The sequence below is a fragment of the Pseudochaenichthys georgianus genome, chromosome 19, assembly GCF_902827115.2.
Source record: "Pseudochaenichthys georgianus chromosome 19, fPseGeo1.2, whole genome shotgun sequence".
In the NCBI taxonomy this organism is placed as follows: Eukaryota; Metazoa; Chordata; class Actinopteri; order Perciformes; family Channichthyidae; genus Pseudochaenichthys; species Pseudochaenichthys georgianus.
Window position 1 is genome coordinate 21133450 of NC_047521.1, and position 70503 is coordinate 21203952.

Genomic DNA, 70503 nt, shown 5'->3' on the forward strand with positions numbered 1-70503 from the left:
ATGCATAAAGCAGACACCTACAAATTATGGTCTGGTGACGAGCTCATTGTTTCAGGAAGGGTTGAGAGGTTTTCCCGTCACCGCACTGAGGGCAGCCCCCTCCGGAAGAAAAGAGAGAGCCATCTTCACCAAGTCCACTTTCCCAGTCTTCAAGAAACGGCTGGCAGGTCAAGTCAAAACAACTCGAACACTGGCTGGTGTCTATAACCTTTTTCAAATCTAAATGTTACAACATGTATTATGACTTTTTCATTCTTTTTTCACTATGTCATCTTGCATGATATTTTTCACTAAGATATGACTTTTTTATGTTTTCGAAATAATATGTATTATTTATGTTTTTCGACATACTATACTATGACTTTTTTCATGTTTTTCGACCTAATATGCTATGACTTATTTCAACTACTTCCATTAAAGGTACATGTAAAAACATGCCCTATAACAATGTTATGTCACATATGGCCCTGTCACATGCATATGTTTCATTTCATTGCCACAATCTACCAATACATATGACACTGTTGATCCCTTCCTAAATGTTAACCTATTGGTGGCATGGTTAACTTTTCCACCCTAATCTTTTAGTTACAGAGAAAAATATACCTCCTAAAAAGATCCTTGCTCCACTCTTACCTATTTCTGATTAGTCTTGATATATTTCTTAGTGTTGTGTCCAAGTTGAAAGTTCAATTAAGAATCTGCATTTAAATAGTTACTCTGAAAGATGACAGAGAGGTATATCCCAGCCAGCTCTCTGAGACCTTCTCTCAGTGTGGGGAGAAACTTCCAAAAACTCATCCAGCAGCATTTTACAGGTATGTTTTTTAATTACAGCTTTTACAATCATTATTATCATATTATATTCAATTATCATCACTACTCTCCAATAATATGATTGTAAATCATAACACAATTTGTTTTTTTTTCTTCAAAATGTACACATACAAGTAGCATATCTTAAATGTCCATAATTTAAAACATATTTCCCTTTTCAACTTAAAATTAAGTTACAGTCAGTCTTAAAACTAGGTATGAAATGAACGTACCGTTTAATACACACACACACGCACGCACACTCACACACACACACACACACACACACACACACACACACACACACACACACACACACACACACACACACACACACACACACACACACACACACACACACACACACACACACACACACACACACACACACACACATACACACACACTATACATACATACAATAGCATTTATAATAAAAAATGATACAAATAAAATACACACATTTTACAAAGTCCTGACCCAAGCTTCCAGATCATTAGATGATTGATATCATGACGTTCACTCTAGAATGGTTGATTTTGGCATGCATATTAACACAAATGCTTACCTCTTTTTTCCCCACTTTGAACAGGATTTTGTCATAAAGCACTTGGCTAAACGTCTCATTGTCTGTCATATTCACATTTGTGCATCTCATGTCTGTTATGGCTTAAGAGCAAACATTTAATTTCCCCTGTGTACGCTCACACGCTCCCTTTGAACCTCCCTCTCCCCAGACTCTACTGTGTTGTGATGTTACTAGTCAGAGTATGTTCTATTTTTAGTCTAAATCATATTGAGATCACCTGAAGGGGTTTCTTTCTCCCAATACGAACTTTCCAATTTTTAAAATACAAAAAAATCATTGTGTCAATATTGCCATCTCACACTCAAAAACAGGATATGTATTCACGATAGGCGATGGTCACTTTCTACAGGCCACTTTCTACAGAATCAAACAGCGTCATGCCACAACTATGGATCAAGATGGGGTGAGAGGAAGAGAGGGATAGAGAGAGACAGAGGGAGGGAGGGAGAGAGAGAAACAGATGGATAAACAGACATTCACTCTCTTCAGAATTCATTCACTCAGTGTCTTTCATTCTTCGAGACATCTCGTGTAAATCTTGTTGGTCATCTTCTTAGAGTCCATTTTTGATTTTGATCCTTTTATTCTTCAAAAATGTGATTTTTTTTCTTCCTCGGGATAGGGTAGAGGCGGGGCTCTACAACATGGAGTAAAAACAAAAGCATCGTGAAAGCTCCTGCTGAGATGAGATGTTTGATCTGGTGTTCACACAATCTATTTTTAGCTACAGATACACAGTGATTTGTTCTCACCTGGTGTGCTTATCTTTTAGCAGGAATATGTTCTGACGGACCCCGACTCTCCTCTCGGACCTACTGACAGAGAAAAGAAGGTCATCAGTCATTAACCTGATTATACTTCTCCATGCGACATCTCATCATATCCTCTTAAACTCAGTCTTTGTAACTATTTTGACCTTGGATTTAGAGATATTTAACCAATTAAATAGCTGCTAAATCTCCATCTTTCACCGTCCATCTTAGGCACTATGTTTAACACTGTGTAGTAAATAAATGAATAACTTTATTAACACTAAAATAACACTTTTATGGTCTCCGCTTGTGTTGCGAAAAACGGTTTCTGTAGCCAAACAAATAAATCACTGAAAAGTACAGACGATAAAAACAAAAGGAAAAAGGGACTGACGTCACATCGATGACACTTTTTTGGATCTCTTGAGAACAAAAACACACCTGCAATGACTTATGTTTGCTATAGAGGCCACTAAAGAGAAAGATCACTGATGTTTTCTCACACATGTTTGAACTCTATGAACCACTGTGTGACGCCAGATCCCAGCAGGTCTGCTTTAAATCAGCCGCTGTGAGCTGCTTCTCCTCACCTTCACTCTGGACTTTTCTCAGGGTGACGGAGGGGGTCGAGATGGCGGAGGCACGGAAGTTGGCAGGTAATGTCTCTGAGGAGTCGGACGTCACGCCGCGGAGGTCCTTCTCCCGGAACATTTTCCTCCATGACGGTGACCGTGTAAATGTTTTTGAGCCGTCCTGTAGAGATGAAATAATACCAGTGATTTTAAAATGACAGCATTCACACTTAGGGATATCTATATCAGGGTCTTGTTAAGAAGGGTTTGGTTGTGACAATAGATCACAGTTACAGAGCATTTAGTCCTATAAGCTGTTACATGACATAAATACTTTCTTTATAAGGATGTAAGATATTTGAGTCATCTATACAACTATTCTTTACAACTGAAAGGAAATGATAATGTCGTGATACACATTTAACAAAGGGCAACAATTGACACGTTTGGATCAAAGGCCCTTTTGTTAAGTAAAACAGTCTTAGCCTGAGCTGTTACGATCAACACACTCCCGCCTCCTGGCAGTGGTGATTATCGTGATTGATTTTCTACTGCCATCCTGCTTTGTCGTACCTCATCTGGCCTCCTTTCTGTTCCCATGGTGATGAGACCGTTGTACTCCTTCTCCAGGAGCTGCCTCGCCTGCAAACGATAGACCAACAGCGTTTTAAGATTGTAGTTAAGATCATTTAAGAGTTAGAGATCAGGATTATCTTGACGGTAAACATAAGGTGTGGCAAAGAGAACTTATGACAACAGTTGTGAGATAAGGACTCTGTGTAGGCACCTAAAGGGATTTTCTGGGGATTACCTGTGTGTTCTGATTGGGTATCTGGAGCAGGAGGGCCAAGTCAGTGTAGTCGAAGGTGTCATCTAGTGCCAGGAGGGCCCCGTGCACCCCGCTTTCTAACAGGTTGTCAGCAAACTCCTTCAGACCGATAGCCTGCACCCAACACATCACTCGCTCATTGGACCACACCATGACATCTGTGGAGAAGGTCCCAGAGAGGCAGTTATCAACAAAAAGCATGCGCAAATGTACACTTTGATATAATGTCTGAAGGGAACATTTGGTATTAAGAACAGAAGCCTCACCTTGGTTGTGGTGTTGGCTCTCGTCCCTCCTCCTCTCCAGCTCCTTCCTGTCATAGTTTAAGCGCTTCAAGCACATGATGCCATAGTGAAGACTCACCCTGTAAGTGAGGAGGACACGTTGATCTTTTTCCATCAAAGCTGGGGTATATACATCAGTGGATTATGAGACAGAGCTCAAACATAGACCTCATCCTCTACTTCTACATAGGAGCAAGTCACACCTACTTATTTGTCTCATTTTAATTTTCTGTGTCTCATTGTGGTTGTTTTGTTTCTCTACGATGTTGATTTGATTCTCACTGTAGTTGTTCTGTTTCTCTTTTGTGTTTCTTTGTGGTTTATTTGTGTTGTTTTATAGTCCTTTTGTGTCTCTTTAGATTTGTGTTTTTTTAAATCTTTGTGTCCTTTTGTGTCTCTATGTTGCTGTTTAGTTTTCCTTTGTGGTCATTGTGTGTCTCTCTTCAGCTGTTCTGCATGTCTTTGTAGTCATATGGGTTCCATTGAAGTCTTTTGAGGGACTTTCTTATCGTTTTATGTTTCTAAGTGGTCATTTAGAGTCTCTTCCTGGTTCAAAGTGCAACCTTGTTGTTAAAAGTATCTTTGGCCTGTGCCCCATAAGCCTGATCAGTTGTTCATCCATGGATATACACGCCAAAGAGAGACAATGTGTATAAACGTCTGACGTTCAGACCTGTGGAAACTGTCCACCATCTTCAGCTGGCCCCTCAGTTCCTTCTTGGTGAGGTGATCAAGCATACGGGCATCCACCAGAGACTCCATGAAGTAGGAGCGGTACTGGGGCAGACCCAGGCTGGGCAGCCATTCGTTTCCAACCCACTCATGGTTCATGTCTCCATAGGCCAGGATCTGGAGGACGAATGGGAGGTGGGTGTGAGAAGGGTCAAGACAACACAAAGTCCCCCCGACTACATCTGTCTCTCCTTCCTGTGTATTTTATAAACACGGCAGTGCTGTATATACGCACAATCATGAACAGAACACACAAACACATCCCGCAGTTGTGCCAGTTGATGCATCACACGTAACAGGAAACATGGGTAAGCTAAAATGGCAAAGATAAATAACTCTGGTGGTATCTCAGGTATTTTCAGGGTCTATGATATCTATACTGTAAACTGAGCAAGACTGGAATTAGTTTTGATAGATTTGCACCACTTAATAACTCGGTACCCCGAAAAAAAGAGTTTAAGCTCTTACGAATGGCTCTGCTTGTTAACAAATGATTTCCAAATGCTCAACAGATTATTTTACCCCATCAATAAGAAAGACTTTGCTTGGTTATGGATTGTCTTCCTTCAGCCTGACACATTTCTATATGGTTTAAGCTAGGTTTTTAAGGGTTATAACACCTGGCCTTAAATGGACTGTTTAACCACTTACTGCAAACATAAGTTTGAAGGTATCTGGACAATAAATTACCTATAAAGAATATTTGTACTGCCTAACATTGACCACTTATTTGATGTGAACTTGAGGGATTTTGCTAAAGCACTACAGTAGCTAAAAAGAGCACACTTTTCAACAGCATTGGCCCCTAAGTTGCCTTAAAAGCAATGTTTGGTTTTCTGTTTCCATTGTGATATTCAGAATCAGTGACCAGGTGACTCACCTGATCCCAGCTGAACTCCTTTTGCTCCTTGTGTTCCAGGAAAAGCAGAAATGGAACAGAGAGTTGGAAAGAGAGGGAAATATCACCAGGGGGAAGTGTGTGTGTGTGTGTGTGTGTGTGTGTGTGTGTGTGTGTGTGTGTGTGTGTGTGTGTGTGTGTGTGTGTGTGTGTGTGTGTGTGTGTGTGTGTGAGAGAGTTAGAATCAGGAGAGAATGGAGAAGAAGTAGGGAAGGCAGAGGGAGGAAAGTTTTGTTAGTGAGAGAGAATTAGTTGGAAAAAACACTACATCAAATACAGATTTGAGGGAATAGTAAGGGAAAGGAGTAGCCAAACAAGCCTAATCAGAGACAAAGAAAAAGAACAAAAGTTTATGAATGTGAGACCTTTTATTGAGGTCATAACTTAAACGATTATATATATTTAACAATATTTGATTGTAAAAGTGTTGGTATCAGAACTGTTTGAGGTATTACATGCTACATCCATAAACATAAAGTAAAGCAATATTCTAAATAATGGATTTCTTTTAGTGATTTGGCAGAAATGTAATATTCTTACTGGCTTGACGGCAGCAGCGAGAGACTCCATCTCAGCATGCGTCATCCAAATATTACTGGTCGACTGTAATGACAGTAAGCAAGTCATTTAGACATCATTTACTCGCTGATTTTCAAGAGTGATAAAATGCTGTTTTACTGAGCCTTACAGAGCGAGTGCTGGCAGGTGCAGACGGACTGGTGAGGGAGACCATTTCCTGAATGGCCAGGCGGAGTTTGAGCCGGTGGAGAGGGTTGCTTATGCCGATCTCCCGCTGGATCTCTGTGTCCGAGAGGTTGGCCATGATGGCGCCGCTTTTCACGTTTGCACGACACGCTGCCACATACCATGCTGGCATGCCTACCCACAGCTGGATGAACAGAGAGATGGTATCAAGCAATGTATCAAAAAGTGTCACTTTTGTTTTTAAGCATACAGATTGTGTAACCGTAACTTGACGCTATTGTAAAACTTGATCGGTTCCATTGGATTTATCCCTGGAGAAGCTGGATATCTATGTGACTCTCTTTGGTGGATGTGTTAGGACTTACCTCAAGCCACGTTACAACGGTCGGGCCGTCCCATGAGGCAAAAGGCAGACCTTGGCGACAGGCTTCCTCTAACAGGTCATGTCTGGCGAGGAGAGAGGAAAACCTTTGTCAAAGATACATTTCTACATATCTGACTTCACCACTGTCTTCTTTACGTCAGAAAAATGTCATAGTGAAACCATTGTATAGTATGTAACTAAGAAGTCATAAAACGTCAATGTTTAGTATGTGAAAATAAATCAGAAAGATCAAAAGTATACTATTTCCAAAAAATACATTGAAATGTCATATTATATGCCATAACATTGACTATTGTATACAAAGTGATAATATATTGTATACTATCATAAGAGGCATTTTATGTAAATCAAAATGTTGTAGGATAGTATGTTATACAAATGTCATCAAATGGAAGCTGGCGGACAGAGGACCAAGAGTCAACGGACAACGAACAACACAGAAACCAAATTATAATTTCCCCCTTCCTTCTACAGTTCCAGATATTTTATATCAAAAACAGAATTGATATGATGATATGTTTTAAGTGTGTGTAACGATGACTGATCTCACTTCTTTTTGCTGCGGCGGTCTTTCTCCACTGTTCCAGTCCCAAGTTTAGCCAGGCCTAACGGGTCAGAACCCAGGTCATCAGAGGGTGTGGAGGCTGGAAAGTTAAACGGTAAATAAATAACATTTATTCTATGAATCAATGATCAATGTTGACATAATATATTTGTTAGTTGGACATAAAACAAGTATAGTGAAGGGATTGAGTAGTTTCTATCGGTTCACGGACCCAGTGAGGAAGATTCCCGACCAGGTGTACCGATCCTCCCTTTTTCCTTTTTGCCAAAGAGACGACCAATTGAGGACTTAATGCTTTTCTTTTTGCTGGCCTTGTGGAGGGAATCCTGGCTGGCGGTGGTAGAACCGTCAGCAGAGAGACTGAGGACAGAGACAGGAAAAACAGGAAGTCAAATCAACACATGGAGCAGATCTTGGGGATAGTTCGTTGGCCAAATAAACAATCTATAAAAAAACCTTCGTGAGAGTACCTGCGAAATTCACGGAGGTCGTCGAGTCCTGCTCCCGGGTGAGTGTGTGTCATTCTGTCCAATCGCAGGGCTCGAGGAACCGCGGGAGTGTTGGAGTCAATCAGGGCAAGAGCTCTGCATTCTTCACCATCTTTGCTATTCTGCAGGGTGGAGAGAGTTGGGTGAATGTATACAGGTTAAAATGTCCTCATTTAAAACACATGTGTAGCTTATATCACAACACCCACACCGTACCTGTCTGTCATTCTCTCTGGCAGGGGAATGTGGCAGGCGGGGCGTCGAATGTCCAGAACTGGGAGGTGAGGGAGACGCCAACGTGGAGGAGGTGATGGAGGGAGTCATGTATCCCCTCCCGACGCTGTCCCGTCCTCCCAGTGAGGAGGGGGGAAGAGATGGGGCATCGAGGGCCACGCTGCTGACCCGGCTCTCTATCTCTTCGGCCCTCAGCTCTGTGCTCTCCTTTTCCTCCTGAATGAGCCTGAGAGTAGATGGGAGGAGAAAATACGTTTACATGTCAGGCTTTTATCTTTAAAAGAAGCTCACGTCATTTTGATTGTAGGCAACCTATTGGTGGCACAAATGGCCTTAGCATTTCAAATGAAACTGTAGTGGATGTAAAACTCACTTAATCTCCTTGTTGATGGCCTCCAGTTGCTCCTGCAGCATGATGGCCAGAGTCTGTACATCTGTCTGTCCGCTGGGAGACAGCAGCTCCGACCCGAACAGAGTCTCCCGGTCGTCCTCATCGTCGGAACAGCCTCCGTCTCCACCATCATACCCGGGACCAAGCATGGAGCCGCTGTCCCACTCTCCATACTGGAAAGAGCGAGAAATCCATAAAATGGTCATCCTAATACAAACTGATACTATAATCATCATCATTATTATTATCTCAGTGTGAGATGAGCACCTTGTTGCTGTCGTCTCGAGCCCCCCAGCGACCTCGGTTCGTCCGCCTGACCACCATCCCAGTAGTGGAGTTGGTGTAGCCGGACGGGAGCGAGCCTCCGCCCTGAGGGTACCGCAGCTCTGAGGCGCTCCCTGGAAGAGATCTTCGAAAGAGGGTGGAGGGAAGAGAGCTCACGCTGCCCGCCCTATGGTGAGATCCAGAATTCATTAGTGATGTTAGTACTAAATGCACCCATTTCCTGGGACTAACATTATGAAAGACAACACACCAAATGACCCTAGAAATAAAAACAATGCAAAACAGTATCAATATGTATAAAGCATACATTATTTGCACACTTGTTAGCCAGGACAACACCCTCTAGGTATGGTCTGAATAATTACCTTTTAAAATAGAATTTAGTGGAAGCACATTAAAAGTAAACACAGGAGAAAACAAACAGAAAGTGGCAGCGTAAATGTAGTATCCCTTGAGAGAATAAATTCCCTTAAAGGTTCATTGTGGCTAACCTGGAATAAGAGCCAGGCCTGCCTCTCAGCTGATCTAACTCCAGTTGGATTCGCTCCAGCTCAGCAAGGAGTTGTTCCTAAAGCACAGAGGAAACAACATTGTCATTTGCTTTGTTTCTGAGGAAAAGGTAAACTGGGACTTTTTTTAAATGTAAGAAAAAAAGTCAACATCCTTAGCAAACATGTAGAAAGTGTGATTATGCACAAGACGGACAAATTACCTCGTCCTTTCCCACACAGAAAATGAAAATATATTGGTTACATAGCTGAAAAAGTGAATACCTTATTAGCTATGAGATCATCTTGGATTTTCTTCATGTTAGACAGTTCCTCTGATAGAGCATTCTAGCAGAGCGGAGGAAAGAACATACATGTTTTACCAACTTTTTCCTTATCTTCCATTTTATCACAAAATATTTTTGCACCACTAATTAGTCTTCTCGTTACCTTCTCCTCTAGCGCTGCCATCCTCTCTTTGAGGTGGAGCTGCAGCCTTTCATTGGACTCGGACAGAAGCTTGTCCACTGTATCTGAGAGGCGTTTGTTGTGTTCATCATTCATCTTCTCCCTCTGCCTCGCCTGAAATGACACGATCCCAAGAGAGGTGTTCAACATGTATAAAAGTAGACAAACAAACTTTAATCTTGTTTAAAAATGGTATACAGTATGTAGCCAAGTAGAGAGCAAAATAATATGTTACCCTCTGTAGCTCTTGGTTCTTCTCCTCGAGTTGAGCCTCCATTTGTCGTAGTCGCTCCTCGAAGTTTCCATGCCGTTCCTCTGCCTACAGTAGAAGAAACATTTCCATACGCTCTTACAAACAAAACCAATTTCTTTTTATTTGGGGGCAAAACAAGTGTTTTCCATTTCTTCACTGCTTGGTGTTTTCAGTTCTGCTTATGTGCATGTGTTTGTATATGTACGTGAGTAGGAGTGTATATACATATACAGTGTAATAGATGAGAATAAGAATAATGCAAGATTTCTTTTCAGCACTGTAGCCAGGCTGACAGAGAGCCATATCTCGATTGAGCCTTCTATTCCCATAGCACTCAGTAGTAGTGCTGCGTACCTGGACTCACATTCAGGTTCAGGTCCGGACTCAAGTCCAGAGGTTCAGGTTCAGGTCCGGACTTATAAGTCCGGACCTGAACCCATGGCTTGTGTCAAGTTGTGTGAGTAACTAAAGTGAACTTATTGTGAGCTAATTATCAATTGAAAATTAACTCATAATCAACTCAAATTCAAACTCGTCAGGTTTATTGTGCTCCCTTCCAACTTGTGTATACATTTCTCTACAAAGTACAAATGTAAAAATAACACTTTTTGCCACTTAGTCTACAAATGACTTATGACAGCAACTACAGTGAACTACTACAAAGTTCAAACATTTATTTCATTGACCAAACTAAAGTAACCAAACAGTCCCTGAGCTGACTGAGCCTAAATCCCTAAAACGTTGCTGAAAGGTAGAGTGTAGAGTAGACTATACGCATTACACTGTTACACACCTACTATACAGTATAGGCTACACTGTGAGTGTACTGTACTGTCTGTACACCATGTATTTTCTATAACTCTACATGTGTACATTATACAGTACATACTACATACATAGTGATGTACATACATACTGTTAGAAATTAAAATCAATGTTGATATGGCCTAATTTTGAATTAAATACACAATTTAATTTAAATCAGTTTTATTCTGAAAAAACCGGAAGTTCACACTATTTACTTAATACTTTTATTCTGAAAATTATTCACTTCCGGTTAGCATTAGCATGTGGCGAAATGCTCCTTTTTCAAACCGTGAGTCGAAGGTGAAATGACATGTGATGTTGTACACTGAGCACACTGGGATTAGCACTCATTTATTGACGCTGAATAACGTTCATCAGGGAATGTTTAAATAACCACAGACACCAGAATATACGTAAGTGCTAGTTTTTTTGCGAGTCCAAGTACCGGTTCCTGACGTTCCGGTTTTAACCGGACTTGAACCGAAACTTTTTACAAGTCCAGTACCGGTACGCAGCACTACTATGTGCTTTTTTAACGATAAAAATAAAATTGTTACTCTTAGAAACAAAATTAATGACCTCTTGCCTTTGACCAGTAGGCCTATACTGTTATCAACAGCTCCCGGAAGCGTGAGTTCTGGTATTACACTGGATAGTAAACTAGAATGCTTTTCAGCCATAAACCTTGAACAATTAAATTCAATGATTCTCTCTTCTAAACCATCAACGTGTATCTTAGACCCAATTCCAACTAAGCTGTTGAAGGAAGTTTTTCCATTAAGGCGAGACACGGCAGGCAAAAACATCGTTTTTCAAGTACTGGTCAATTTTGAGATTTTGTGCTATTTTGATTCTATAACATGTTTTCTTTCAGGCTTTTGGAAGGAAAACGTACAAAATACACATTTAAGTGTTTATTTTACTATAGTTTGTCTATTTGCGTCTGTAAATTTCTCCTAAATTCACCAAAAGTTAGCATTCTAACGTAATATAAAGTACCGCGACCGCTGTGTGCACCATGTCAACAGAGGTATCGCTGGAAAGCTGTGTCTCTCCTGCACAATCTCATCGGATCCAAATATGGTCATTTCCTTTGTATCAGTAACCAATCGTGAAAGCACAAAGGGGTCTTAAACCAAGAAACGAAAACTCATTGGCTGGTGTCAATTTCTGACAACGTGATTCGTTCAGATGCGTCACGTGGTGTGCTAAAACACTTCCTGGTTAGCTTTCCACTAGAAATTGAAATCTCAAAATGGCAAAAGAACAGCGAAAAAAACGTTCACAGAGAACACGACAACAATTGTCACTTGCACGAAGCAAGGTTATACAAAAAACAAATGACCCCGAACATGAAATACCTTCACGGAGTGCGTCGAGGCGCAAGCTATCATCCAAAGAACAGGAGGGTTTAGCTAGCGCCTCACTGCAATCTTTAAAGGTCGTTTTCTCAAAATGAGTTTTTTCTCCTACTCTGAGTTCGAAATTTCAACTTCAGTAGCATGTAGATACACCACACCTTCCAGTTATATTCCTATCAATATTATGAAGGCTTTTACAGAAGGGTTTGTTCATATATCATTCATAGCCTGAATTATACAACATTGTATACCTAAAAACATGGCGAAAATTGATATTTTAGGGCTGTTGATAGTATTTTCTGATTTATGGAGTGATAAAAAGAGATATCCAATATCCCTGCTGTAAAAGCCTTAGATGCTAATATGACTACAAAATGAAACAATAATTTTGAATCTGGCTTTATCCAAAGTTCAGATTTCGATTCCTGAAATGTGTTAAAATATGTGCATATTTAATGAGATAATGGATCATTTGTATATTTAAACATGCTATTTCAGAAAACTTGTAATACAAAAGACAATTGCCTTATTGTAAGTAATTAACTGGAGAAATTTCTAGCTGATACCTTTAAGTTAAAAAAAATACCCTATTCACCTGGGGTGTCTCGCCTTAATTAGCACTTCTTTATTAAATATTATCTGGTCTTCAACCTTCCTAAATTTTCCCACACCACGCCGTTCCCTTCACTGGCTTCCGGTAACGGCTAGAATTCACTTCAAGACACTGGTACTTGCGTACCATGCTGCGAATGGATCTGGCCCTTCCTACATCCAGGACATGGTTAAACTGTACACCCCAGCGCGTACACTAAGCTCTGCATCAGCCAAACGACTCGCTGCACCCTCGCTGCGAGGGGGACCCGAGTTCCCATCCAAAATCCTATCCTGGCTCCAAAATGGTGGAATGAGATCCCCATTGACATCAGGACAGCAGAAAGCCTGCACATCTTCCGGCGCAGACTGAAAACTCATCTCTTTCGACTCCACCTCGAGCGATAGAATTACTAACAAAGAACTGCTAACAGAGCACTTATATACTAATAAAGGACTGGCTTATCTATAGCCAGTTGAGTAGCACTTGAAATGTTTGGCTCTATGAAACCTGATGTACTTATATGGTTGTGTTCAAGGTTGTGTCTTCCTGGTCGAATGTACTTATTGTAAGTCGCTTTGGATAAAAGCGTCAGCTAAATGCAATGTAATGTAATGTAAATTATGAATATGTCTTTATTATCAGGCTATATTCCACAATCATTCAAAGTAGCAGTGATAAAACCGCTTCTTAAAAAGCACAACCTTGATCCAGAGGTTTTAGCCAATTACAGACCTATTTCTAATCTTCCGTTCCTCTCAAAAATTCTTGAGAAAGCAGTCGCAAAACAGTTGTGTGATTACTTAAAAAACAATGATTTATTTTAAGATTTTCAGTCTGGCTTTAGAACACATCATAGCCATGGGCGGCGCCAGGATTTTTTTGCTGCAGTAGCTTAGCAGTTGCTATATGACAGCACGGCGTTCCTAGTTAATTTTCAAAATAAACAAACAATACCAGTGGGCCAAGCACCAGCCTGTTCATATTGTAGCGTTCACCGCTATTCAAGATCACTCAAGCTTTCAATGTCGACAACGTTCTCTTTATTTACAGAACCAATCAATAGTGTAACACTCATGACTTTCACGTGACACACACACACACACACACACACACACACACACACACACACACACACACACACACACACACACACACACACACACACACACACACACACACACACACACACACACACACACACACACACACACACACACACACACACACACACACACACACACACACACACACACACACACACACACACACCTGGAAGGGGCGGTCTCTCCCTAACTCCCACCAACAACATTGCCTAAATAACGCACTTTTCCTCCTCTCTGGCCTCCTCCTCCTCCTCCTCCTCCTCCTCCTCCTCCTCCTCCTCCTCCTCCTCCTCCTCCTCCTCCTCATTCTCAGTTCTCTTCTCCTCATTCACAATTCCCCGTGTTAGATCTCACTGTCAGCACGCCTCGAACAATGCGCCATGTCGGAAAATACAACACATTCTTGATTAATTTAAAATGACCATTTGTAACTGAGAGGAGTGACTGCTCATTTCTGCCGAGATGCTCAAAGGGTGAGACGCTGTGTCTGAGAATCACTGACTAGCAGAATTTGTATATTCTGGAGTGGAGCTCTGCAGAGAGCAGGGTAGAGTAAATGAGGGCAATGGATCAAGAGGAGCAGCGCTAGTTCCACTGCAGCTCGTGGTAGCAGCTAGCTGGTCCTGCTGCTGCGGGTGCAGCGGGTCAGTTGGCGGGGGCACCTGTTCTTCGTGGTCCCAATCCTCCCGGTTTTCATAGTGCACATCGGGATCCTTGTGGATAGCAGGGTTGTCCAGCTGGACCGGCTCCGTTGGAGAACGCGGTCGTTTACGCTGACTTGTGACTGTGAGAAATGTTTCCATTTTCGATCTACTGAGAATTAGCCAAGTAACAGTTCACGCAGTAAATTACAACGACCCGCCCCTGATAGATCCCGCGAAAATGTATCATATTTATACTAGGGCTGTCAGTCGATTAAAATATTTAATCGCGATTAATCGCATGATTGTCCATAGTTAATCGCGATTAATCGCAAATTAATCGCACATTTTTTATCTGTTCTAAATGTACCTTAGAGAAATATTTTTCAAGTTTGTAATACTCTTATCAACATATGAGTGGACAAATATGCTTTATGCTAATGTTTATTATCATTTGAACAATGACAAATATTCTCATGAATATTAAACACCACAACCTGGAACCTCTCTCATTCAATACAAATGGTGTGTGTGTGTGTGTGTGTGTGTGTGTGTGTGTGTGTGTGTGTGTGTGTGTGTGTGTGTGTGTGTGTGTGTGTGTGTGTGTGTGTGTGTGTGTGTGTGTGTGTTGGATCGTTGGAGCTATGTGCAACTCAAGGCATATGCTCGAACGGGAGCTGCCTGGACGCTGCAATCATGTTGCTGCAATCATGAGTGTGCTGACTTCTCCTACAATGTCCCGCTGTCTGCTTCCTGCATAAAGTCAAGTGCTCGGCGCAGTTGTGTGGATATAGCGCTCCTCTGTTTTCATTTAAACAGCTCCTTATATCCATTAGCGCAGCTAGCTAGCACCAGATGCTAACAACAACAATGCACGTAAGGTCTCTCTCTCGCTCGCTCGGGCCACATTACACATACCCTCCCGGTCCTCCCGATGGCCAGTCGGTGCCTGCCGGTGAGCGTGGAAGTGTGGTCTGCCACAAGCGGGCGGCAGGAGCGGGGCTGTCAGCAGATGGTATTTTAAACTCGATGCGCTCTGAAACTACGGGGCGGCCGAGGAAAAAAAATTATAAAATAGTTATTAACGCGTTAACTTGACAGCCCTAATTTATACACATTCTCGCGGGCTGCGAGAATGTGTATAAATATTATACATTTTCATATCAAAACAATGGGGTTGCTAAGCCGTTGCTAGGCCAATTGTTGGAGTTGCTATAGCAACTCCTAGATACCCCCTGGCGCCGCCCCTGATCATAGCACAGAGACAGCTCTGGTTAAAGTCACAAATGACATTCTAATAGCCTCAGACAAGGGACTTGTCTTTATTCTTGTTTTGCTCGATCTCAGTGCTGCATTTGATACTATCGACCATGATATCCTATTGCAAAGACTAGAGCACTTAGTTGGCATACAGGGAACTGCTTTAGGCTGGTTTAGGTCCTATCTATCTGAACGCTCTCAGTTTGTACGTGTCAATGATGAATCTTCCACGCAAACCAAAGTTAGCCATGGAGTGCCACAGGGCTCAGTGCTCGGACCTATTTTGTTCACCTTATATATGCTTCCGTTAGGCAATATTATAAGGAATCATTCTGTAAATGTTCATTGTTATGCGGATGATACTCAACTTTATTTATCAATCAAGCCTGATGAAATTAATCATCTAAATAAAATTCAAGACTGCCCCAAGGACTTAAAAACGTGGATGACCTTAAACTTTTTGATGTTAAACACGACCAAAACTGAAGTTATTGTACTTGGCCCGAAGAATCTACGAAACAAATTATCTAAAGATATACTAACTATGGATGGCATTAATTTGGCCTCCAGTGAGACTGTAAGGAATCTTGGTGTTATATTTGATCAGGATTTATCCTTTAACGCCCACATAAAATCAATTTCAAGGACCGCCTACTTCCATCTACGTAACATTGCAAAAATCAGGCATATCTTGCCTCAAAACGATGCAGAGAAACTAGTCCATGCATTTGTTACTTCAAGGCTGGATTATTGTAACTCTTTATTATCAGGGTGTACCAAGAAGTCAGTCAAGTCGCTTCAGCTGATTCAAAATGCTGGCTGCCTTACACTGGCTCCCTTACACTGGCTCCCTATAGCTGGCTGTGGTCCTGGATCATAGGTCCTGGATGGATATCCTCGTGGATTCATCTTCCTATTATACACACACATGCATTTCCAAACATCTGGACTACCTATGTTGCAAATGTATTATCTTTTCAATTTCCACACGGCATCTATTGCACGTCTGTCTGTCCTGGGAGAGGGATCCCTCCTCTGTTGCTCTCCCTGAGGTTTCTCCCATTTTTCCCTTTAAAACTGTGGGTTTTCTTCGGAAGTTTTTCCTTGTACGATGTGAGGGTCTAAGGACAGAGGGTGTCGTATTGTCATACTGATATTTTGTACAAACTGTGAAGTCCACTGAGACAAATGTAACATTTGTGATATTGGGCTATATAAATAAACATTGATTGATTGATTGATTGTATGAAAATGGGTACCGGTGGGTATATAGGTTTGTATTAATGTATATTTATAAAATCCTCCCTCTATTTCTTTGTCCATGGTGAAGCATGAATTGCATTAACTGAAGCCAGAGCTAGCCATTGGATGACATAATGAGTAACATATCCTGCATATCACTGCCCTGTTATCAGCTTTAATATAACTTTAAATATATTAGTCACTAAATAAAAAATTATGTAAATCCAAATAAAGGCTTGCAGGCTTTTGTTCCAAAGAGACACATTGTTATCTGTTTAACTGATACAGGCTATGACCTATATATAAAACATAATCATCCATTAGAACTGTAGTGGTTTGTATTTTGGACAGAAACGGACAATGTGTTTTTCTCCCTTCACTCAACGTACCTTGTTGAGAGCAGCAACCCTTTGGGCAAGCTGGGCCTCGATCTCAGGCAGCGTCTCAGCCCTCTGCAGGGTCTGCTGGAGCTTCTGCTTGGCTTCATCCAGACGTTCCTGCAGCTGTCTGTTCTTCTCTTCACTCTGGACACACAGAACAAAACACACATGTTCAGTACTGAATGTATGAGTCAAACATAACATATGCTGAATATTTCATTTATTTGAGCCATTCCTACCTGTCTGTGCAGTGATTCCTTGCTGGCCAGCTCATTTTCCAGCTTGTCTTTGATATCATGGAGAGAAGTCGCCTCCCTCTGGGCGCTGAGGTACCTGCATTCAACACCAAGCCACCATTGAATCATTACAGCTGCATTTCTCAGCCAAGATAACATGATAGATGTGATTATATGCAAGGCTGTAATTTCCACTGGGAATTGATTTACTAAAATACCCAAAAACCGTGTCCTCTTACTGTCAAACTGCCAGAATCCAGATGGGAGAAAATATGAAGTGATCAAAAATGTTTAAATGCTGAATCTGAGATGCCTTCATATAATACTCTGTGCTCACAGCATCTAAGCTTTACAAACAGTATTGATAGAAAAACAGTCATTGTTTGCCCTCAAGCAACAAACACAATATGCTAATCTACCCTTATGGGTGGCGGTTGATGTAAGCTTGTGAATAAACCATACACTGTATATATAAAGGAAATAAACCTGCATATAATACTCAAGTCTAACTCATTTTTATTTACAGATAATTCTCCTAAAAAGACACTACCATTAATTCAATATTATGCAGTTAAAAACCGGCTCTTTTTTTGGTAAAGGTGGCGATTATTTATTAGGTATTGATTTCAAAAGTTCATTGTTGACATTGGAAAGAGGTAAGTTTGAATTTCTTATTTCTTTGAAGACATTTACCTTCAGGCAATTAAATGAAAAGATTCATCAATTTAACTTTTAAAATATGATATTCTTTAACACTAACTTAGTTTTCTATACGTGTACATTTAATCCAAAGAATATGATATCCAGTTATATTGATGCTTTCAAACAAACTGTGCAAAAATATCTGTTTCTTTGGTTTTCACTCACAGCTTAATAAGGATATAATGCAAATGCAGTTATGTTAAACAGCCTTAGACTGTATAAAGAAGTGTAAGAACACCTTTGCGACACATTTCCATCCAAAATGTGGAACATATGGTCCTTCTGCTATGTTAATTACAGCTTATGTATGCAATTCTGGATCCAAAAAAAGTCCTCACTAAAGCTAAGAATAGATTCCTCAAACACAGCAAAGGTTACCTGCGTTCTAGTGTAGTAATCCTTTCCTCCATGTCCTCCCTTTGGCAAAGAGCCTGGAGGAATACAAAATGTATCATGAAACAAGACGATGTACAGGGCGTTTTATAATATACAAAAGGTAAGAGTTATTCAACAGAAGAAGAACATGTATGTGTGGAATGCTTTCATTTATTTTATCTTCTCTTGTATATCTGCAGTAACAACAATATTCACATATCCATGTCTTAACAGTTACATTTATCTTAATTTACTCCAACTACCCTCCAAAATATGGCATATTAATATTTATGCCCATTGTGCAAATATAAAATTGGAGCCCCAGGAATCGAGGGATCTCAGGGTCTTGGCCGGAAAGATACAGACCTCTTTCACTTCCCTTTGGAGCTTCTGATTGGCCTCCTCCGACTTCGTCACCTCCCTCCTGGCAGCCGCAAGCTGTTCCTCTATTTCCCCAACCTAACATGAGATCACAAATGGACACAAGCTGACACAGTTTGAACCTATGTGAGTCAGAGTTAACTGCCACCGCACCAATTGCAATAGACACTGCACGTGATTCATTACAAATGTCTGTCTGGCCATTGTAGAGTTGAAAAATAGTTTTAAAAAGCATCACTGACATACGTGGGACATGCTGAGAGTCTGACGCATCTAACACGCAGAACTAGAGACAGAATGTGCTTCTTTCAGTTTTCTTTTACATCCTTATCTCCTCTGACCAGACTGTCAAACAGATTCTAGGTTAGGTATCTTTACCTATATATTGTTGATACGTCAAACAGTGCTACATACAATATGTCTATGATAAAATATAAATGCCCTTTTATTTTTCATCATATAGTTTATATTTTGACTTTTAAGAAAAAGCAGCTATAGTTCAACAAGAGTGGAAAGGGAGACTTGTAGATGTGCTGAAGATAGATCACCTCTACAGTGTTTGAGTGACCTCTATTCAATTGAGGACATTAAACAACATGATAATATCCAGTCGTCATTGAATGTAACAAAACATTTAAAAAATGCAGTATTATAGTTCAAAGTATTTCTAGTCCTCCGTGCTAACAATTCACTCGCCTTAAAGGATTGTATGACATTTTGGAAAATGTTTTTATTTGCTTCCTGTCAAAACTTTTATATGGAGGAAAAAGGGAAACAAATTGCCTGTACACAGATAGATATACATTTATATTGAAATTTCGGCTAAGATTTCACATCTAACCCTGGTCCCTCACTTTGGAAAAATAATTCCAAAAAGTGATGTCCCCACTTTGTAAAAATAAAATATTGGTCCTCATGATGGCAGTTAAACAGGAACACACACTCACCTGGCGACACATGAGGGCCAGCCTCTCCCTCAGCTGGGAGAGTTCAGATCTCTGCCGCTCTATCTCTCCTTCTCGCTGCCTCTCCAGCTCGCTCTCCTCCAGGCCAGTGGAGGGTCCATTGGGTAGTCGCTGGAATGATGACAAATATAGAAAAAAATGAAAAGTGGAGTGATGAAGGAGAACAACTAGTTAGAAACACTAAGGTTGTAGGTGAAATAAATGACATGTGGATGACACACGTGGTACCCATAGAGTACATCTACTTTCTACTGACTTTCTACATTCTAACACATACACATGAACAACTGGAACCAACATGCATAAAGCCCTCCCTTACATCTTTCCCGCCGTCCGCCCCTTGTTGACGTCTTTTAATTTGGTCTCTTAAAGAGATTACCTGGAAAAGGGGAGACACAATGGGCAGACAGACAAGATAAATGAATGTTCTTTCTTAACACCAAGTGAGAACATCCTTGAGACACGGAGAAATCATTCATACTGGAGTTTACCTCTTGAGCAGATGTTGCAAGCTGGTCCTCTAGCAAGGACACCCTCTCGAGGGCCACACGGAGCCTCTCTCGGACCTGTGGGGTAAAACAATAACTGATACAGCGGCGTATACAAATTATGAATCAAGCAACATTTTGATTTGCTCTTATTCGTCTCCCAAATTAACTACATCTTCTTGACCTTCCTGATAAGCTTGAAAGAGCATGTTATCAAGCGATAAAGCCAATTAAACAGTTCATAATTGGCTAAAACAGTCACATCATTACATTCTTTGACCACATTTTCTTTAAAATGTGCCTTTAAGCAGTTTAAGGCCCTGCAGGAAAGTACTTTATCCCACCTTCTCATCCAGAGCCTTGTGGTGCTCAAACAGAGACTTGAGGGCCTTGAGAACTTCCACCTCACTGGAAACCCCCGCCGGGGACTGGATTTGTCTTTTCACCACCGTCATCCTCAGACTGCGCTCATGGCGAGACACCAGACACTCCAGGTGCTCCAGCAACAACTACAGGAAAGAGTGGGTCAAAGTGGAAGGAGACGGAGAGGTGGTAGGATAATGCAAAGAGGTGAACAGAGGGAGGTAAGAAAGAGAGTTTAAAGGATGGGGACACGTGAGGAAGAAAGAAAATAAGACACAGAATAAGAGACAGACAAAGATTTTTGAGAAGATGCAGAGAAGTGAAGGGTTTGTAAAGACACAATGACGAAATATGGTGGAAAGATGAGGGCAGGTAGCATAGTGAGTGAAAGTAAAAGCAGAAAAGGACACAAAAGGAGTCATGAAGACAACATGTGGAGGAGAAAGAGGAAGAGAAGCAGGGAAAAAACCCAGAATCAAATTAAACAGTGTGACACCCACACAATGGGTGAAGAACATAACACAGAGGCTGTTTCAGTGCTAATAAGCAAAATGGCCGCCAAACATCTTACACGCGTGTTGTTTCTCTCCGCCTTGAGCTCGGCAATCTCCTCCTCCCTCTCCAGAAGCTGCTCCCGGCAAACGTTCAGATCTTTAGTCAACACAGCAAACTCCTGTGGAAAACACAAGCTGCGATCAGGGGCAAAGAAACAAACAGTTCGGTTTGATAGTTGAATGTGAGTGGTCTCCGCTTGAGCTGAAAGTTTAAAGGAAAAGATAATAATTCAGGCCAGACAAATGAAGTGACTCATATGGACACATAGCACTACACATATCACCAAAGCGCTCCAGAAAAATGCTGTGTGGAACACCTGAGACCATGAACATGGGGAGACGCACATGATGTAAACCCACATAACAATCATGTAAATCACTGACACACTTTCCAGCACTCTCTCTCTCTTCATCGCTTGCTCATCCTCCTCAGTGAACTCGCATTCATGGATGGATTACATCACACTGTTACACAATGGCTCTGCACTGGAATAGAAGAGAGACCCCCCTCAAAACACAGCATCAATATGTCCCCCACAACAACACTGCTGGGAATACATGTGCAACTCCTGCATAATGCCTTTGACTGAGTGCAAACAGGAGGGCGTGTCTCACATGATTTTCTTAAGCAACACTGGTGCAATCCATGGTCGGTGATTTTTTTTATGTCTCCATAAAACACCTCTGAAGCCCTCAGCTAAGAGGCAATAGCTGTTTATGTGAATGACAATGATGTGCATATGCAGTTTTACAGTCAGGATTAGCTGCTTTATGATTCAGAAAAGGTTGAAGTCGACACGTGAAATTGGTCTGTGTTTGCATGCAGGATGTAGGATGGAAAGAGATCTATACAGATGGTGACACAGTGGGTCATTGGCTCTTGGCCTTGTGGGATTGTTTCTTTTTTGGACAGGGGTCAGCTTTTCAGTGTTTTTCCCTTATCCTCTTGTTGTTAATTTTCTATTTGTCTCCATAGGCCTCAATTAATTTAAATTAGTTTGCAGCCTGCTTTATAATGTACAAGGACATTAGTTGCATAAATTGGAAATACACATTTGAAGTGATGGGCTGCATATTGATAAAGATGTTCAGGTTTGTACACAATATCGCAAACACCTATACAGATGTATAAAGTTATTGGTTATTGTAACAATTTTTCCAATGAGAAGCTGGTATTTACTGGTAGTGAGTATCGTCGTCTGAAAGAAATTCATAATTTCAATCCTTAAACTAAATAGGATTGCACTTGATTCCATCGCTTTTCATGGTCGTTTTTGTAACTAGCAAAGCATGCAAACATGTTATGACAATGGGAGCAGCTGTGGTGACTCACTATGTTGCATATTGAGTGCTAGATTGAAATGTTTAATTCCATGTTCTTTCTCCTTTCATTCCTAGACACCAAAATAGATTTTAAAACGTTAAAAAAATACCTTTCTGACTTGGAATGCTAACCATACCAATATGTCTTGATATAGGACTTATAAACACAATCAGAGTTTAAGAATGTTCCCAACCAAAGAAGAGAAAGCTGCTCATGTGATAATAAAATATAAAAATGACCTTTATTACGACTAAGCAATTTCATCCCATAAACTACAGAGAATTCCTAGAAAATCAAGTGTTCATTTAGTTTAGCTGAAACCATTAACATATTATCTTCCAGCATCATTAATCACCCACTAACAACATGGTCAACAAACACAATACAACCTGATTACACATCAAGGGGAAAATTGCGGATGCAACTTCGACTAAATAGCCAGAAGATGAAAGGAACATAAACCCTCTGCATTAGTCAAAACAACATTAGGAAGGAAAACTCTGAAGACGCAGAGGAGGAAGTATTTAACATAAACTGTCTCTCTGCATGAACTGTCACGGCGAAGGCTTACTGTCTCATGAGCTCGCTTCACAATGACACACACTAAGAAACGTGCACATAACTAGACACTGATATCACTGAGGAAGACGATGTTAGCTACCAAGGAGGAGTGTTCAACTCAACACACACACTAGGCTGATTCCTCCACACACATGCAAACAGCTGTACCTGTGGCAGGGCGATGGTCAGCTGCCTCTGAAGGGACTCCTTTTCGTGGCCGAGGTCTCGCAGGCGGAGCTGAGCCGTTCCCAGGCAGTCCTGCGTCTCCCTCAGGTTATCCAGCAGCCTCTCCCTCTCTGTCAGCATGTTGACCATTAAGGACTCCAGGTTCCCCGTGCTTCCTCCTTCGTCTCCTCCGCCCCTGGTCTCTTTCCCACTGAAGCCTCCTGCTCCACCTGCACCTCCGGGGCCCCCGACTCCTGTCCCGGGAGGTGAGGTAGTAGCCCCGCCAGTTCCACTTCGCCCATCCTCAGAAATGGTGGGCATTACCTCGCACATCATCATGAGACCGTGGTTTGTGTGTCAGGTTATTGAATACAACTAAATGGGGATTGTGCGTGCAAAATGTTTGTAGTCGTGCCTTGGTTTTTTGTATTATTTAAAAGTTTAATGTACAAAATATGAATCTTTACAACGTCAGTTTTCCAAAAATGTAATTCCTTTGATAAGCATATCTTCCTCTGTCTATTGCTTTTGTTGTGTTTTGTTCCAACTCTATGTATGCCTTTGCTTACTTGTGCGCCTTCACAAAGTCCCAACGGGCACCGTATATGATCCGAATACTTATTTGTTCCTGTGTTATGCAAGAGGAAGGAGTATCTACGGGGAAGCTGTTCTGTGCGCGGTTGGGATTGGCGGAGGGTGAGGAAGGGAAGGGGTTATGGGGAAGGAAGGGATCAAATAGGACGATGCTCCTAAATAGTGTCCACGAGGCAGAGCTCCTCACAGCACCAGGAGTGAGAGCTGGAAAGAGAGAGAAGGCATTGCATTAGATCCTTCTTAATAAACCTCACTGTGCACTTAACAAATGAGAATGGACATCGCTAGGGAGGGATTGAAGTCTATGGAAATGTGACAGTAAGCCAATTGATGGTATACAATGACAACATAAGGAATATGTTGACTTAGTACATAACAATGTGAAAACAACTCTAATATATTGTGATTTCTTGATCCCTGCCACTTTGACCTGGTTATCGTGACTATAATGAATGATGTATTTGAATAGCATACACACTGAGTCATGTAATTTTACAAATGTCTTGAGGAGACAATAATACAACTATAACTGTTTAACTTAAATGCAGCATGACATTAAGCATCTCACAAAGACTGTAAACAGTTGAAACGGCTAGCCTGGCTCACTATATCTTTTTTTAAAACAAAAAACAAACATTGCTAACTACGTGTAAAACTACTGGTGGGACGCCCAAAGCGTAAGCTCTCTGAGCAGAGTAGAGAGAGAGTATAGGACAGTCTCTGATTGGTAACATTCATGTTTGATAGAGCGCTAATGTTAGCAGGCATTTGAATAAGTTGTAAAGCTCTGTTAATAGTTGAGCCATTTTACAACCCACATGTATATCTTTATACATTTGGAAAGGAATGGTTGAATTAACACCAGCAAATATCTATTTCATCATAAATATTTCACACTAAATAAAAACATATTATTCTTATTCTAAGTAGGTGATTGCAAACTATCTTTTTTAACAGGTTCTGTCTCATGCTGCAAACGTGGGCCAACATGGATTCAGGCAATCAGCATTATTATAGCGCCTCATGTGCCTCTCTACTCCTCACCATATTCTTCACTGTCTAGTCTACAATACTCAGGGGCTTGCACTGGCCTTTATACTTATAAGTGGTTTGGGCTGATTTAGTGCCTCTTGCAGGCTTCTGTACGTCAGTGAGACTGGGCAATGCAATAAAGAATGTCTTTGTCCAACCAAAATCATCCATTTTCTGAATCAAAAATACAGTATTTAGCACACAGGCCTCAGCAACAGTGAAAACAAGTCTTGCCATTGGTCTTACTATTGCATGGACATCCACAAGCATAGATGGGGACTGCATGCTGGTAATTGGAGGCCTGGTACAGCTCTAAATTAGCTCCTCATGCTGGTGAGCTAGCTAGGGTACTTGGCAACCTCACCGTATGTCCCACTGAAAAACTACTTCCTCTCTTCTGTACTCTACTGATGGATAATCACTGATGTGGGACTGAATTGACATTTCCTTAAAATATATGTTATTGTAAGAGTTCAAACAAAATCCAATTCATAAATGTTTCAAGTTTATCTCCTACACTCACAGCTGCATCTAGTAGTAAAGCAGGTCATGATAACACAGTACTGTGTACACAAACAAAGGGATAATCCTAAAAATGGCCAAATACTTTATAAGAAGCTTAGATGCGGCATGAGTATTAGCAATAACCTTCCAATACTTTTACAAAGACCAAAGATATATTATCTTTATATATTGTATTTTTATAAGAAACAATATATTTGTGGATGGAAACATTTGGCACCTAATGGATCCCTTTTTTGTTGATAAAACTAGGATTGAGAACACGTGCAAACTAAAGACAGTCTCTTACTGCTACTTTGTGATACAAACCATAACAAATATCTTTCTTAAATTCAGTTGACTTGGCTCAAGACCTTAAAACACCTGTAATACTCTTGTTAAAGAACAGGGTGGCCTGTAAGAAAAACTCCTCTTGAGATAATTACTCATCGTCATTACTGGCAGCTCTTCATAAGCTCAGCAGGGGCAACAGCAAACAGGGTAATGTAATTACTGCAGACACGATTGTACAGTAATAGTTCACTGTATTCCGTGTCACAAGATTGCTGCAAAAACAAAAGCATTCATTGCCGGAGTCCTGATTCAGTACAGGCAAAATATAACTGTGCAGCCTGCAGTTTTGAGCTGTGAGGTCACTGGCCTAAAGTGTGTGTGTTTAGGAGTGTGTGTGTTAAAGAGATGACTCGAAATAAGAAAACACTACACACTGGTTTCTCAAAATGTACACTGTAGATATAGCCATAACATTACAGCTTTATGAGCATCATCGGGACCTTTTCCGTTGAATAGTTGCCACTCTTGCTGCCATAGACTCTTGCTGCCATAGAAATGAGGGAAATTCTCAAGGGAACATGGCCGTTTGAAAACAATGACAACATGTTTCTATAAACGAGCTAGCTTCATTGGTGTATTAGGTGAGCTCATGTAAAGGTGTCACCACAATGACATCGATTGAGTGAGCATGTGGGGGTTTTCATACTATGATTACCTACATAATCATCATCATCATGGCCACACTGAATCCTTCTTGTAGCCGCCTATACCCAAGAGTGGACTGGCTGGCTTTACAGTATCTGGTTGCTATATGACCAATTAGGACAAGGCTTCCAATCAGGCCGTGTATCATGTTACAAAATATTCCCTGCCTCCGAAAAATAAGCAAAGGGAAAAAGCCATATTGTGTGTGTTGGTGTGAGAGGGAGGAAGAGGGAGCAGTAAAAACAGCTCTCCTCCACCAGACACTGGGGCGGGGAGAGGGTTTTGCAGGCTTCCACATCCGCTGACAATAAGAGCTGAAGAAAGAAGAGGGTCTCTCTATGCTCGGCTTTTACATCCTGGTTAAATCGCCTTGCCAGCGAAAGAATGTAATCACGACGGATGCACACTTTGCATTTCAATAAAAGCAGAGCATATAGCGACTGGTAATGACCACCCCTCCCTTCCTCCTCCTCCCCCAACCCTAATGCCATGAAACAGTACCCCCCCTGGCCGAGAAACCGATCATTGGAATCGATAAGTGATCGTCGGCAGCTGGGCAGAGGAAATGAGATCTGCGCTTTTTATTTAACTGCGCTGGCATTCACACTGCATACAGGGCTAATGGGGAAATGACGAGGCTGACAGCTCTGTGGCTACCTCCATTTCTAGATGTATGGAGGAAAGACCACTCGATGATAGGCGCGCGAGCATGCACGAGCACGCACGCGCGTCTCTACATTCTTATAGTAAAAAAGCAGTGTAGGCTACAGGAGGGGATCTCGAAATTGGCTCCTCGTGTGTTAAAATTGCACTTAGGCAAACGGGAGGAAGATGGATCTGTACTTCAGAGATCGACTGTGAAAAGCATCACGTCGGGAGAATGGCCCATAAATGCACATCGCACATTTTCAGTAATGGGCCTGCCTTTCTCCAGACATTATGGAATTATAGGCAGCTCCATATAGCCCAGTGACAGCAGGGAGACGAGTTGGGAGGTTTGACTACAAAGCTCCCAACGGCAAAGGGCTTAGTTACAGCCATGATTAATTACAAGCAACACATAGTAGGCCAATATACAGTGGCATCGTATCATCTGCCCCCCTCTCTCTCTCTCTCTCTCTCTCTCTTCCTCTCTCTCACCTCACCTAACTGTATGCAAACGGGAGCGAGCAAGCGCGCCCTAAATAAATCGTGCTGTGCACTGCCAACACACCTGTCAATGCCTGACATAGGCACCGCACATTGCATAGTCTTTCTCACATAAGCCTAGTTGCCTCTATTCAAATAGTACCCCCCCAACCTCCCTTTCCACACACACACACACACACACACACACACACACACACACACACACACACACACACACACACACACACACACACACACACACACACACACACACACACACACACACACACACACACACACACACACACACACACACACACACACACACACACACACACACACACACACACACACACACACACACACACACACACACACACACCCCCCCCCTCAATCCTTCACAACACAATACTTGTTAACACACACATGCACGCACACAAATGCATTTCTCATTATATTATTGCATGCATATTTCTCCTCCGCGTCCACCGATGGGTCTTATTTTCCTTCTCAATGGAAACTGGGTTGCGATGGGGCGGTGTGAAGTTGCATCCTTACCACAGTCATCGCGGGGAGTCTGTAGTGTCCATGTTTGATGTTAAATATTCCTTAGGTCCATCACCGCGGATCGTGCCTCGGTGCCCCTCACCCGAAACCGGAATAAAGCTTACTCGGTGTGTTATTTTTTCCCTTTTCTTTCTGTCTCTCCTTTTTCCACATGTAAACGGCGAGGAGGGGGGACGCGGAGAGAGACGATACGCCACCTTACCACAGACTCCCCCTCTGTCGGATTGGAAGGTAATGGGTCTTAAAGAAACATTCTCTCAGCATTCTCCGCATCCCTGTGATTTACGCGCGCGCCACAGCTCTCACGCGCAATCGAAGGCCAATCAAACACCTGATTAATTATACAGTGTATATATATTAGAGATAAACTAAGTGAAAGACATTTTATTGCAAATAGTCCATATTGCCTTTTAAACTGCAGCTTAAGCCAAAATGCACCTATTCAATAGAAATACAGCATGATAAACAACAAGCATGCAAATCATACTATATCTGCAGTGTGCACCTGCAAAAGAAGCAATATGTGTGTATAGATTCCCTATAGGCCCAATTTTAGACCATACAAAAACTCATGTGGGTATTAGCAGCATAATGGCATGCACTATTCTGATCCATTATGATCAAAAAGATGTCAATAATGAGTCAAATGTTTGAATAAATAATTGGATGTAGGTTGTATGTAAATGTTCTGTTGCAGGGATCACGTGTTACCGATTCAGCTGCATACATGTAGTTTGAGATATGAATACCTTTTGTCCAAAAAGCTTTTATTTACTATGTAATCAAGGAAGTCTTTATACTGTGACATGCCAGGAATATTCAATATTGTCAGTAGTATGTTTCAAAGTAATGTCTTTGTATCCAAATGCCAACTTGTAGCTTTTTTAATCGCCCGCATCTACAGTATGGGCATTGTCCTGAATTAATATGCATGTTGATACTGATATCACATTTGTAAACAGAAAAGCGTGTCTTTCTCTCTCTCTGTTTGTATGTGTGCATGTGTGTGCAGCCCTGTAAACATAAGGTGGTGCTGTCTTTAAGAGAGAGAGCCTGGGAAGGGGTGATGTAATGTGTTCTCAGACAATGATGTCATCGACTGAGACACGGCAAGGATTTAAAGTGACAAAGGCATTTTCACTGGCTCTGTGTAATTCTGCATCAGGGCAGCACCTCAGCACCAGAGGGGGACTTTGATTGAGCAAAAACAAAAAAAAGGAGATGTGCAAAAAGAGAACATAAGCGTGTTTCTAGCACATAGGAGTTTATTAATCAGGATATTTGAGATACAAAACACAATTTGTTATGGTGACAATAACACGGTTATGTTGCCATCCACCAGCAGCAATCATGTGTACTCCAGTGTTATGTTAAAAGCATGTTTGGAGAGGAATGAAAGAGTTAACCTATACTCGGCATTTTTTTACACTTGATGTTCTCCATTAAGTGAAACAACAACACTGTATTTGAAAACATAGTTTTTGTTCTCATTAAATATTCGTAAGACTTTCTATTATATCTTCATCCATTTCAAACCATGTATTATGTTTAAGGGCAATGTTCTAACTTACCACCAACTATTCCTAAATGTTCCCATCTTACAGTTTCTATGAAAAGTCAGGTCCAAATTCTTTCAATCACACCAGGTCCTTCTCCTCATTCAATTCTTTACCATTAATCACTTGTCCTTTCCAAGTTCGTTCATTTAAGCTCCTTAAGCCTTTGCCGTTCTTGCTTCTACAAACTTGTCCTTAATACCGTAACTCGTGCCTTCCCAAAAGAGGCGCTCCGAATCAAACGTTGGCCCTCATACACAGAGCCTGATGGAGTGATGGAGCGGTTGTTGCCTCCTTCTGGGACTGTGTCTTTGTCCTCCTCAATTATACTTTGACATGTCTTCCGCTCTTCAGCTCTCTCTCGGTCCACTTTGCTGTCTTCTGACTCTTTCGTCCCACTTTTTTCTTCTCTTTTCTTTGCAGATTCATCCAGGGCCTGATCAGAATTGGTGTCCTGAACAGGATCTCCATGGACCATTTCTTTAACTTCCAACGGGCTGTTCTGCCTTGAGGTGTCGTCATCTTTTTCTAAATTCGCTGAGGTATTTGACACTGCGTTGTCCTCGGTTGAATCTTGGAGTTCATCATTTATTGAGAGACTATTTTCATCTACGTCTGATGGCATATGTAGTCTTGATTCTTGGAGGCTCTGTTGTTTGAAAGATCTCCCGATACTATGGATCACCTCGTCTAAGAGAGATTCAGTGATCAGCAGTTCTTCTTCTGGCCTCGATGATGTTTGGCTGATGCCATCAGTCTTTGTTATATCTGTGTCTGAAATACAGATATCACATGCAATCTTATAGAAGAGTGAGTGGTTCTCTTTCATTTTCTCTAAGCTTTCACTGACTGACAATGACATTGCATTGGAGTCAGTCAGGTCATCAGTGCCTGCCGTTTGGTTCTCGACGTCTGATATCTCTTCATTGCACGCGTCCATAGGCATAGGTAAGCCTTTCCACTGGTTGGTGGAGAGAAACCACTTGGCTCTCAGATCGGAGGATGAAAAATCCCCATCACGATCATCAGCGTCAGGGTCTTCAAACTTTTTCTCCTCTCCATCCTTGCATCTCGTGAACCCCTTGCCTCCATCTTTCTGGTGGACAGTCATAGATGAGATGTGATAGGGTGAAGCTGGGCGTCTGATTTTAGATTTGGCAACCCCTGTTCTTCCACTGTGATCTTTGTCCTGTGTTTTGTTTCCAAGTTTGAGTTGACCTTTCGATTTTTTCACATGTGCTTCTCTTTCGTCTTCAGCGTGACATGTTCCACTAGAGCGCTGAAGTTCTGCAGAACCTCGGATATGATCACAGCTTCCATAGCCATCATAGGATCTCTGGCCTGAAAACAGACCAACATTTGCCGTTAACTTAATGCATTGGTAGTATGCTTTTAGATATTGCTATTAATCTAAATAGGAATTGCTATTTATATAAATAGCAATATATATATATATGTATTATGTTTCAGTTATTGGTAATATGATGGGAAATTCGTACCTGATTTCATCCTTTGTTTTCTAGCCGTGTCAGGGGGAACTTCCTGCCCCTCCCCCCTGATCGGCAGTTGATCGTGTGAAGTGGCACTCTGTCTGACTGCGCTAATAGATAGATAGATAGATATAGATATAGATAGATAGATCGATATATAGATAGATAGATATATAGATATATAGATATATAGATAGATAGATAGATAGATAGATAGATAGATAGATCGATATATAGATAGATAGATATATAGATGGATAGATAGATAGAGAAAGATCAACACATTTATGGACGATATAAACCCAGTATTATAAGTGTATATAGACATGCGTTTAACTAAAATAAATCCCACCTTTTTATGACTCTCTCCCTTATTCGTTCAACACGACGAAGTTTGGCCTCTCGCTGTTCAGGGGTCAGACAGAGGTCAGGGCTCATGTCAGGGGTCAGGAGGGCAGAGCGCCATTCATCTGTCTGTTCAAGCATTGACACATTAGACACTCTTTAACAGCTCAAAACATTTAAATGACACCAGAAAGAAGTGAGTTATGGCAGAACCTATTTGCCAAAGGCGTTCCTATATCCCATTTAGAGCATCAACTGTTTTTTGACTAAGGTAAAAACCACCCCAAGCAATCGAGAAACATTGTGCTGTGTGCAACATCTCTCCTCCTAGCAATCGGAGACTACAGCTATTAAACATGTTTCTAAATCCCAAATAATTATATTTGCATTTCTGTACTTTAAGTTTACTGGGAGTAGTAAGCCAATAGGAGGCGTAAAAAGGAGTTTGACCCTCTTGTTGACCCCAAATACTGTAAGTAACTTAACTATTTTGGGTAACACAGCGTACATTTTGTTTATTCCATGGGGAAGGGTTTTCACCACAATACTTTTCTACATACATTTTTGTGTGTGTTGCTAAACAATGAGAAAGCAAGGGCATTGACAACAAAATCAATGTTTGTGTAAACTATAATTGACAAGAACATATACAATTATGATGATTTAATCTTAATGAATATGCTGTTATCATGTGGATATTTTTGTTGTTATTCCTTACCCTGACGTCGAAGCTCTCACTTCCATTTCCTAAACCTTCTTGGTCTCTGAGTTGATTCCTGGAGGTCTTTTCTGACCGTGACTCCCTCTTTGGGGACCTCAACCCTCCCTGCTGCTGCTGCCTGTTTGCCTTTCGAACAGCCTGATCATGGTGAATCTCTGCAGAGGAACGCCTCTGATCAGGACCCTCCAGCACCAGACGCCTGGATGGCTTATTCAAAAATGTTTCCTGCATCTCAGGGGGGATCTGCTCGGGCAGTGGGTTGTCGAGCTCAGGTGGGGGATCCTCAACAGAAACCCGCCTGGCCACAAGGGAGGACGGCAGTACAGCTGTAACAACTCGGGTCACCCTTATAGGAAAGGGAGCCTGAGGAAACACAGAGATAGATCAGTACATGTATATTAGTACACAATGCAGGTTATCAGTCAGTTGTACTGATTAATCATTTGCCAGACCTCCTCTCTTGTCTCCAAACTTTGTCCAGAACCATGTATTGGGGGTTTCTTCTTATTCACCCTCTCCTGATTCCTCTTTATCCGTTCGAGCTGCTCTTCTTCACTCATCTTCATCTTCTAGGAAAAACATTTTTTTCAGAATTTGAGTCATTCATGAACCCTGCACCCCAGCAATATGCGGGTACAGAAGGTAAAGCAAGAACCAGAATGTATTTGCATATGTGTTTCTGCAGAGCTACATGGGCATACAGCTGCATCTGTATATTCACATATATGTATGTTTGAGCATGTGAGAAGGGGGGTTGGGTGGCAAATGTGACAAGACTGAGTTACTGCATTGAGATGCGTGCCTCTGCCTCCCCCTCTCGGCTACAACAGGCACTGCAACATGCCCTAATTGCAAGAAAGATGAGAGAATCAAATAATTTGAAATTGGCTGTGATTGCAAGGAGGAATAATCTGCTTCTATATTTGGAGCATTTTGGACCACATTTCAGAAGGCATTATTTAGTTATAACCAGCAAACAGGAAATCAAACCTTGGTTGATTGGTTTGTTGCATCTGGCGGGATCCACTTTGAACCAGATTCTGAAAAGGAAAATGGGGAAAGAGGAGGAGAAGGATAAGAGAGGGGGAGTGAGGATGGGTGGGAGGAGAGAGTGACAGGAAGGAAGAGAAGTTAGGAAGACAAGACAAAGGAAATAAACAGCTTTGCATGAACATATCAAAGCTTTATGAAATATTAGAAAATATTAATCTACTGGCCACTGTAGATTAATATCACTACTTTTATGTATCACATTGATATTGAATGTGTACCAACCAAACGAGTCTCTCTGTGATTTCACACTTAGGAGGTCAGGCTGGCTGTGTCCTCCTCTCTGTGCGGGGTCACAAGTATGGCTGTAGATCGCCTGAAACATAAGCAGACATATGTTATAATATTCTATCTTGCACATGCTTGCCATTGATAATGTCTTTTTTTCACACCTCATATGGTGACTCTGTCCAGCCATGGCCCCGATCCCTGCTCTGGAAGCTCTCCTGCAGCTCCTGGGGTAACGGGGGGCGGAGTGGGGGCTCCTCCTCCTCATCCTGAGAGATCATTGTCACAAGGGGTTTGATAGAAGATGTTACTGCAACCATTCCAGATTAAGAAATACTATTACACACGTCTAGATTAGAAGTTTCACAATATACAGGTTTAAAAAAAATAACTATCATTTATTTAAAATGAAATATTGATCGCATTAATCATCATGCACAAAGTGAAAATCTGACAGTCCTAGTCTAGATATGATGGAAGACAACACATATGGCACAGAAGATTCTGGCCTGTGAATCCTGCAGATTGTTTTATACTGATCGCTTTAGTAGCCATAAATCGTGACTAACTTGAAAAAAGGAGAGCAAGACATATAAACCCATGGCATCACAAATAAATCAGCAGTACAAATATCTATATGTAGTATAATTGCAGGCCTGTTCATTGTCTACTAATAGAAGTATTTGACCTTTGCATTGAGTGTACTTCATCTCCCCAGCATTAGCAGAGAGCTGATGTCAGGGCTTGGTGAAAATGAAACAATGGACAGAAGTCGTACCATTTGCAGTCCACTCTGCATCCTCTCTGTGGGAGAGCCAGGAGATCCAGGATGTGGAGATGATGGCTGGAACACTGTGTGTGGGGGGGGGTGATAGAAAAGGTAAAAGTACTGACACTGTTCATCTATTGTCAAGTCTCAGGTGCATAATCCAGAGGAACCAGATTCCTTTATGCAATGGCGACACCAACTGGAAGCAAGGAGTAATTCAACTTTTGAGACTTCAAAATCAAACTGCATGCCAGAAAACACTGACATTGTTGTTACCTCTTACACTTCACAGGAACAATGATACAGTATTCTAGTCACAGACTCTCAGCATGACAGTGACGGGAAAGCAGATGCTTACAGTGGTGCCTCTGCAGTCCCAGCAGGAAGCGGAAGTGATCCCTGTTGATCTTTAGTCCAGCCAGGATGTCCTCCATCATCCACAGCTCTCTCTGGGCCTGAGACTGGTCCTAAAAACCAGAACATTGATATGAATCTTTTAAAGGGGGACATATTATGCGCATTTTAGGTTTATGATTGTATTTTTTGGCATCCTTTAGTTTTCAAAAAGCACTATATTTTTCTCATACTGCCTGTTTGAATACACCTGTATTCACCCTCTGTGTGGACACTGTCTCTTTAACCCCCCATCGCTACAAATATTGTTGTAATTGATTTGTGAGAACAATTCTAATGGTATTTCTTAAAACGTTGGTGGAAAAATGTAGATGGGTTGCTGTTTATTTTAATGAGTCTGCATGTGACATATGAAGGTTCACCAATTCTTAATTCTGACCAAGGTCAATGACTAAAAAGTACAAACACATCACGACACATGCTTTTTGTACATTTTAAATACCTGTGGCACTCCAAAGTTACAGATGTGCTGCAGGTGTGAACGTATAACCCACAGTTCACTCTCCATTCTTTCATATTGACTCCACACCCTTTCCATTTCCTGAATGAACATTTGTGAGAAAACCCCCAATATATTTGTATACATATATGTAATACAAATAAAAACACTGGAGAATCTACAGTTGATTTCATTATTCGTCTGATTTTGGTGGATACATACCAATGATACATCACACATCTTGGCCCTGATTGTGACCAGCTCTTCCTGCAGCAAACCCTTCTGGGTCAGCGCCTCTTCCTGTGCCCTCGGTCCCTGACTTTTCCACTCCTCCAGCTCCAGTCTGGACACCTCTAATGCACACTGGACGCTATCCTGCAACATTGAAAGAAAACGTTATAATTTGTATTCTTAAAGTCACAACATGCTTTAAACAGCCTTTCATTTGTAGTCCTTTAGAGTTATTCTTCACCTTATCCATTTGCAGCTGGGCCAGCTCTACAGACAGAGACTGGAGCAGCTTGTCACACCCACACAACCTTGTCAACACAACCTGAAGAGGCAAAATAGAACATCCAATAACATAAATAATGGCAACATACTCTGGGGCCGGTAAGAGCCATATGAAACGTTGTGAATACTCACGTCTGCATCACTTTCAAGAGGCCTGATTGGGGGGGGTTCAGGCTTTGGAGGCTGAAATGTATCAAAGTTATCATTTTGTTAAACAATTCTAATCAAAAACAGTGATGTGTTGATATTTCTTCATCCTGTTCACTAGCTTTAACAATATGTGATTGTTAACAGATCCTTTATGAGTTTTCTGTAATGTGTTTGTGTTGACTACAGTTGGTTAAAGCTTGAATGTAAAAACGGAGCAGCACAAGCAACAGTGGCCAAGGTCATGAATTAGAAAGAAAAATACATTTGCAACTTAGCAACCAGCTGCTTTATGTAACACTAATTTCACGAGTCATGCACATGGCAGAACTCAAAGAAACCACAACTAATCACATTTAAAGAATGAGCACAATATATGATTAATCGGTCACATATTAAACTGATATAACAAGCATTAGTGACAATACAATATATTACATTGACATAAACTGTCAGTCCGCAGCACAAATTCTACAAAAACAATACTTTTGTTTGAGAAGACAAACAAAAACACAACACAGGTTTAAATGTGTACCACACAAAGACACCAGAGGAACACGGAGGCCAGCAGACTGTACCATAGCTTGCGGTAGCACACAAACAGACAAATTGCTGCGGTGATGGTGATGATGGTGGTGGTGATGGTGGTGTGGGTGCTGGGGAGCATGTGGGGCCCTGGCTGAGGGGGGCAAAGGGGGCAGTAAGTCTGCATGTGCCCCTGTAGAGCAGCTCTGAAGGAAGAGACAGTATGCAGATGATAAGAGAACACATTGCATTATACAAACAGTTACAGTAGACTGCTGCACATTAGTCTGGATGTGTACATTAAATGTGTTGTTCATACTATAGTCACCTTTCCTAAAGGTCGTCTCCCACTCGAGATATGGAGGACAGACCCATAGGTGGGTATAGGCTGTAAAATATTAAACGAAAAGGTGAGAGGAGATAGAGATGAGAAGAGACCTCACATCTGTTACTAAAAAAAATAAACATAAATCGGAGGAATCACAAGACACAGCCATCATAGTCATTATTAAGCCCATACTATTTAGATCAGGGGTGTCCACATTTTTTTCACAGAGGGCCACACACAGAAAAAAATATAAGAAGGGCTGGGCGACTACTAGAGGTATTTTGCCTCATAAGTTCTCTTATAAGTTGGAAAAGTCAATCCAATAGGTTAATTATTCTTGATACTTGAAAATGCTTTAAGAAAAGAACAGCTCCCCAGGGGGTTTCATTTATTATTCAGCTCATTCCGTAAAACAGAAGCTTCAGATTGCTTATAATAAGAGGAAATATGAAGAGTATATTTCAAGCTTGTTATGTCAATTTGTTTTTTTTCTTCTCAACTTAGATTTATTAGAACATGTTTTCAACTTTAATTGACTGCATTTATTTGAAAATTGGGCTTATTAACACATGAATACCATGATATATTTGAACATATATATTTAAGAAGTAAAATACAAGACAAGCAGACGTTTATTATACTTAATTTGCTGAGTGAGGGCCGATTCAAAATGGTCCGCAGGCAGCATTTGGTCCCCGGACCGTAGTTTGGACACCCCTGATTTAGATTGTATAATTAAGATACATTCATATCTTCCTGACCTTGCTTATGCTCTGCCATCTTTCCGTGACTGGAGTGGTCGGAGTGGATTTGAACTCCAGCAGAGGGGAGGCAGGTGCGTAGTACAGAGTATTTGGCCCCGTGGCAGAGTCGTCGTTAGGCCGAATGTCAACCCTTCCCACCGGTGTATGAGGTCGCGACCCCAGCTGACCTCTTGAGCTCAAAGAACCTGTTCTGATCATTTCTGTCTGCATGGGTGGTGTGATTTGACCGGGAAGATAGTCTTCCTCTTGGTGTGGATCACAAGCTCTTCTTCTGCTAAATTCAGGAGGGCTGGGTGTTCTATTTGAAGAGAAAACAGACCAGACATGACAAAGCTGGGATGATACTCAGAGGATTTCACCTCAAAGTAAACCACTGGGATTTAAATGTGTGCCTTTTGACAACCTGCTGTTTCTCTGACGCACACTCCGCCTCCCCCTCGGCTCCGAGCGCGACGCCGCCATCCTCCCACCAGCGAGGTGGCTCGGTTCGCTCAGAGTCCTGCTGACGTTCCTGTGTCTCTGGGAGGGGTCCTCTCCATCAGAGGGGGTTCTTGGGAAATCCACTGATTCAGTGCTGCCACCTATGTGTGTGAAGTCCTGATAACTTGAGCAGCGCCTGAAAGGATCAGATAGATAAAAATAGGCTCAATCATGACAAAATGCTTGATATTTAGTGTGTATATCTCATGCAAAGTGAATGGGCTTTCACCTGTTAAGGGAGCTGTTGGACTCCATTGCAGCAGACTGACTGAGGGCTCGGACCCAACCCAGCATGTCCTCCTGAGTGTCCGCGCTGAAGAAGTAAGAGCGCATTCCCTGGTGCACCACCTGGGTTTACAGAAATCATTCACAATGTTTCACTGTTGAATATTATCCTTTAAATTCTTAATTTGGCCTGGTTGAATGTGTGTAAAATATAGTGTGCTCAGTGAAGCCAGTGTAGTTCCTGTATAAAAGTTGATTCATGTGATCAACAACAGTTTTAAAGTGTGAGACTTCAAATCAAATGTTAACAATGTATTTATTGTTTGTACGAGTATGATGATACCTTGAATGTGAACTTTCTGTTCTTGCATTCCCGTGGTGTGCAGAACAGGATTTTGTAGCTCGGGAGTGGGATGCTACCCATCACAGACTCTTCTCTACTGTCTGGCATGGAACAATAAATACAAGTGAACAAAAGAGATCATTGGTGTCAGAGCACATGACATGGTTTAATTTCAGACAAAGAGCTGGGCCATGGGATGTGTACCTTTATAGTAATACAGACAGTAGTTGGAGAGGACAAACCACCTTCTCTTCCATAGCTTCAAACCAGAGCTGTCCTGCAGGAGAGACATACATTAGGTTCATGTTAAAACAGTTACACGTTTACATGAACTTATGAATTGTTAAGCACACCATAGAAACTTGCTTTTTTGTTGAGCCATCCTCTGATGACCACAGAGCAGTTGGGATCTCTCCTGGCAGACTGACATCTTTTCCCAAAGGTTTGCACCCTTCCATCACATTCCTGTTAGCAAAGGATGATAATAATACATATTCATGCACTCACAGGCTCTTAATAAGCTGTCCATGTGCACATAAGGATAGAACATGTTAACTAACCTGCATGACGGGAAAGTAGGAAATGGTTGCCACGCTGGATGTTTGGCTGACTCTATCCTGATCATCCATTCTGCATTGACAACAATAACATATAGAAAGCAGTTAAAGCCAACAAAATAGACACACACAAATTAAAATCGAAGATGCGTTCACTAGAGGACTATCACAGTCACAAACCCCTGTCATACATTTCAGAACTGGATGCAAAATGTACTCCAAAATGTAGGTTTTAGCACCCAAACTAAGGCCTAAAGTGGACTTCAACCAGGTTATTTCATACACAGGTGTGTTCAAAAGAGGATACAGTATGTACTAAGTGTACACAAACATAAATAAACACACAATATCTTAATAGAAGTGGATTTTTTAACTGAAACACCAACAACGTAATGACATCACATACAATAGGACGCACACTTGAATATTTAAAGTTTACCAAAATCTCTGAAGAAACAATTTCCAGTTTCCATAATAACATGAACATTTTAAAACTATAAATACACATGTCACGTGCGAGCGTGAACAACAACTCTTAGCAATACTCTGCGGACACATTTGATGAACTGCCTTACCAATACACTCAGTATCCCTCTGTAGAAGCATTCAGTCCATGAACACCGCCATGTAATCTCCATGGACACATTTGCCACATTCCCATATAGTTTAGATTTTTTCCCCCGTCAACTGTTCATCTTCTCTGGGACTCGGTGTTGTGCTCTCACACTTCCAGCTTAAAACTCTCCCACATTTCTATTCTGAGCTACAACAAGCCAGTGCGCTCCCCACCACCAAACTGACAGGTGACAGCTGCATCGCCATGGTAGCAGGGAGGGGCCCCGGGACCGTGTGAAAACCAATCTATAGCAGCAGGGCCGGCTTGGTATGAGAGACGACATTTGGAATGCGTCCCAAACTGCAGGGTTGACTGCTGAGGACAGAAACCCAAAATAAAAGAGCCTGGAGAGGGGGGGTGGGGGGGGGGGGGGGGGGGGTGTGCACTGTGTCTTTTGGGAGAGTCACGCTGTCTCTTTAAGCCAAGGCCGCAACGTTTTATCAGCAGATTTGGTTTTGTACTTCAGGTCACATGATAGCACGTTCCTTACACCTGCAACTCTTCAACCCATGATTCATTTCCTTACTCCTTTCTTCTGTTATTGCTACATGTGCACTCAGTTTAATCTCACATTTTTTAAAGTTAATTTAAAGTTTATGCTGCTCAGATGTTTTGCCAAAATGCAGTAAGTGCAGTTCATTTTTGTATTTTTGTATGCCAGGCCCTTATGATGAAATATATGCATATGAAATTACATCTTATTTAGTTCTTTATTTTATTTCTTGAATTATTATTTATAGTAATATATAAAGTGAATTGTATATTGAGTGTATTCATTAAGCCAAGATCTAGTTCTACAGATACTTTTCACTGTATTACTATTTATTTATATATGAATGTATTTAGAAAAAGGTACGTTTCTTCTACAATTTGAATTTTTCTGAATTGCAAAACTATGTGTGTATGTCTATAATAGTTCATTAAATGTAATTGTACATGTTTTTGAACAATACTTTATGTATTTGCTGATAACGCAATAATGAAATCATTTCATTTACTGACTCACTTGTCAACTCCAAAATTATTGATAATTAGATTTTAAACCACATTCTCAGCTTTTTTAAACACCTGTTTCCTCAGCAAAGGTTTGTTTTTTAGCTTTTCTAAACTGTGCAGATTTCGTTGACCCCGGTGAAAGAGCAGCCCAGATGAATTTGAAGATATAAATCCATGAGAAGCATCTCACACGGAGCCTCCACACGCACTCGTGGGTGAACCAGAGGTTTCACATGGTTTGGCTACCGCAATATACACTGGTATCAAACACAATCCTCTACAACTGACACGGAGTAAACAAAGAAAACAATCAAGTGTTTGTAGGAGATGAGAGTGGAGACTAACAACCTCAACGCCACTGGGGGTTACGTGGGTGTTGTGAAGTATTTGGAAAATCTCCTTCTTAATCAGCGGGGGTGACTCGCTCGGGGAGGGGAAGACTTAAAATGCTAAAGAGGGATGGAGGGGAGGACAAACGGTGGGTCTGTGTACAACACAGAGTGCGCTTTGTAGGGCCCGAGGACTCCGTAGCATCATGAGAAGTTGGACACAGAGCATGTTGAATAAAATATCCCACCCTCTCCATCAACAAAAAACATTTGCATGTCTCCAACATTCTCAAGTCTTTCAATGTCAGGGAAATAATCACTAAACCTTTGACCCTGATAAGTAAAGTAATGACGTAAGGCGTTGTCATACAATTGACTGATTTAGAAGATTCCCTCATGAAGATACTGGATTATTGTACGCAATCTTTTTCATGTGGCTTTACACAATGGAAATGGGCACATACAGATAAAAGGGGTGAATACAGCATGGGCAAAGCTTAGAAAAAGTCAGATAAGACATTACGTCGCAGCTTTACAATACTCTGCTTAACCTTGAGCTACAGCAGTCTTTTATGTCAAAGTGGAAATTACTATAAATTGATGGTAATACAGGATTAGTAGTTTTTCACTGTTCAAATACTTCTCAGAATAGCATAAAACACACATGATAATAAAGATGCCATATTGCTGTACCTGAATAGCTGTGCCCGCCTGCTGGCTGCTTCAAGCTCCATCACTTGGCACGTTTTCCTCACAGCATCTCCTCAGGCTCGGCTGCCCTCTTCCTGTCTACCAAAAGCTCCTGTTGACCAACACACAGCCAACACACTCTGCTGCTAATCTCCGCTTCTCTCCTCACAAAGTGTGAACCTTCCTGTCTGTTTCTCACTCTCCGGTCTGACTTGTGGCTGCTGAACTGTTTGTCCGGTGAGCTACCTACGCTGGCTGTTAACACTCTTCTGTCCTCTAACAGTGCACTCTCTGTGAGACCCCTTCTCCCCCCCTTCTCCCTCTTCAGTGTCCCTCCCTCTCACCCTGCCTTTGACAGCCTCTCTGTCTTTTGCTGAGTGTGGGTTTGTGACTCAGGAATTTACAAAAAAAACAGCTGTTCTCCCATTATTTCTTCTCTAACCCTTTGCATAAGTTGAATTTCATTTATCAGCTGTTTGGATCCAGCTTCTTGATGATGAAAGATTTGGATGCCAGTGTTAAATCAGCAGTCTTGATTAAGGCCTAACCATTCGCATGCAAACATTAAACTTACATTATACAGCAATGTAAAAACAGAGCAAGAATTAAAATATCTTAGTTCAACTGATCGACTGAAAAATGTCACTTAGCTGCACCAGGTTATTATTGTTACAGGAACCCTTTTGAATATTATTTTGTTATTTACGATCTCATTCCATCATTGGATTTTCTGTTTCACAGGGTAGGAATTCACTGTTTCTACACCCACCGCCACCGCCTTCTTCCCCACGATGAGCCGGGAGAAAGAGACGTTCAATAATTAAAAAGTAAAGCACACATTAGTACAAAAATAAAAATACACAACATGGCTAACAATGAGTAGTACCCATTTCAGTAAACTAAGTGACATACAGTAGATGGCATGGTGACCTTGAAAGAATATAAGTTAGGACATTTATAAAAATAAGTATTTTCTACATTAAAGTGATTATATCGCTGTGAAATTGTGCAATTAACCTATTAAGCACATTATAATGATATACAGTATATCCATCCATCCATCTTCTCCCGCTTATCCGTGGTCGGGTCGCGGGGGTAGCAGTTCCAGCAGAGAGCCCCAAACTTTCTTTTCCCTGGCGACATCAACCAGCTCTGCCTGGGGGATCCCAAGGCGCTCCCAGGCCAGCGAAGAGATATAATCCCTCCACCTGGTCCTAGGTCTACCCCTTGGTCTCTTCCCAGCTGGACGTGCCTGGAACACCTCCCTAGGGAGGCGCCCAGGTGGCATCCTAACTAGGTGCCCGAACCACCTCAACTGGCTTCTTTCGACGCGAAGGAGGAGCGGCTCAACTCCGAGTCCCTCCCTGATGACCGAACTTCTCACCTTATCTCTAAGGGAGACACCAGCCACCCGGCGGAGGAAACCCATCTCGGCCGCTTGTATCCGCGATCTCGTTCTTTCGGTCATGACCCATCCTTCATGACCATAGGTGAGGGTAGGAACGAAAATGGCCCGGTAGACAGAGAGCTTTGCCTTCCGGCTCAGCTCCCTTTTCGTCACAACGGTGCGGTAAAGCGACTGCAATACCGCTCCCGCTGCTCCGATTCTCCGGCCCATCTCACGCTCCATTGATCCCTCACTCGAGAACAAGACCCCGAGATACTTGAACTCCTTCACTTGGGGTAAGGACTCATTCCCTACTTGGAGTGGACAGTCCATCGGTTTCCTGCTGAGAACCATGGCCTCAGATTTGGAGGTGCTGATCCTCATCCCAGCCGCTTCACACTCGGTTGCGAACCGATCCAGTGAGTGCTGAAGGTCGCAGACCGATGAAGCCATCAGAACCACATCATCTGCAAAAAGCAGTGGTGCAATCCTTAGTCCACCGAACTGCAGAACCCCCCCCCACGACTACGCCTCGAAATACGATCCATGTATATTACAAACAGGATTGGTGACAAAGCGCAGCCCTGGCGGAGGCCAACCCTCACCGGAAATGGGTCCGACTTACTGCCGAGGACCCGGACACAGCTCTCGCTTTGGGAGTACAGAGATTGGATGGCCCTGAGTAGAGACCCCCTCACCCCATACTCCCGCAGCACCTCCCACAGTAACTCCCTGGGAACCCGGTCATACGCCTTCTCCAAGTCTACAAAACACATGTAGACCGGATAAGCGTACTCCCAGGCCCCCTCCAGGATCCTTGCGAGAGTAAAAAGCTGATCCGTCGTTCCACGACCAGGACGGAATCCGCATTGTTCCTCCTCAATCTGAGGTTCGACAATCGGCCTGACCCTCCTTTCGAGTACCTTGGAGTAAACTTTCCCGGGGAGGCTGAGTAGTGTGATGCCTCTGTAATTGGCACACACCCTCTGATCCCCCTTTTTGAAAAGGGGGACCACCACCCCGGTCTGCCACTCCTTCGGTACCGTTTCCGACTTCCACGCAACGTTGATGAGACGTGTCAACCATGACAGTCCCTCAACACCCAGAGCCTTCAGCATTTCCGGGCGGATCTCATCCACCCCCGGGGCTTTGCCACTGTGGAGTTGTTTGACGACCTCAGTGACCTCCCCCCGGGAGATTGGCGTTGATCCCCCGTCATACTCCAGCTCTGCCTCTAACATAGAGGGCGGAGTTGTCGGGTTCAGGAGTTCCTCAAAGTGTTCCTTCCAACGTCCCAACACTCCATCAGTTGAGGTCAACAACGTCCCATCCTTACTGTACACAGCTTGGATGGTTCCCTGCTTCCCCCTCCTGAGGTGTCGGACAGTTTTCCAGAACAACTTTGGTGCCGCCCGAAAGTCCTTCTCCATGTCTTCTCCGAACTTCTCCCACACCCGCTGCTTTGCCTCGGCCACGGATGAGGCTGCTGCCCTTCGGGCCTGTCAGTACCTTGCAACTGCTTCGGGAGTCCCCCGGGATAACAAATCCCTGAAGGCCTCCTTCTTCAGTCGGACGGCTTCCCTGACCACCGGTGTCCACCAGGAGGTTCGAGGGTTACCGCCCCTTGAGGCACCTAAGACCTTGAGACCACAGCTCCCCACCGCGGCTTCGGCAATAGAGGCTTTGAACACCGACCACTCTGGTTCAATGTCCCCAACCTCCACAGGAATGCCCGAAAAGCTCCGCCGGAGGTGTGAGTTGAAGGCCTCCTGAACTTGGGCCTCCTCCAGACGTTCCCAGTTCACCCGAACTACACGTTTGGGCTTACCAGGTCTATCCAGAGGCTTCCCCCGCCACTCGACCCAACTCACCACCAGATGGTGATCAGTTGACAACTCCGCCCCTCTCTTTACCCGAGTGTCCAAAACATACGGCCTCAGGTCCGATGATACGATAACGAAATCGATCATGGACCTTCTGCCTAGGGTGCTCTGGTACCACGTACACTTATGAGCATCCTTATGTTCGAACATGGTGTTTGTTATGGCCAATCCATGACTAGCACAGAAGTCCAGTAACAAACCACCACTCCGGTTCAGATCAGGGGGGCCGTTCCTCCCAATCACGCCCCTCCAAGTGTCTCCATCATTGCCCACATGTGCGTTGAAGTCTCCCAGCAAGACTAAGGAGTCCCCTTCAGGAGCCCCATACAGGACTCTTTCCAGGGTCTCCAAGAAGGCCGAATACTCTGAACTGCTGTTGGGTGCATAAGCACACACAACAGTCAGAGTTTTCCCCCCCATAACCCACAGGCGTAGGGAGGCGACCCTCTCGTCCACTGGGGTAAACTCCAACAACGAAGCACCTAACCAGATCCAACTGGTACCGCTCCACCTCCCGCACAAGCTCCGGCTCCTTCCCCCCCAGAGAGGTGACGTTCCACGTCCCCAAAGCCAGCTTCTGCCGCCCGGGTCTGGTCCGTCGAGACCCTCCGCTTTCACTGCCACCCGTCTGGCAGCGCACCCGACCCCATCGATGTTTCCCGTAGGTGGTGGGCCCGCGGGACAGAGAAGCGGAGGTGTTGCCCACGTTGCCTTTTCGGGCTGGGCCCGGCCGGGCTCCGTGGCAAGCCCGGCCACCAGACGCTCGCCGACGAGTCCTCCTTCTGGGCCTGGCTCCAGAAGGGGACCCCGGGCTTCCTCCGGGCCGGGTATCCTCACTTCTTGTTTTTCCTTTCATGAGGTCTTTTGAACCAATCTTAGTCTGGCCCCTTGCCTGAGACCAATTTGCCATGGGAGACCCTACCAGGAACACAAGGTTCCAGACAACACAGCCCCCAGGTTCATCAGGGCACACAAACCTCTCTACCACGGTAAGGTGCTGGTTCTTCAGAGAGGTATATATATATATATATACAGTATAATGTAATCTTAAATAAATATTGTGCAAATTCTTTTTTTGTGTTGTGATTTTCACTTGACACTTATTGTTATACTGTATGATTTGTAACTGTGTGTTTTTATTAATAATATTAACAAGACAAAGTAACCTTAAGGTTGATGTCATTGTAAAACACAGGGGTTCAAAAGGAAATGCGGTTGCAATCACTTTATGCCTTAAGAAAACCAATACAATGTATAATAGGTTTACATGTAATTTGACATGTTGATATGAATGATAGGCAACGCTTAAGGTTACCACCCTGCAGACATTCTAAACTAAGTTAAAGAATCTTTGACACATTTTGATCTGTGTAAAATACCCATAATAAAATCTTAATGTCAAGAAAGTAATGGAGTATTTTATTATAAAACATATTCACTATGTCCTCAAATAAGTCAGTGTGGACTGGGTTCAGGTTTCCTGATTATGTAAAAGCTTTTTCCCAGGTAGTACAGTTTTCTGCTGCACTGAGTCAGCGTCTCGTATGAGTTTCTTTGATGCTTCACTAATCCAACTGCACGGAAACAGGTGTACGATGCTTTAAGATGAGAAGAGGGCGAGCATTTCCAGTCATGAATGATATCAAAAACCCAGACAGGGAGGAAAGCTCTCAAAGGAGAAAAGAAAACGGGTGCTCAGTCAGCAGCGGGGCACTACAGATGCCTCAGGAGAGCTGGCATTAAAGCTGTACAAGAGGAAGGTATGAAAGGCATGTTGAGACTCATGATAAGAACAAAAAGATAGGACACAAGTCATGTCTAAATCAGGAAGCTAAAGGCCTGTCTGGTATGCTATTGTTCAACCACAACATTCACTTACTACAGCACTAATGCACATTACCATTGGTCAACACTGAAATAGTAATCATGCCAATTTATAATAAGTATCTCACATGTTTAGGCCATTTGGTTTTAACAGGAAGGTCGTGACCTCAGATGCCAGGATTTCCAATTCAGGGGGGGGGGATTCAGTCTGCCTCCAGATATTTACAAGCCGTCCCATTTAGCATACTACGCATCAGCCCTGTTGACTGACAGCTGCGTGGCTACATGTCCCCTCCTGTTACACACTGAACAACCTGTGGGGCGCTCTCATTCAAAGCAGGGACCGTGGTTTCAAGGCTCATGGGAAATGTGGTTTTTGACAAAAGACAGTTAGCTTAGAGTCCACATAATGAAGTGTTCAATAATAAAGAAAATGGTAAAAGTTTCTGAAATAAATGCTCAAATGAATAAATAAATAACTCTTTAAAACGTAAATATTAATGGTAATGCTATTTGGTAACTTTTCAGTCCCTGATTTTGTGACGAATCTATGGAAGATAACACAATGATGCAATATATAAGTACATCTTAATATTTTATTTTAGCACAGTTTGTGTCTACACCCTGAAGTAAAATGACATTAATAATTTAGTTGTTATTGTGTTCTTAATGAGAGGAAAAGTTTATAATGTACAGTTGGTAAAAAAACAGTCTATCATATCAGGTTTTGATTTTTGTTGTGTACAAAACACAACAATCCAGCAGATGGAGCTGTTTGATAATTTTCCAACTTACTTCTACAGACAGATTTAAAAAAAGATATTCAAGCAATTAGCAACTGGTTTAGATATATATACAATTTAAATATAAAATATTGAAACTTTTGAATAAATATTTGATTATCATATAAAACGTGTCCTACAGTATGGTCGGTAATATATCATATGTTCTGGGTGAAATCGTTTTAATCACTTACTACTTACTTTTAAATATGTTGTGTAGTTCAATCTAGAATAACCCATAATATAATACAAAGTCAACTCATTATTGGGTTGGTGTTTTATGCAAAGTAAATTAAAATGCAAGTACAATTTATTTCCTTCAAATTTTGTACAGGAATATTCAGAAACATTAAACCACTGACACTATTTATATATATATATTAGTAGACGGTTTGAACGCAGGCCAGCAGCAACATGACAGTAAATCAGCAACATGACAGTAAATCTGCTGGGACCAATAGTGTCACAGTAAATGAGTGCCGCATATTATCGATGTGATAGTTAGTGTTGGACCAATTGGGACTGGGAGTAATACCATGGGAGCACATTTAGTGAAAGTCATTTGGAAACAGCTGCTAAACGCAACTCATCAAGATGTTGTATTAGTATAATTAAAGTGTCATGAAATATGGAAGAAGTGAGGAGACTGACATCTGTAAGATTACAAATATTATTGTTTTTTTTATGCTAATGAATGAATTACGGATTTTACACAATTTTTCTCAGATAAATGTGGAAGCTTCACAAATACCAGAAACTACTTTTTATTGTTGTAAAACATCTAGGTTAAGTTGTAAGTATAACTTTATGTAGGTTAAAGGTCCCCTTTTATACAATTTTTCAACAATATATTATAGGTCTCAGATATATACAAAACAAGTCTCTAAAGTGTTTGGTTTGAAATACTAAACAGATCATGCATTGTAGCGTTCCGTAAACCCCTCTGTTTCAGTACTGTTTCAAAAGTGCTGATTCTGTATCTGTAAATGCTAATGAGCTGCTGCTGGCCACGCCCCTCTGAGAAGTGTTTGGTTTAAAAAACACAATGGGGCTCTAGGAGGAGATTCAGGTGATAAGGTGGGGTGTTACCTTGGTTGGTTATTGGCTCATGGTTACACAACCAAAAAAACATTGTGACATCCCAAAGTGACCGAAATCTGATTTTCAGACAGGTTTTTATATACATGGATCAGGACAAAAAGAGAGAAATTATTTTTCTTACATATTTACGTAGATAAAGACATGAACAAGTGTATTCTTCATAATAGGTGTCCTAACACTGGGACAATAAAATATATTGGACAAGAGTAGTGCTGCGTACCTGGACTCACATTCAGGTTCAGGTCCGGACTCAAGTCCAGAGGTTCAGGTTCAGGTCCGGACTTATAAGACCGGACCTGAACCCATGGCTTGTGTCAAGTTGTGTGAGTAACTAAAGTGAACTTATTGTGAGCTAATTATCAATTGAAAATTAACTCATAATCAACTCAAATTCAAACTCGTCAGGTTTATTGTGCTCCCTTCCAACTTGTGTCTACATTTCTCTACAAAGTAGAAATGTAAAAAAAACACTTTTTGCCACTTAGTCTACAAATGACTTATGACAGCAACTACAGTGAACTACTACAAAGTTCAAACATTTATTTCATTTACCAAACTAAAGTAACCAAACAGTCCCTGCGCTGACTGAGCCTAAATCCCTAAAACGTTGCTGAAAGGTAGAGTGTAGAGTAGACTATACGCATTACACTGTTACACACCTACTATACAGGCTACACTGTAGTGACTGACTGTACAGTCAGAGTGTACTGTACTGTCTAGTGTACACCATCTATTTTCTACAACTCTACATGTGTACATTATACAGTACATACTACATACATAGTGATGTACATACATACTGTTAGAAATTAAAATCAATGTTGATATGGCGTAATTTTGAATTAAATACACTATTTAATTTAAATCAGTTTTATTCTGAAAAAAACGGAAGTTCACACTATTAACTTAATACTTTTATTCTGAAAATTCTTCACTTCCGGTTAGCATTAGCATGTGGCGAAATGCTACGTTTTCAACCCGTGAATCAAAGGTGAAATGACATGTGATGTTGTACACTGAGCACACTGGGATTAGCACTCATTTATTGACGCTGAATAACGTTTATCAGGGAATGTTTAAATAACCACAGACACCAGAATATACGTAAGTGCTCGTTTTTTTGCGAGTCCAAGTACCGGTTCCCGACGTTCCGGTTTTAACCGGACTTGAACCGAAACTTTTTACAAGTCCAGTACCGGTTCGGCGTACCGGTACGCAGCACTAGACAAGAGTATGGGTCAGTCTAGCAATAAAAAGCACTAATCACAATGAGAGGAATAGTCATATTAATATAATAAAAACAAAATTACAAAAATATATATAATGAGTTGGCATAGAATATAATAACTATGTACACATACACAAAAACAGGGGGTTACGTATTGTAACCCTAGTCATATAGGCACAGGCGGAGCCCTCTACTGGACTCTATGGGTACTACGCTCTATCATGCTGTGCGTGCTTTCACCTACTGAGTTTACGTAAACGTAGCCGGCCAATCGGGGCGAGCCTACCTGAATGCGCGCGCAGGCCCACAGTATATAAAGGCGGCTACACCCGCCGCCCACTATCCCAGGGTTTCCCACACATAGACTATACTTGGGCGGGCCGCCCAGGTATATTAACGGCCGCCCAAGTATATTTCGCGACCCATTTAGTTTTTTTTTTTTTAATTATTTTTTAATATATATTTTTTTTATAATTTTTTTTTTTATTCGTCCGTGACCACGACGCCATCTGCGATCGATTAACTTGTGGACAATGATCCCTCGCTCCCTTGCACTGATCTCGCCTCCTTCTGGCCTGTTAAGTGGCCTGCCTCACACAGGGTGACTGGCTGTCCACATGATGTGGCCTGCCGACATGGCCACTGTCATACAGATCATAAATCAAAGCCCTTGATTGGTCTCTGTGTGTCATTCAAGCTCGGGATAAGCTCAGCTCAGGTGAGGTAAAGGACTCTCTGAGTGTTTAGATAGTTAACTTAGTCTAAGTGCTCAGTGGGTCTCAAACGGTGTGGTCACCAGTTATGCAAACACATAATAAGGTGAAAAAAGGTAAGATACACTTTTAAAACTTGTTGAGCGAAAACTAGTCTTTGCTGCTGCCTCAAAGAGGAGCAGGGGAGAGGAGGGAGACAGGAGAGGCTGATTCAGGAGCACAGACACACTCACAACTATAAATGAACCAAAAATAAATTAATAAACAAGTTTCAGTGTTTTTTTCATATTGGAAATGGTATGTTATTGGTTATGGCCATGATTTTATGATTATTGAAATGTATACAGTTCTGTTTAATATAGGTGTTTCCATAGATCTAGTCTCTATATTTTCCCCTCAAAATGCACCAGATTGATGCATTTAACTCCAAAATAAAAAATTAAATCTTACCGGGGGGGCATGCCCCTGGACCCCCATAGAGGATTTGAGGTCGACCCCCACTAAAAATCACATGGATAGGTTCCTAAATACATTTATAAATACATTTTTTTTTTAAATAGTAACCCATTTCCAAATGTTCATGTGTGGGTAGTAGATTTAAACTATAGGGCTATCATTATGGGCCCTGCCTGTACCTGTTCGCTCTGCCATCGCGTGAAGGGTCTGCTAACAAGCGACCAACAGAAAGGTTAATGTTGTTGCACGTCACCTCACCCCCCCGCTACCGCTATTTCAGATATGTGGGAAACAGATCTGTGGGAAACACTGGCAGTTAATGGACCAGCACCAGAGGTGTTCCCATACACACAGGCGTTGGAGCTGTTCTTCATGAAATCCCAGAAGGATGAAGTGCTCTGACAAACAGTGCCATCTTTGTGCAAAATGATTATACAGGAATGAAAAGTCAGTAAATAAACATGTTGTTAAAACTTTTTTTTTTTCGGGCACCCCCCCCCCCCCGCCCACTGCCACCACCCGCCCAAGTATATTTCAGATCTGTGGGAAACACTGCTATCCTATACACTCTTCAGCGAGCGGACTAGGAAAGACAGGGCCCCCAGGTAGAGGGCTCCGCCTGTGCTGATATACTAGGGTTACAATACGTAACCCCCTGTTATATTTCACACAGGCTCCGCCCTCTACTGGACTCTATGGGTACAGTGGGCTGAGCCCCGATGTATACACGCCCTGTCATCCAACAACATCGACCCACCACACCGTCCCTGACCGGCTTTTGGCTAACATCCATTGCATCCCCACTTCCTCCCATCCGATTGTAACCGTAGAGAAGTTGGGGCCGCAATTTGGATAAGGCACACTCACACACGCTTACCTCGTGTAGTCTGCATGGAAAAGATCTGTGCAGAGACTCCGTCTGGAGCCTACCGCGCACCATGTTCCCCAGGTCCCTCAGGAGCATGGGAAAACATAAGTGCACCACGTCCCCCACACTCACACACGCTCCGTGTAGAGTGGGCATGGACAATAGTGAGGAAGGCTCTCCCAGCCTGCCTCCAGCCCTGTATGGGGCTGATTGCGCACCATGTCTCCCGAGTCCCTCAGGAGCATGGGAAAACACAAGTGCTTTATGTCCGGGGGGTCAGACACCTGCTGACCCACAGCCCCCCCCCTCTCACCAGTCATGCGTTGCCTCGGCAAGCACAGACGACGAGAAGGAGCCAGACATGTCCAGGAGATAACATTTTATGAAGGAACCTAGCGTAGACCAAGACGCCGACGTGCATATATCTTCTACACTCACGCTGCTGAATAAGGCTGTTTGACACAGCCACAGCCCGTGTAGAATGCGCACGGACCCCAGTGGGGAGGGCTCTCCCCGCCCGTCCATAGGCATGTGTAATGCACCGGCATAGCCATCCTGTTAGGCGCTTCTTGGAGAGAGCTTTTCTATAGCCACACCATCCCCAAAGCACACAAACAGCTGTTCAGTGCATCTAATGGCAGCCGTGCGCTCTACATAACATGCTAGCGCACGCACTGGGCAGAGGAGGTGCAATTTAGCCTCCCTGGCCTCAATATGGGGTGGAAGATTAAAGCCACCTAACTGAATAGCCCTTGACTTGAACGAACTCCTTAGGCTCTTAGGAGTAAAGGAAGGGTTCGGTCTGAGTGTCGCCCCGCTAAGGTCACCCCGGATCAAAAGGCAGCTTGGGTGCACCGACAGAGCGGTCAGCTCGGACACTCTTTTGGCCGAAGTCAAGGCAAGTAGCAATGCTGTCTTCCATGACAGTGCTTTCAGGGAGGAGAGCTCCAGGGGCTCAAATGGTTCTGTGACCAGAGGATCGAGCACCAATAGCAGGTCCCACTGTGGGGCGGAGGCGTGCACTACTGGGCGCTGCCTCCTGACCCCCTGCAAAAACCGCAACATAAGCGGCTGACTGAAGGCTGACCTGCCTCCAAATCCCTCATGGCAGGACGAAATGGCTTCTGCATACACCTTAATTGTGGAATGAGCCAGCTCCCTGTCCACCAGTATCTGTAAGTAGGTAAGAATAGAGTGTTATGGAAATCTTAGACCCAGTCAATACTGTGGAGATACACAAGTCAGAGTGATCAAACAATAAATGGTGAAACGAGCAGAGTTGTCTTTCTGGTTATTTATTTGAAGCTTCAAAGACACAGGTTTCACAGAGTATAGGATAGTCTGCAGGAGTGTGCGCAATAGTCACAAAATTCACACCATCGCCGGTGCTGCTGCTTGGATAGTCTGAATAACGTTGTCAGACAGCCCCACCTGTCTCAGCATGTCCCTCTCAGGAGCCAAGCCTGGAGAGGTTGGCCCAGAGTGGGTAACGCCCCTATTGCCCCTGCTTCCTGAGACAGCGCTCCCCAGACCTGAGGAATAGCCCAGGGCTGGCCCACCATCATCTGCGTTACCCCGCGTACCACGACGCCAGGCGGCGATCTGGGGCCACTAGGATGACTGACAGCTGCTCCCGCCTCACCCTATCCAGAAGGGGGGGGATAAGGTGCAGCGGTGGAAAGGCGTAAAGCAGCTTCCTTGGCCATGGCTCGTGTGCAAATGCGTCCCACCGGGCCAGGGAGAACCACAGGGCACAGTGGCTGTTGCGCCGATTGGCGAACAGGTCCACCTCTGCTCTCCCGAACTGAGTCCAGAACTGCTTCACCACCTCCGGGTGAAGCCTCCACTCGTCTGGCAGGGGTCCGCCTCTTGACATGAGGTCGGCCCCCCCATTCTCCCGTCCCGGGATGTGCAGGGCCCTTAGAGACAACACAATCTGTGAAACCCACAACCACAGGTTCTCTGCCGCGGTCAACAAGGCTATTGAGCGGACTCCGCCTTGCCTGTTGATGTACGCCACTGTGGTGCGGTTGTCGCTCCTCACTAGCACATGTTTGCCCTGTATTAAGGGTTTGAAGTGATGTAGGACCAGCATCACTGCTTGCAGCTCCAGGAGGTTGCTGTGCTGAGGCCGAGGCCAGCAACCACCTACAGCTCTCTCGAGGCACGTCCCCCCCCATCCTGTCACTGAAGCATCTGTAAAGACTGTGATATAGGAGGTCACTTGCCCCAGTGGAGCTCCCCTCCGCAGATTCTCTGGGGACCCCCAGAATCGGAGGTTGCTCTCTACTGAGGGGGGGATGATCACCAGACGTCGTTTGTGTCATGAGATCTAAACGAAAGCCGGTAAGCCACCTCTGTATGCGACGTGCATGCAGAAGTCCGAGTGGCACTACGGAGTGAGCAGCCGTCATGAGACCCAAAGTCTGCATGATGATCAAAGCTGTCACCGTCTCCCCCTGACACAGCCTGCAGACTGCCCGCAGCAAGGATGCCTGTCTGCTTTCTGTCAGGGTGGCACGTAGTCTGCCTGCATCGAGCATCACCCCCAGATATTCTACCTGCTGGTGAGGTATGGGGGAGCTCTTCTTCCAATTGACCGCAACTCTTTTTCAACCCAACTTGGTTAGGTGTAGGATCAATTGGGCTGTGTGAAACATTGCCCATTCCCTGGACCTGGCCATGACTATGAGGTCGCCCAGATAAAAGAACACCCTCATGTCATGGTCCCGCAGCGGTTGCAGCGCCGTAGCGTGCGTGGGGATAGGGAGTAGCCGAACGTCAGTCTGTTATACTCGTAGGCTACCCCCTGGAAGGCAAAACGCAAATACTTTCTGTGTTTTGGAGCCATTTCGCCATGAAAGTAAGCGTTCTTCAGGTCGATGGTTGTGAACCAATCGCCTGGCTGCACCAGTCCCAGTAACTGTTTGATAGTTAACATATGGAACGTCTTGCATGCAATGTGCTGGTGCAGGCATTTGAAGATCCAGAATGGGCCTGAATTCTCCTGTCTTCTTGGGAACCAGGAAGTACAGGGAATAGTGCCCCTTCTCTCTGACTTGAGAGTGCACATGCCGAGAGGAAACCTATCTCCTCCTGGGATGACAGATTTGCCTCTCTCATGCCTCTGAACGGAGGAGGAATGCTGCAAAACTGGAGTGAATAACCCAGTCTCAGTGTCCTGTCCGTCCGCCCTGTTAATACACCACTGATTTTCCATTCCCCATAACATTGTGTTAGGGGATGTGCAATCAGCTGCGGAGCCGCAGCTATGAGACTGTGGTACTCTCTGGTGGCCCTCTCCGCCGTCAAACCCTCCATAAAAGGAAGTTTGACCCATGGGGGGCTGACACAGAAAGGGCCGTTTTTCTATAATGCAGTTTCCACTCAGAGAACAAAACGGACGATTTTTCACTGAGGTCCCTGAACACACCACGGCATGCACCGTGAGAGCGCGCGCTCCGCCATAATGCTGTTTTCTCTCAGAGAGAAAGAGGCATTAATCTGAGCTTCTTCTGTCCATGAATGCACCGCGGCCCTCTCTCGGGGGTCGTCATAATGCTGTCTCTTTGAAACGGACATTATGGGGAAATGTGGAATGTGGAGAGAGATGACTCTTACTCTGGGATAAATGCACTCGTTTTTACTCAATGCATTTTACACACACATATCACTCTAGACCTAGGGTTACACTACGTAACCCACTGTTCTTCTGCGGAGGCCTCCTTGAACGCACCGCGGCCACTCTTACGGGGGCCGCGCCTCATAATGGGTGTCCAATTAACATCGTATGAAAACGGCCTTGCCGATCTCAACGAGACATTATGGGAAAATGTGGAATTGTGGAGAGAGATGACTCTTACTCTGGGATAAATGCCATAGTCTTTACTAAATGCATTTTTCACACACACACACATCACTTTAGGCCTAGGTTTACAATACGTAACCCACTGTTCACGCAACAGGGCCTCTTTTCGACTTCCTGTTGAAAGGAAACCTATCTCCTCCCAGGATGATAGATTTGACTCTCTATTGCCCCTGAATGGAGGAAGGACGCTGCAAAGCCTGATTGAGTAACCCAGTCACAGGAGGTCCTTGAACGCACCGCGGCACGCTCCCGTGGGGCCGCAGCTTTGTCCTAATGCCGTCTCTTTGAAACGGACATTATGGTGAAAAGTGGAAATGTGGAGAGAGATGACTCAAACGGCCCGTCCACACAGCGGCGTGCGTTAAAGCTTCCAACGCTTCTGCCCATTCACTTTGAATGGGGTAACGTCACTTTTAGCCGAACTGCATTTTGGGAAGCGACGTGGAGCGTTGCTGGCGTTGCTCGCCTCAAAAGTTGAGCAATGTTCAACTTTTGAGCCAATCGAATCATATGCCAGTACAAGCTCTAGCCAATCAAACCGCGTGCTTGTGTGTCTGGGGCGGGAGATTCATGTGATTGGTTGTTGGTCGAGTGTCAGACACGCCCACCGGCAAGCCGTTACGGCCCGTCCACACTACAGCTTCGACAGCTTCAAAAACGGTTTCCAACGCTTCTGCCCATTCATTTTGAATGGGGTGACGTCACGTTGTCTCGCTTTTCGCCGAAATGAATTGTGGGTAGCATAGCGGTCCGTCTCCGGACGCCGGAGTAGCCAGCGCAAGCCAATCAAATCATATGCCAGTACAAGCTCTAGCCAATCAAACCGCTGCTTGTGTCTCAGGGGCGGGAGATTCATGTGATTGGTTGTTGGTCGAGCTTCAGACGCGCCCAGTTCCAAGCTTTTTTTTAAGCTGTAGTATGGACGGGCCGTTACTCTGGGATAAATGCAATCGTTTTCACTGAATGCGTTTCTCACACACACATCACTCTCTCTTGAACCCGCACAGTGTTTTGACAGCACTTCGGTTTATTCCACTCACATGCACGCGCCCACCTGCTGGCTCCTATACTGGAGTTTACAGAGGGGGCGGGGAGTGTGGGACAGTGTTATTTCCTCTGGGGATGAGCAAGAAGCAGCCACGCTGAGACTACTCCTCACCCACGTAACCAAGGAGATCGATCCAAAGCCCTTCCGCAAACACGGGGGCTCCCGGCCCGGGAGATCAACAACACGGTCCTTTTTGAAAGTGCCATGCGGCGTGATCCCTCACCGGGATATCACACGGCAGACAACAGCGGCGGCCACGATCAAGCTACAAATAATCGCTCTGATCTGGTGAGGTGGGGGCATCTCCAGCAATGAGCGAGATGCCCAACACACCCGTGTTTATTTTCCGCCTTGTCGCGCGGTAGCGTGGCAGAGCTGTTTTCAGCTCCCTGCCCAGCCTGCTGCCCGCTGGGAGCAGCTGCGCTCCGCCGCCATGGTCATCATCTAGGGCGGTGGACCTCCATGGACCGGACCCGGAAGTGCCCGACAACGGCAAACGGGGCCATCCGCCCCGCTGGAATGGCGACGTGAATGGCACCGCCTCGGCCATATCCTGGTCCCCCAAACACTCTAAGCAGAGGTGGTGGAGACCGGCGCCCGCGTTCAAACCAGGGCAGGTGCATGGCCGAGCTTCCAGTAATGGTGAGTCCATTTTTCCTTCTAATCTTCGTTCGTTTAACTCTTCGGTTGTCAGCTCGTCTGAAGAGAAAAAGGATAGTGGGCGGTGGGTGTAGCCGCCTTTATATACTGTGGGCCTGCGCGCGCATTCAGGTAGGCTCGCCCCGATTGGCCGGCTACGTTTACGTATACTCCGTAGGTGAAAGCACGCACAGCATGATAGAGAGTAGTACCCATAGAGTCCAGTAGAGGGCGGAGCCTGTGTGAAATATAACTAAGTATTGCACATATGTATAAGATTAATAGATATATAACAATGTAGCACAGTGAAGTTTCTTCCAGTGTGTTTTGCTGCAGGATTGCACATAGGATAGCAGTCCAGGTTCCAAAGCAGCAGTCATACAGTATTTGAAGTGCATTCTTAAAGTACAGACACAACTTTGTTTTTCTGCAAACCATTAAAACATTTAAATGGGGCGAAGCCTGCGAGCTAGTTCAGGCAGTCAACTCGAGCACTTATGCTGTATTCATACATAACGCCCCCTTGCCACTCTACAACCAACCAAACAGAGTCTCCTTAATATGCCGCTCTATTTAACCTGCCAGATCTCTCTCCATGCATTGCTTGCTGCTGCTATTGCTGCAGCTACCTCTACGTCGCTGCTGCTTGCCTGCCCCACCACCACCCCAGCTTCCACCCCAGCTTCCACCTGTAGGCTCGGGGGTTAGTTATTTAATCATCACTCATCGTTCTATGTATATCTATGGAGTGATGATGCCCAAGCCTAGTCGCCAAACTCAACTATATGCTGCTTCTAATAAACATGTTAAAGGAACACGTGAGTTGTCTGACTGAAATATTCATCCAAAAGTGTTATGAATCGTCTATGTTTTGTCAGCATGACATGTGGGATACTCTCCCCTCCAACCTGTATGTCATGCTATATGTGTCACTTATACCGGTTGCTAATGTCACAAGCTTAGAGTTACAACTCACTCACATGCCGTTCATAACTAATCCAGTCACAAACTTGCGCTCTGGGTGTAATTATTCTTAGATCATGGGATCGGTTGGGTTTTCTTTTGGTCGACAATGGATGCTTGTATCCGACTTGTAGGTTTAAGTCTCATGCTTACCGGCCGTAAATCCTAACTTATACTCAGGAGCTACTGTGTAAATCAGACTTGATCACAGGTACGCGTCCGCATTTATATATGGACACAGTTATGTAACACTATCTTTTTTTATTTTACAGTTTGTTAGCAGAGCCGCCCCTCCCTACACGCAGAACACGCAGAGTGCGTGGGGCCTCATCTTGCGGAGGGGGCCCCATTTTATGCACAAATGGGGCCACAGTTTTCCCGCTGCGAGGCTCCGGCGCTAACAGTTCACGAGCATGCTCCACCCCCCCCTCCCTGTGTATTTAACTATTTATGAGGTGTGAAAACCTTAATCTACTGTGTAAACAAATGTATTAACTGTCCAATGGTATTATTAGATTCATCCCTACATACTCCCTAATCCCTATACATGGTTACAGATTACTTTATCAACACAAGCTAACACAAGCTTGTATGTCTTTAATGAAATTCTAGTAATGAATCCTTATTTAAAACACCGGGGTCAAATATTGGGTTTAGTATTTCAAGTACTTGAATCCATTTTTAGGTTCAAGCCCCACTGCAGTCAGCATGTCGTTGTGTCCCTGGGCAAGACACTTCACCCCAAATTGCTCCTGTGGGGATTGACCACAGTATTGAGTATGTTAGTTGCTTTGGATAAAAGTGTCTAACAAGTAACATGTAATGTAATTTTTAACTTAGTTTGAAATCATTTTTGTTAAAGTTTTACATTAAAAGGATTGTCTTCCCTTGGGTACACATTTTCCCACCTAAACAGTCAGACTGCAGACTACAGTAAAACTAAACAAATGAAATAAATATTTTAACAGTTTTTCAACTGTGGACCTGCGTGTACTTTCAGTTTGCTCCTTCCTTGTTGATGTATATTCGCAAATTGACATGTATGACATTTAAGTTTTTAGTTGTACGGACACATTGAATTCTGTTTTAGGAAATGTAGTTTAGTTTTTTGTTCATTATTAGAGTAGACCCTTGAAATCACACACACCAATCACATTCACTCTTGTGTGGCATACCTTATTTGGGTTACGAACCCCAGTATCCTGGAGCGTAGTCATAGACCTTCACCACAGGACCATCTTCAGCGCTGATCAAAGTCCAGAACCAGAGAGATCAAGAACGTGAGACCCGTTACCTTCATCAACCTGTAGAAAAGCTAGTTTCCTCAGTGAAGCATAGAAAACCACATTTTAAGATCTGCTGATAATCCATCAAAGTGCTTTGTAGGCAAGGCAAATTACTTTCAAATTAATATCAGATATCGTGTGTTAACTGAAACTATGTGAAAGTTCCATTCCAGATATCTCAGTTGGTAGAGAAGCTATCCTGATGTTTAGGTGTTGGGTTCAAATCCCACCTTTGATGTCTTTTGTATTCTTTCAAGGCTCAGAGGGCTGTTTTATGAATGTGTCTTTCAAGCCAAGCCTTTGTAAATTAGCAGAACAGCTGTATCATTTTACTTATTGAAAAAACAACATTTTTCACGGCATCTATTGCACGTCTGTCCGTCCTGGGAGAGGGATCCCTCCTCTGTTGCTCTCCCTGAGGTTTCTCCCATGTTTCCCTTTAAACTGTGGGTTTTCTCCGGAAGTTTTTCCTTGTACGATGTGAGGGTCTAAGGACAGAGGGTGTCGTATTGTCATACTGATATTCTGTACACACTGTGAAGTCCATTGAGACAAATGTAACATTTGTGATATTGGGCTATATAAATAAACATTGATTGAATGATTGATTTTCAATGAAGGTGCTGTTGCTCCACATTTGTGGGGCTTCAGGTCAATTGAATATACGGTTATTTAATATATTAATATAATTGTTATTTATTATTGTAGTTGTTTAATTTGCGCTAATCATGTTTTTCCTTTTAATTGATTATCTTCACAGTTTCAAATATGTTGTTATGCTTCAGTGTGTAAACTTTGTTGAAGTTGAAGTGTATTGTTTCTCTTTTGTGGTTCTTTGTATGGATCGAGATTTAGGTCCAGTATTACATATTTTATAGTAAACTTGGCTTAATATGGCCTATTTTCTTAATAGAATTTGATTTCCACCTTAAAATAACTGTTGATTTATTTAATTGGTTGATTTTTATTAAAGGTCACCTATCATGCTATTTTTTAGGCAATAGCATGGTCTCAGATATATACAAATATATAAAAAACATGTCTATGAAGTGTTTTGCTCAAAATACAAAACAGATCACCCATTCTAGACATGCCTCATATCCCTCTATTTCACTTCCTGTTTCAAAAGTGCTGATTTTATGTATAAAGCTTTAAAAAATGTAAAATGTAAAAAGAGGGGGCGGAGCTTATGCTCTGTCTAAACTAAATACTGCCATGATGAAACGCCATATCATGGATTATCAAGGATTATTTCTGAAACAGTTTGGAGCTCAAAGGCTTTCTCTCTTGCCGGTTATACCACAAGGTGAGTTCCTTTTTATTTCCTGCTTCTTCACACACATGCTCTCAGGTTAGCTCTGAGTGTTAGCGATGCTAATGTAAACACCAACCATATTACGTCCAAAACAGGCATTATTTCTGATATTGCTGTGGGTCCGCCACCGATATTACATCATATCGGCCGCACATCTGGATCAGTTCCGTTGTACCCCCGTTTTTAGAGATTTGGGTACGGAGGAAAAGAGAGAGGGTTTTATTTTCTGACGCCATATTAATGTATAAAAGACATCAAAAAGTGCATTTTGCATGATAGGTCCCCTTTAAGGGGTGATGTGAAAATGGGAAATACATTTTTTTAAATTCAAAGCAATCAAACACGCTCTTGCTGTGAAAGCATTCATTTATAGTAACACATTTATTTTAGATTACAGAAAGTCCAAAGGCACTCAACACATCAGTACATAACTTTCCAATCAGATGCTACAGTTTTAAAAAAATATATAACCAAATAGAGCTGAAGAATGCGTGATGTTAAAAAAAAAACACTTAAGCTGGGGTATGTAATTTATTTCAGAAACACTTTTTGTTATATTCCATGGAATGCTCTTAACATCCCGATAGCAATGCATATATTAAATGCTTTGACAATAAATAAATAAAAAAATGTCATCTGTGGAAGCCGTAGTACTGTAAAATAACTGGGTGGCCTACCTGCCTGTCAGCCTTCCATCTGTGCACAAACTTATCTCGTGCCCTGGTCATGGTCATGTGCGCGTTCGTGTGTGTTAGAGGAGGGGCTCTGTAAGGAAGTCTGAAGGAAGAGGCAGATTTTTTCCGGTTGTGTACTTTCAAATTATAGCGCACTCGAGCTGGTTTCTCCAAAATTACATACCCCACCTTAAAGGTATTAAAATAAGATGTACAGGAATATGTGCAACAGTTGACATTTAAGTATCAAAACCGTTGACGTCATCAATGAATTTGATTAGTTTCATCTTTAGCAATTCATTGTGGTCTCTTCACTATTGTGCATGAGGACTGCATTCCCATCCAGAAACCTGGAATAATATTGTCCTTAAGAGTGGTGGTAATTTTTTGCAATAGCTTGACCTCCTTTTCTGGCCCCTCACCGGTCACAACATAAAAGCTGATAATCCCTGCAGGCTGGTCCACGTAAACTCCAATGGTGGAGCTGTACGGGATATCTAATATGTCTTCGTTTACACAGTTGAACCAGATCTGGTATCGTGTGCCTGACCAACACAGACCCCAGGACTCTTCATTCTCCCCCAGGCCGCTCTGCCCGGAGTTTGCTCTCCTTGCTGCTCCTTCATAGGTGGCTCCGATCGCCACCCACCCGTCGTAGTCCACCTCCCAATAAGCCCTCATGTTCCAAATAGACTCTTTGCACAAAACCTTTTAAGAAATAACAAAAAATAAACAACAGTTACAACAAACAAACCATGTGTTTCTTTACAAGCATGTCACTGTATTTTCTATTACTTTCTGAGTCACCTGTGGAGAGTACTCGTATCTCTCTGATCTATCCAGGACAGGACAAACCTCCTCAGTCCTACGTAACACTTTAGACCCATTGTCGGAAATCCACAAAAGCTTGTTGGCAGTCTTATCATCCAAAGAAAAATTCTTCCAGTCTGTAGGAGGAAAATAAAGCAAATGCAGTTTTCGTTAATTAAATCCTGGACAAAAGTGCTAAACATTCAATTGTTTGGAAATAAATCTGCTCATACACTTCAATAGCTCGGCTCTGCATGTTGGTCGGATGTCCGCCTCATAAACAGGAACTTTTTCTGTACGGAAAGAAAAATGGTTGAAAATACAAACTAATATTCACATCGTAAAAAGCATTAAAGCATGTATCAAGACAATTACCTTGAATTGTCTTCTTTTTCTTGTTGGAATTCATTTTCTGGCCTAAAAAGGTTAAGACCAAAGGTTAAACAATCAAAAATAGATCTCAGTATTATTGTTTCTTCTTTCAGAAAGTATAGAATTTAAATTATTAATAAATATTAGGAACAATTGTCTCGTACATTTTGGAAATTATAAGTTCATAAAGAGTTTTAAAATTGTAGTTTTCATTGGTATCTTATTCTGAAAAGGTTGCACCATCAACTTCCATTCATTAATATCACTGCAACAGGTGAAGTTAAAATCCCCCCTCCCCTTTTTTCCATTTATTTGATACTTTATTTAATTCAAATATATTGAACTTCACATCTCTTTTGAAAAACAATCAAAACACATGCTATTTAAAGGTATAGCATGTGCTCTCGATTTAACACTCATATGTATGTGTTTTCACATGCTTCATTTTGGTATTAAACCCATCTGTTGCATCCACTACACCATGAGGGATTTACAGTACATGCCTTAAATGTTATACACTGTTTGACAAGGCAGCTACCATAATCCAAGAAAAGTCCGGCAGTGGTAATGAATGTTAAAAGAGCTTATACATGTTTTTAATAATGCTAATGCATTTGATTTAATGGCATTTAATGATGATTATGGCAGACTTGGGTGTAGTGGGCATCTTTTAGCTGGGTTTTAATAATCCATTTGCTAACACAATATGAAGAGTGCAAGTCTTCCACTCGACTTTTATACCCTCAGTAAATATGATTCAGCGGGGTTGAGGAGCGCCTGACGGGGTATTTAAGGTTAATGGAACAGTATTTGGCAGGGGGCCAGATGAGGGTACGCATTTGGCTGTGTCATATACTGTAGATTTATGTGAGGATAAAAACAGACACTGGACACATTTGAAACATTAGAAGTCTGTTTGTAAAAGAGTATCATGTGTGTTACCAAGTCCTGCATCAAGAGCATCATCGCTGATTTGTTTTCGTCAATTAGAATATGACATCAGCTTTGTACAGTAGGTAGTGTATGCTAACAGCTAACCTTAAGGAAATACAAATGTTAGTGTTGAAATTGCAATAACACTATTATCAGTGTATTGTTTAAGTAATCTAATATATAAATGCTTGCACCACTACTTTTTTAAGAAACCAAACAAGACAAATTGTGTCGCACTCAGTGTTTTATTATTTATTCAAACTTTACATATAGTAAACATTCAAACCAGGTAACCCTATACATTATTAGCAACCATTAACAATGGAGGAATAAAAATACATATAAATATATCAGTATAAACCTCGAGTGGTCCAGTGGTGACAGGAAAGTCCAAAGGAGCGGTAGGTCAAAGGTGAACCCCACGCACCTGATTGCACTTTGTTGCCTTACCTGAAATGTACAACCCTAACTATATATCTAAGAGATACTGAATATAAGGAATACATCTCATGTGCACTAATGCTAGTATTCTAATGTAATTTGTAATTTTGTGTTTAAAGCTGCAATTGTAGCTATATTATTAAAGGTAGTTTAACTTCTCTCTCATAATCATTAACATTCAGATATGATGTTGTAATGTTGATTCTGACATTTATTCCTCCTTCTTTTTGATAGAGCAGTGTGACTGCGGCCCTACCCAGAAACCAGGTATCATTTTCTGCTCAAAGGGGCTCCTGATCTGTTGCAAAATGTAAACCTCCTTTTCTCCTGTGTTTTCCTCTCCCTCCTTCACCTCATCCACACCATAGAAATTGAGGACACCGGCAGGCTGGTCAAGGTAAACACCAATTGTTGTGTACTTGGGAATATCCAGGATCTCTACAAAGGAACCGTTGTGCCAGGTCTTATAGCTGGAACCGCTCCAGCCCAGACCCCATGACTCCTCGTTCTCTCCCAGGCCACAGGATCCGTCGCTGTTCCTTCTTCCTGCTCCTTCGTACGCGACCCCGATCACGACCCAGCCTGAGTACTCGATTTCCCAGTAGGCTCGGACACCCAGGATGCCCTCTTTGCAAAGAACCTTTGGAAACGTGGATGGGAATTAATGTGACTTGGAGGCAATCCAACAACCTGTGATTTATTACAGCTGCCGGGCAGGAGAATTCAGAGTACTCCCACTTGCAATGCCAAACCAGCTGCATCAGGATTTAAATAAACACACGGGACAGCCCTTAAGTAGAGAGTCCCGTTGCCTGGGTTTTACAATCACATGAATGGCTATGGCAGGGTGATGACAGTATTATACAACCGTATCTTATTTCACACCATATTGAACATCAGGAGAAATTAAATTGCATCATTTCAGACAAAAATAAGTGCATCTTTACATTGTACCTGTGGAGAATACTCATATCGCTCTGGTCTATCCAAGACGGGACAAGTGATGTCATCGGTCATTCGGGCCACCTTAGCACCCTGCTCTCCGATCCACAGCATCTTATTGGCTGTCTTGTCATCAAAGGAAAGGTTGAACCAGTCTGGGAACAAAACAACAGAAATAAATGGCAACAAATTAAACCTTTTTTTAATTACAAAAATTGTGAAAGATTAAAAACTTGAGTGACAATCTTACGTTTTATAAGATCAGATCTGCATTTAGGCTCGGGGGTGTTTGGCTCGTAGAAGGGGACCTTCTCTGAGGAGCAGGTGACAGAAAAACAAGGTACAGTATGATAAGGTAATGGAAACTGGAGACGGATGGCATTTGTAATCTGTATTCGCAGAATAATTAAAAAGTACAAGCCTGATTTTGATTGATTGCCTGTAATAAGGTGTCTAATTTTGAGTTAAATTAAATGTCTCATGTTATGTCTCTTGTGTCTGTTGATTAATAGTTGGAAATGACCATATAGCTAAATACAAAATATTTGAGAATATTATCCATTGAAACCATTTAAAAATGTATAATAATTAAATAATAAGAAAAAAAACGTTAAAAAAATAAGAAAAATTGTCATAAATAATATTCGTTTATGAATAAAACGACTATTCATAATAATAATGAAAAATTATAATGAATAATATTTGTTTATTAATTAATAAAACGACTACTACTACTACTACTACTACTACTACTACTACTACTACTACTACTACTAATATTAATATTAATATTAATAATAATTTCTAATAAAAACATTCATTAAATTACCTGTTGGTGAGTTGCCCTTTTTAACTTTTTTTTCTGCAAAAAAAATAAAAAAAGAACAATTTGAGAAAGTGCAACGTTCTGTATAATGAGTTTCATACTGGGCTGTTATAAATAATATTGGAAAGAGTACATGTCAGGTGCGTCCCAACAGGTGATGAAGTGCAAAAGGGTGTATACTTAGAAACCATCTGCCTCTGCTGGCTCATCAGCAACTTTCTGGAGCCAGTGGCTGATTCATGCCAGGCAGTTAGGATTAACAAGACACCTCAAATGTTGGAGGGGGGTAAGCCTCAGTCCCGCTGGAGCGCTGCATGAAGCTCAGAGCAGTTTATCAGATGAGAAGAGACATGATCTACTTGCACAAATCCGATAAATTGGGGATGTAGATCGAGTATTTGTTTATTGAGGTAAACAACAACTAGGAGAGTTTAGTAAACCCATCAAAAAAAGTGACACATTCCATTTAATGTTGGCCTAAATGAAACAGCTATTTTGCAATAGAGTTAATGTGAGGATAATAGATTGTATCACATGGTTTATTCATACATTTGATAAGGAGGCTATTTTTTAATAAAGGGAGCTTATAATGCAGACAGAAGATACTTAAGTCTGCTAGCATTTAGATTTCAAATTAGGGTTGATGACAGGCGGCGTATTGTGTAGCAACTTTCCTTGAACTAATAGCTGATGGATAACAGTTGCATTTCAGGCTCGGACCTGATGCCAATTTTGTAAAGAATACTTGTGCAAGTATTCAGTGTCCCGTTTGTTGTTACAGACTGAGATCAAGAGGAGGAGACACCTAATCCGGGCAGCATTAAGATGTCAGCGTCAACTAACATAAGTAATGAGTTTCATTTATATCAACACATCTCCAAAATAAACCATCTTATTATTCACACATTGGCAACCCATCAGAACACAACTCAAGTTTGTCTTGGCGAGCGGAAAATAAAAAAGTTTGAAGTTTTGAAAATGAAGTTATGTTTTGCGTGCTGTTATGATTATTCGCCCTTTTCAAATGTGACAGTTATTTTAAAGCCACTTGTGACTTGGATATGAGATGATATTTATCTCTCTGCTGACAGAAGGCTGATGGGCCACGATGAGAATGTTAGGCCACATGTCTGAATATAGCTGTGATGAAAACAACTGCTTTGTCTGCCCTCATTACAACATTTAAGCTTTAAAGTAGCTTTGAACTCCCTCTGAGGCCATCGGGCTTGTTAGGCAAGTGACAGGAGTTGAATGAATTGTTGAAAAGTTGAACAGGCAAAAGGCTAATTTTTTTTTGGACAATTATACAATTTTTAACATCAGTAACTGCAAAGTAGATACGGTACTCCTCTGAAAGTTATTTTACAGGTTCATATGAGATTGTTTTCCTCTGTTGTCATGATAAAACTGTCTGTAAGCTGACATTGAGCTACAATCCTGCTGAATGTCACCCATTTTCAAGATGGGTATTACACTACACATATAACATTTGAATACACGTTAAATCTTGTTTAATGCATATGATGTTGACGCTTACAGACCCTTACTCCCAGGCAGTAAAACCATTATAGGCCCCTCATAACGACAAGCATGAAATCGGCCTGTGAAATATTGAGCTATCCATACAGACATTAACTCTAGTGACCCATTCACTCAGGATATGCCTCGGAGGATAATAAAAACTGCTGCAGTCACAGTAAGGCTGGGGTACTTGAATCAGTACATTTAAAGCATTGCTGATCATAATTGCTGCATTAGCGCCTACTAAGATATGCTGACATATTGCTTAAAGGCTTAATTTACCAGAAAATGAATTTCTTTTTCAGGAATTTAGGATGTGCTAAGAAATGGATGACATTTAGCAGGAAAACATTACAAATTTGAATTTACTGTACTCAAACAAATGATTAAAAATGGAAAAATATAGGAAATAATTTCACCTTTATCTGTCATCCGGCTGTCAGAAATGATTCTGTTGGTGGCTGGCATTCTTGATGAAAGGGTTTTAAAGCTGCTGTGGTGAGCCTGTCTCGAGCCTGATGTCACCGGTCCCTCTGAGTTTGATGGGTCTCTTTTGGCTCCACTGCGTGACAACTTAATGCTCTTATATACCTTTAATGCAGGACAAAGGTGGAGGAATGAGAGCCGTTGGCGTGGACATGAACGTGAGATAAAATGTTCCAATAGAAAAGGAGGGGGAGGATGGAAGCTTGTAATTGGAGCTGTATGTTTTTCCTTAAAAAGGTTACATGGATGCTTCGATATTTGAAGTACACCCACTGGTACCAAGTAAACCACACCCACTCCCACTGCATCACACGCACTGATCCCTCCACATTGCACAGTGACAGCATTGGTGCATTGCTGGTGGACAGGATTATTGGTCTGTGCAAACACAACCACACGGACATGCAAGCACGAAAACATGCCAGCATGCACGCACACACACATGAATTATGCGTATAAGACTGCAAAGATATGTTTGGTTCCTGGTGAAGCTGTGTGGGGTCTAGCAGCTGCAAATGTGTATTTGTAACTTTGTTCGATATCAAAATGTGATGCAATGTAGTATTTACACATGTGCTCTCAGGGACATTTAGGGCTTTTTGATTATTTTTTAGAATAAGTTTGGCTGAGTAAGGCAACATTTAGGTTTTGTTTTCACAGCTTTGTTTTCTTGATTTGGAACTGAAACCTCAGCATCAAAGGTCTATAATAAACTGTGTTTCAAAAATGCAGACACTAACCTTAACCATAACCCTAACAATTAAAAAGATATACCCGTTGAAGAAACCACTGGTTTGTTCCTGTGGCATTTACGGCAGAAAGTCACACATTATATTGCATCAGGATTTTTACTTAGAGCCCTGACTGACTTCAGAATTGTAGTTTTTATTGCTTTTTATAAGATTGAGGGGGTTTTTTTAAAAGAAGAAAAAACGATAGGGGTATTATGTCAACACACTTTTCATTCATAGGGTTCCAATTCTGAAAATTATAAAATATCTGGTTGTCAACATTAGGAATTAAGTGAAAAATATTTAAATCAGTGAAAGTGTAACATTTTGTATGGCAGTTGACAAAGACAGTTTGTCCTCCAAGTGTGGATGATGATGATTGTCTATATAACAATACAACAACAATATATAAATATAATATATATATATAAATATATAAATGATATACAATCTACAGTACAATATATATATATATATATATATATATATATATAAATTATACACAATATATATATATATATTTTACTGTACTGCCATAACCATGCATTTGAATATACATTTAAAATATATTATGCTTAGAACAAGCAGTCCAAACGTATACATACTGTCTGTAAATAAACAAACCTAAATACAACTGTATAACCTATTTACCTTCTTTGCCTTGAGGAACCTTAGGTCCTCATACCTCCATAGCTATATGGACTTGACATGTATTATCGCATTAACCAAAAACTATTACAAGTGCCTGACCCATGGCCAGGGTCAAAAGAAAAAGTATGTCGCAGGTCATAAACCCTTTTCCTGTGATTTGCTTCCCGCTGTGAGCCGGGAGCTCAGGTGTTTACAGTCCCGGCAAACAGCCAACTAGTCAAGGGCTCAAGGCTGCCCCAACCTTCTAGTTTTCCTGCCTGCCCAAGCAAATGTCTGGCGGGCAACCAACATACTAAACAGTAAATAGCGGGAGCTATAGTGACCGAACTGTCTAAGATTGCCAGTGATACATAGAAAATAAATGAGAGGTGGAGTGTCGGTGACGGGTTTGCGTGAGGGAATCTAAATTCCTCCAATCGTATCTCTTAGATCAGAAACCGGGGGCCAAGTGGCTTTCAAACCAATGCTGACAGACAAATGATCTCCACCACCAAGGCCAAGCTGTGACCCCTCACTCTGCGGCTCTGCACAGTCAGGGTCATGACTTCAGTTTTAGAAACGCCAAGAGAGTCTATTGACAATCTTTATCATAAAACGTACAAAGGAAAAATTCAAAGTTAAATGAGAATTCAAACTAAATCACTTATGATTCCACTGTTCTGATTCCCTAAAAAGGTTGTTTCAACATTAAAAACAAACAAACCACAGAACAACGGGTAATCATTTTAAAATAGTTTAGAACTTTTTCTACTTTTACAAAAAATTATCAAAAATGACAAAGTCACCAATCAATACACATTCAGGAGATGCTTATAAATGACCAATTATTAACCTTACCAAACCCGGGGAATCTCTATAGAACAGTTTATGTATTACTTTGTCAAAGGAGCAAAGAAGCATTTACTTCATACCTTATGATTATTAAAAGGCATAACAGAGCAAGTCAGTAACATTATAAAAAAATGTAAATCATTACCTTAAAGTTCTCTCCTTAAAAAGTGAATTAAGAGAGATGACCTCTCTGTCGTCCAGCTTTCTCTTCTCTCCACCAAAGATGTGGCATTAAGCTGTTCCTCCTGTCTTGCGTGACCCATCTCGTCTGTGAAGGATGACCACATTCCTGCACTTCAAAGATGTGAGTATCATGACAAAGCGATGACAGAACAATTGTA

At 42.3% G+C, this 70503-nt stretch overlaps 5 protein-coding genes across 11 annotated transcripts in view; 1 reads left to right on the forward strand and 4 right to left on the reverse strand.

The window, feature by feature from the left end:
* Positions 1-850: 850 nt before the first annotated feature.
* Positions 851-28271, reverse strand: LOC117464713 (liprin-alpha-3-like). Of its 3 annotated transcripts, none has more exons than XM_034107304.2 (32): positions 28050-28271; positions 23241-24035; positions 21205-21306; positions 20615-20779; positions 20274-20348; positions 20102-20161; positions 19765-19893; positions 18803-18895; positions 18440-18492; positions 17363-17456; positions 17133-17267; positions 9717-9800; positions 9464-9595; positions 9299-9361; positions 9017-9093; positions 8508-8691; positions 8223-8413; positions 7832-8075; positions 7598-7737; positions 7339-7487; positions 7113-7206; positions 6543-6624; positions 6161-6361; positions 6013-6075; positions 5455-5481; positions 4516-4691; positions 3825-3922; positions 3541-3716; positions 3303-3371; positions 2748-2910; positions 2158-2217; positions 851-2042 (listed from the first exon to the last, which is right to left on the reverse strand). In XM_034107304.2, exons 2-31 carry the CDS (start codon positions 23574-23576, stop codon positions 2174-2176), a joined length of 3699 nt encoding a protein of 1232 aa, XP_033963195.1. In that variant the 5' UTR covers positions 23577-24035; positions 28050-28271; the 3' UTR covers positions 851-2042; positions 2158-2173. The 3 variants fall into 3 exon arrangements, with proteins under 3 accessions (XP_033963195.1, XP_033963193.1, XP_033963196.1); XM_034107302.2 differs by having other exon boundaries at positions 2158-2220; XM_034107305.2 differs by lacking the exon at positions 20102-20161 and having other exon boundaries at positions 2158-2220.
* Positions 28272-29311: 1040 nt separating this feature from the next.
* Positions 29312-41840, reverse strand: plekha4 (pleckstrin homology domain containing A4). Of its 4 annotated transcripts, none has more exons than XM_034107295.1 (24): positions 41587-41840; positions 38956-39025; positions 38762-38860; positions 38600-38672; positions 38396-38496; positions 38057-38175; positions 37751-37963; positions 37345-37645; positions 36584-36643; positions 36309-36461; positions 35716-35766; positions 35543-35623; positions 35293-35445; positions 35074-35172; positions 34576-34684; positions 34227-34300; positions 33613-33717; positions 33446-33536; positions 33161-33210; positions 32623-32736; positions 32168-32533; positions 31457-31578; positions 31114-31214; positions 29312-30955 (listed from the first exon to the last, which is right to left on the reverse strand). In XM_034107295.1, exons 1-24 carry the CDS (start codon positions 41625-41627, stop codon positions 29796-29798), a joined length of 3906 nt encoding a protein of 1301 aa, XP_033963186.1. In that variant the 5' UTR covers positions 41628-41840; the 3' UTR covers positions 29312-29795. The 4 variants fall into 4 exon arrangements, with proteins under 4 accessions (XP_033963186.1, XP_033963185.1, XP_033963187.1 ...); XM_034107294.1 differs by having other exon boundaries at positions 32623-32739; XM_034107296.1 differs by lacking the exon at positions 41587-41840 and adding an exon at positions 39528-39754 and having other exon boundaries at positions 32623-32739.
* A 20075-nt stretch (positions 41841-61915) lies between these two features.
* LOC117464600 (tripartite motif-containing protein 16-like protein) lies at positions 61916-62837 on the reverse strand. Its single transcript, XM_034107130.1, has 4 exons — positions 62804-62837; positions 62662-62721; positions 62426-62565; positions 61916-62326 (listed from the first exon to the last, which is right to left on the reverse strand). Exons 1-4 carry the CDS (start codon positions 62835-62837, stop codon positions 61916-61918), a joined length of 645 nt encoding a protein of 214 aa, XP_033963021.1.
* Positions 62838-63969: 1132 nt separating this feature from the next.
* LOC117464731 (stonustoxin subunit beta-like) lies at positions 63970-70371 on the reverse strand. 2 transcript variants are annotated; one of them, XM_034107357.2, is made up of 6 exons: positions 70308-70371; positions 67883-68054; positions 65946-65978; positions 65367-65429; positions 65129-65271; positions 63970-64814 (listed from the first exon to the last, which is right to left on the reverse strand). In XM_034107357.2, exons 2-6 carry the CDS (start codon positions 67929-67931, stop codon positions 64386-64388), a joined length of 717 nt encoding a protein of 238 aa, XP_033963248.1. In that variant the 5' UTR covers positions 67932-68054; positions 70308-70371; the 3' UTR covers positions 63970-64385. The 2 variants fall into 2 exon arrangements, with proteins under 2 accessions (XP_033963248.1, XP_033963249.1); XM_034107358.2 differs by lacking the exon at positions 65946-65978.
* Positions 70338-70503, forward strand: part of LOC117464730 (stonustoxin subunit beta-like) — a 2599-nt gene continuing 2433 nt past the window's right edge. The window contains exon 1 of the mRNA XM_034107356.2: positions 70338-70466. Coding sequence (XP_033963247.1) covers positions 70440-70466 — 27 coding nt within the window. The 5' untranslated portion in view covers positions 70338-70439. The remainder of the gene's footprint in view (positions 70467-70503) is intronic.

What these genes read in the sequence shown, in the direction of transcription:
- LOC117464713 (XM_034107302.2), bottom strand. Translation starts at nt 23,576, where the DNA reads ATGATGATGTGCGAGGTAATGCCCACCATTTCTGAGGATGGGCGAAGT. An exon ending in TGGCCCTCATGTGTCGCCAG is followed by an intron (nt 18,896 to 19,764) that starts GTGAGTGTGTGT and finishes ATCTCATGTTAG; the next exon opens with GTTGGGGAAATAGAGGAACA. An exon ending in GACCTCCGTGAATTTCGCAG is followed by an intron (nt 7,488 to 7,597) that starts GTACTCTCACGA and finishes CTCTGTCCTCAG; the next exon opens with TCTCTCTGCTGACGGTTCTA.
- plekha4 (XM_034107294.1), bottom strand. Translation starts at nt 41,627, where the DNA reads ATGGAGCTTGAAGCAGCCAGCAGGCGGGCACAGCTATTCAG. An exon ending in CTGTCTGTATTACTATAAAG is followed by an intron (nt 38,497 to 38,599) that starts GTACACATCCCA and finishes GTTCCATGCCAG; the next exon opens with ACAGTAGAGAAGAGTCTGTG. An exon ending in ATCACAGAGAGACTCGTTTG is followed by an intron (nt 33,211 to 33,445) that starts GTTGGTACACAT and finishes TTTCCTTTTCAG; the next exon opens with AATCTGGTTCAAAGTGGATC.
- LOC117464600 (XM_034107130.1), bottom strand. Translation starts at nt 62,837, where the DNA reads ATGAATTCCAACAAGAAAAAGAAGACAATTCAAG. An exon ending in GAAAAAGAAGACAATTCAAG is followed by an intron (nt 62,722 to 62,803) that starts GTAATTGTCTTG and finishes CTTTCCGTACAG; the next exon opens with AAAAAGTTCCTGTTTATGAG. An exon ending in CAGAGCCGAGCTATTGAAGT is followed by an intron (nt 62,566 to 62,661) that starts GTATGAGCAGAT and finishes TTCCTCCTACAG; the next exon opens with ACTGGAAGAATTTTTCTTTG.
- LOC117464731 (XM_034107357.2), bottom strand. Translation starts at nt 67,931, where the DNA reads ATGCCAGCCACCAACAGAATCATTTCTGACAGCCGGATGACAGATAAA. An exon ending in AAAGGGCAACTCACCAACAG is followed by an intron (nt 65,430 to 65,945) that starts GTAATTTAATGA and finishes CCTGCTCCTCAG; the next exon opens with AGAAGGTCCCCTTCTACGAG. An exon ending in CAGATCTGATCTTATAAAAC is followed by an intron (nt 65,272 to 65,366) that starts GTAAGATTGTCA and finishes TTTTGTTCCCAG; the next exon opens with ACTGGTTCAACCTTTCCTTT.